Raw genomic sequence first — 68,298 nt, 5'->3', positions numbered from 1 at the left:
GTGAAGTGTGATATATCATATAAGTAATAAGTAGCTGTAATATTCCTATATGAAGATAGAATGGTGTTGGCAATCACCATATATGTCTTACCTTTCAGCATCAACAAAACCCCACACCTCTAAAGATTTTTATACTTCAATGGCTAAAATCCAACTACATTTATTTAATTTAATTTAAATAAAGATGGAATGAATCTTATATAATTGCTTCTTTTTTTTCTTTATAAAAGAAATATAATTCTCTTCTTTGCAAAAAAAAAGAGTAAAAAAGGCAAGAAGAAGCCAAGCTATTTAGATCTTAATTTGGTTCCAAGAATTGACATTTTATGTGTAAAAAGTTTGAAAAAAGGAAAAGAGGGCAGATCGAATCCGTTTCTATTTATGTGATATATTTTTTTCTTTTGGTCTATTCCAAAAACATATTATACTTTTTGATATAGAAATAATTTTAATATAAATTTCACAATTAATATTAATGGAGTATATATGCTATAATTTATGATGACACAAATATAATTAGGTGAGTTAAACTCAAAACATGATATGATATTTGCAGAGTGTGGTGGACCAAACCAAACAGTTGCATAGCCAAAAGTTATGTGCAAAAGACAATTCTACTGTTGCCAATTCACTGTTCTATTGATGCTCATCATTTTTATTTTTATTTTTATTTTCATCATCTAAAAGTAACCATCCCCTCAACTCAGTTTTGACCAAAAAGAGTCTTTCCATAATTTATTTTTATATAAAAAAAAAAAACTAACTCCCAATTCACGCAGATTTCATTTATATGACACGTTTTTTTTTTATTTTACTAATATTATCAGCATTTTATACATATTGAATCCCAATAAGGGTCAGTTTGAAATATTACAAAATCTTTCTATATTTATTAATTTTAATATTCAATTAAATTATATCACGTAAATTGAAATTATTTATTCAAAGTTTCAAACTCAAATGATTGTACAGTGGGCAGGTACTCCATCAATAGCAGACATGAATAAGAAGGGTTGATTTGTAATTTCAGAAGGGAGTAGTTCCAATTTATATACTGTAGGGTATAAAAAAGATGACTGACAAAAATAAAAAGATTTAATTATTATTATTATCATTATTATTATTGTATATATGGATCTACTGTTGGTAATGTTGCTGTGCATGTATTTATGCATGCAGATTTACTGTGCCCTCCCATGAATTCAAATAGTAAATTTGTGATGTTTTTTTGTCTTCTTTACTAAATTACTTTTTTCCTTCTTTTTTTTAGAAAAAAAACTAATTTATCTTCTTCTTTTTTAATCCTTAGTCCAATTGAGATGTTTTTGACATGAAGTGGGAGATTTTTGCTAATTGATTAAGAGTCCTCTCAAACATCCTAGTAAAGATAAATCACAAAGAATTAGGCATTTTTTTGTTATATATATATATATAAAAAGAGAAATATCAAATACATATATATTTAACCAATATCGGTTGTGTTGCGGTTGTGAAATTGTTCCATCTTTAATCAAAGGTTTCAAGTTTAAATTTTGGACATGAAAAAAATCTTATTGGGAGCGCTAAACCACCTCCCGAATGAATTATGTAGTATACGATTCAAATTTAATCGATGCTCCAATACGAATTCCAAACATCGAATAAAAAACAAAAAAGAAAAGTACAATGAAATAATAATTAAAATAAGCAAAAACTAATCCGGACACCACCGTTAAAAAAGAAAGTCTCTTTCAAACTACTCCTCCCCCACCCCCAACCAAACCAATTTCCAGCAGAAAAGCAAAGTTTATAAAGAGAAAATCATTTTAATTTTTCTGCCCAACCCAATCTTCTTCATTGATAAAGAAGTTTCTTAAGGTGAAGCTAAAAGAAGTCTATGTAGAGAAAAAGCTGAAAGTCTAAAAAGCTACTATCTCTAGAGATCAAAAAAGCTAGCTTATGATACCCATATAGAAAATAATTTCTCCTTTTTTACTCTCTTTCACTAATTTTCTATACACAATTAAAAATCCATTTAGGTCATGTTTAATTCTTCATCAGACCCCTTCATCACTTCCTCAGAGATTAATGAAAATAATTGTATTAACAACAACAACAAAAGAAAAAGAAGGCCAGCTGGAACCCCAGGTACAATTCTTCAAAATTTTATCAAGTGTAAACATCTGCGTACACCTTGTGAGATTTCACTGGATATGTTATTAATTAATTTAAGAAATTTTTTTTTAATAGATCCAGATGCAGAAGTGGTATCTTTATCACCAAAAACATTATTAGAATCAGATAGATACATATGTGAGATCTGTAATCAAGGATTTCAAAGGGATCAAAATTTACAAATGCATAGAAGAAGGCATAAAGTACCATGGAAATTGCTAAAAAGAGAAACACCTATTGTTAAGAAAAGAGTATTTGTTTGTCCAGAGCCAACTTGTCTACATCATGACCCTTGTCATGCTCTTGGTGATCTTGTTGGTATTAAAAAACACTTCAGGAGGAAGCATAGTAATCACAAACAATGGGTATGTGAGAAATGTAACAAAGGATATGCTGTTCAATCTGATTACAAAGCACATCTCAAAACATGTGGTACTCGTGGTCATTCTTGCGATTGCGGTCGCGTATTCTCAAGGTCAGTTAAAAGATAACTATAATATTGGTCATTGTTTATTAGCTCTAATGTTTTGGTCTTCTTTATGACTTTTCATGATGAGTAGTGAGTACTTCTATATCAATTACGTGAAATAAAGATAATAATCTTCACTGATAAAATTTAAAATTAACTTTATCTTTTAATATTTACTATCGTAACACATAAAATATACACATAACTACCCATCTTTGTAAAAAGGAAAAAACAAAAGAGCGCAAAATGAGGAAGTTGTTTCCTTCGATGGGTATTTTATTTTTTATACTATGTGTGGCTCCCAAAAACTAGGTTTATGTCATTCTTGATATTCTAAAATTCTCCATTTTGTTATACTTAGAATCTCAATCCTATTTATTTATTAACTAATATAATATGTATTGAGTTTCTTCCTCATGATTATTTTATAAATTCAATGTTTAAAAAGGAATGTCTTTCATTGACTTCTTTCAGAAAATATTCTACTTGTTGAATGAAAAAAGTATGAAGATCTTTGATCCTATCAAAATAGTCCTTTTTTTTTGTTTGGTTTTGTTGGATAGGGGATGTGTATTTATTTATTCTATCTAGTTCTAATATCTTTATTGAGTTATACCGTACACATTTATTTACTTAATTATATTTTGATAGTGGTTCAAATTTAACGAAGCGACTTTGATTTTGTGTAATATAGGGTGGAGAGCTTCATAGAGCATCAAGACGCATGCAGTTTTGGAAGGCTACGATCAGAATCACAATCTTTAATACAATTACCATCAGCACCTTGCCTTTCTCGTACAGCTTCAAGTCCTAGCCCTTCAAGTGATCACACAAATAATCTCATCACTACAACTAATACAATCCCATGGCCTAATTTTATCATAAATACTCCAAATGCCATGATAAAAAAACACAATTTAGAGCTCCAACTCTTGACTACTACTAGTACAACAACAACATCTCCATGTAGCCCCTTTGATGTCTCCATCTCATCAAAATCACGCGATGATCATAATCTTCAACTATCAATTGGTTCATCGGATCTAAGTGAGAATAATAATAATGACACGCACAGATGGAGAAATGATGTAGAGGGGTTGAGGCATGCGTTAGCTGAAAAAGTGTACGCGGAAGAGACGAGAAAGGAAGCGAGGAGAGAAATTGAATTGGCGGAGGAAGAATTGAGTAATGCAAGAAGAATAAGGAGACAAGCACAAATGGAATTAGAAAAAGCACAAGTATTGAAGGAAGAAGCAATAAGGAAAATTAATTTTACTCTTTCACAAATCACATGTTATGCTTGCAAACAAAACTTCCAACCTAAAAAGATAACAACAACAAGTATAGATCAAAATATTCATCTCAAGTATAGTACTTGCCAATAGTTGTACTATATTGTATTTCTTCATCTATTTTGGATTATTTTCTTTTGTTACATTTTTGGGTACTTTGTTTTTTGTATGAATACAAGTCTAGTGTGGATGATGTTGCATGATACTATGATGAGGTTAGGTACTTGGATGAACAACCTAATAATGTGAAAGTGAAATCTCTTAAATCTCTTGTGGTATGAAAATTTGTAGGGCTTCTTTGATTTTATTATTTTTTTGGTCTCAATATATTTTTCTCGTAGTCTGTTTTAAAGAAACGATAGATTTCTATATATTTAGAAATGGTTTTGAATTTTAAACTTATTGTTTATTCTTAATAAACAAAAGAAGTACTATTATTGATTTTCTTTTTTCTTTTTATTGTCGATAATTCACATTATAACCTAACTAAATCAAAATTACTCGAATCTAAGACTTCTAATTAATGATGAAACAGTACTTTATTACTTCACGACAACTTTTGGTTGTTGATTACTATTGATCATTGGTACTGTAAGTTTGTAGTACAATATATATATATATAACTATTCCATTGAATTGAGTGAGCTGTGTTTCATTTAATAATTAATATAATTAAATAAAAAAGAAGAAGAAAAAGAACAGCTAGAAAACAGTGAATTAAATATATTATCTGAGCTTTTTGGTAGTGTTAGATTTTGCTTTTGGAGTATTTGAAGATCTTTGTTGGCTAAGGTGGTCAGAATTAAGATGGTGATGAACCCGCCCTGTCCTCTACTGCAAATAATAAAGGATCATACTGCCATAATAATTATTGCATAAAAATTATACAAATATATTGTGTCTCACTAGTCAATGATGTGAGGTAAAAATAATATATAAGGTTAAATTTTAAATTTCATCAAACATAAAAAATTACTCTAAGTACTTATTAGGTTAGTATTATATGAATCTTTTGTACTCTTGTTAACAAAGGTGTAATTTAATGTTTATGAGTTCTCAATTTGTTATTTAAGATCTAGCTTACTGAAAAATAGTCGAAATGCAAGTGCTTGATTATATCATTTTTATTCCATTATATGATTTATACTTTTTTTTTTGTTTCAATATGTTTTAATGCTATGAATACCATTCCGGTCAATTTTCCTATTTTCTTGAATTATTGACTTTGATCTCTTATTTTTTTTTTAAAAAAAATACCACATATTTTTATATTTGAGAAACCTTTAATTTCAACATTGATACTTTATCGTTATTGATCTGCTCATATGTAATGCAACAATAAATTAATAGAATATTACATCATAAGTTTAGATTTTTAAATTTTTTGCACCTGGTTAAATATTGGGGAAAAGGGACAAAATTACCTCTCGTTATAAAAGTGGCTCATATATACCCTTACCGTTATACAAACAGCTCACATATACCCCTGCCGTTACAAAATGGCTCATATATACCCTTCATTTAACGGAAGTTAAAAAATTAGTTTTAAATTTATATTTATTACTAGTAATTTTTTTAAAAAAATTAATTAGGGGTATATATGATTCTTCTATCAAAGTTTAAGATATATTTTAATTTTTTTCATACACAAATTATTTTTTGACTTTTTTTATTATAATTATTTGAGTTTCTTATTCTTATTTTGTTTTTTTTCTTTCATTCCTTACTTTAAAGAAAAAAAAATTAAACTACTTTTTCGTGTGTATTGTAATTTAATTTCGTATTCGAAACAATAAGTTTTACAAGAATATTGGTGAAACATAAATAAATTTGATCATCAAAATAATAATTATAAATTAGTCATTGAAACAAAAAAAGGTTAAAAAAAATATGTTTGACGAGGACTAAATTTACTCATATGGGATTATATTTTTTAGAAAAAATAATAAAAATTTAGATTAAAATTATTTTTTTTCATTTCCGTTAGAGAAAAAGGGTATATGTGAGCCATTTGTTTACAAGTAGGGGTATATATGAGTCACTTTCATAACAAGGGGTATATCAGCTCTAAATGACAACGTTGAGGGGTATATCAGACCCTTTTCCCTTAAAATTATCCGATTTTACTTAAATTACCTAATTTTAATCCGACTCAACTCACTTTATAATATAACAACTTATTATTATATTATTAAGTGGTACTGATCGAGTTAAAATTAGATAATTTAAGTAAAATCGAATAATTTTAATTGATTTATATTTTCCATTTAAAAAGGGATATATTTATTAAATTTATTAACAATAAGAATAAAAATAACTTACTTTTAATGATAACGATAAAATCAATTAATAAATGAAAACTGAGATGTAATTCTGACCCTTTTCCTTAAAATTGTGATATAAAAATTTTAAAATAGTGATAATTGGAGAAAAAATAAAAAGAGATGGAAAGAGAATAGTGGTCCTTTTTAAACCCTGTGCTACTGTTAAGGTGCAGAAAAGTGATAAATGAGGGAGAAGAGCATGATTTTCAGTGCCAATGTGTATGACAGAAAAGTCCCTCTAAAACCATGATTAGAGAGAAAAAAAGGTCACTGAAGGTACCTTATTTTGTAATTTCACAATATTTATGAGAATCAGTAGCTAAATAGGGAGGCAGTGAGAGTAGACAGTATTCCTCTTAGAAAGAGACTATACTAGCATCTCTCCTTTCCTGCACAACTCACTCTTCAATCAAACAAAATTATACCATTCTTTCTTAGACCAAAATGCCCCCATCACTTTTTTTTTTTAAATAAAATATTAAAATAAGTCAATTGAATCTTCGTTGTAGCAAATAACAGGTAGTATTCATGACACTAGAGCAATATCATAGTTTGAAGTGAGCGCAATAAGCACAACTTCATATATCGTGAAGTAAATAAAATACATGACTTTGTTATTCTGAGTCAATTATTCATCATTTTCATCAATAACCATATCTATCACTTTTATATTTACTGAATATTTTATTACTAATTTGATATTAACGTAAAAAAAATTCATTTGTAATTACCTTATAAATCAACTGCGGTATAAATATTTCTTACACAATATATAGGTGCATAAAACTTGCACTAAATTAAACAAGTCATTTCAATTTTTTTTTCTAAAGAAAGGTAGTATGTACCTTATTTTTCTTATGGTGTGTATATGCGAGTGACGGAGCCAGACATTTTATGAAAGGTGCGCAAAATTTTATTTAATTTTGATCACTAATTGAAAAATCTAAAGTTACCAAGGATTGAACCTTATTTTTCTTAAGGTGTGTATATGCAAGTGACGTGACGGAATCAGATATTTTATGAATGGTGTGCAAAATTTTATTTAATTTCGATCACTAATTAAAAAACCTAAGGTTACCAAGGATTGACCCCCCCCCCAAACCTCGGGCATCCAAACTTGTGACTTACTCTTTCCCACTGAGCCAAGGGCTCTAATCATGTCAAACATATGTATATATTAACAATTTCGGTAATTTGACTTATATATACGATATAATTTTCTGGCGAAGGGTGTTCACCTGCACAACTATCATTGGTTGTAGCTTCGCCCTTGTGTATATGATTAATTAAAGACATAATATTAAATTTTACTTATATATATATATCTGAACTGTAATTTTTGTTTAAGTAAAATATTCATGACCGTTATAAATAACTTTATATCTCATAAAAATAAAAATAAAATTTACACATACTATACTTTTTGTCGACTCTATTTGTGAGACCTTATATACAGGTATGATGTTGTTTGAGTTTTTTCAAAGACAAAAAGGAGAGTTTACTGGCAATAAAGAGAACAAGTATAGAAAGATTATTAAACGGTAAAGCTAGTAGACTTGACAGCGTGAATCTTTGCCTACTTTCATGCATTCATTACGTATATATAATATATTGAGTCTATGTACGTAAACACGATTCTTAACGTAATTTTATAATAATTATGTCTTTCAATTTTGAATGTGCACAATTAACCATTTAAATTTGTATAAAATTTAAAAAAGTAGACACATGTGTTCAATATGACATAATATACATAGGACACCACGTAGAACATAAAATTGTCATGTAGGAGCCATGTAGAACGAATGTGTCTATTATTTAATTTTATACAAGTTTAAGCGTCTATTTATGTATACCTAAATTAAAATTAAAGTCATAATTATCAGTAAACGCTAAATTAAGGATCATATTTATATATGTGTCATAATATACTATGCATTTGAGCTTATAACTAGTGAATTACTCAAGTTGTATTTAATTATCTGGTTGATCATGATATGGTAAAAATGTTATTAATTCGAGTGTCATATTTACGATTGATTAAAAAAAAAGAATTGATGAGAATATTATTCTTCGCTATGACCCAACCCCTATATACATGTCTAAATTACAAATATTGTCAGAATGTTTGACTACAAGCTTAGCTATGAATGTTGTAAAATTGTACTCTCTATGGTTTTAAATATAAGTACATCTCTCCCCCCTTCCGAAATTACAGTTCGAAGATAACTCAGTGCACTAAAACTTTCGTTATATATTGAATTCGTAAAAGGATTCAATCGCAAAGTTATATTGTACAAGTGAATTGGTTGAGAATATTGATGTATAGTACGAAGTTTAAAGGGTCCTACAAGTTTTAGTGAAAGCATAATTTCCACTTGTTTTACAAATGGAGACCCCATGTTTGTCTCTGTCTTAATAATTCCTTTCTCATCCAAATGAATTAATAGAGCAGTTTAAATATATGTGCTTGCTGTTTTATTAGGTACAAAAAAAAAAAAACTTTATGTAACGATAAATTTTGTGTCTAAGAAATAAAAATCAAAGACAAGAAAAATGTATTGTGTTATATTATCTAATTTCTGCATTCTGCAATGTTCAGTGTTTGTTTTAAAGCAAGATGTAATCAATATATCAACTCATAGTTCATTTAGTTTGTTTCAATAATTTTTTTTGTCAAATCTTAACCGTTCAAATCGATAAAGTCAATGATAATGAACAATAATCAATAAATTAAATGTTTTAATGATTCTTTTTACAAATCGATAATTGATAAGTCTAACCTATACGGTATAAGAAGGTGTGAGGCCTTACCTTATCAAAAGGACATATATCCATCTCAGAAGTACACTTGGATTAAAGACAATTGGAGGGGGATGTATGTTTCACAAGAACAATAAGCTAGGTAGTGATTTGATGGAATTGTCTATATGGATACTTTCAAAAATGTTTCAATTAATATGTGGTATCCTTTTCTTTGCCACTATTTACAATATTTTACAAATCAAATAGAAAAAAACAAAAATTAGGCAACACAATGGCCTCTTTCCTAATTCGTTTTCTTTGTGGAATATATGCAATAAATAGACATAAATTTGGATTATTCCAATGTGATCACCAAAGCAAGACAATATAGAAGAATCCCTCGCTAGTAAAATGTTGGTCTTATTAGCTTGTCGATTCGTGTATTACAAGCTTTATTTGAGAATGATTTTTTAATATATATATAATTTTTTTTCATTTTAAAGGATTTGAATTCGAAAATTTTGAATAAAGATTGAGAAATCTCAACCATCTCACCACAATTCAAATTGATAATAATAACAGACATTTAAAATTTACCTATATTAATGGATGATGTTCCTTTTATACGTACTCGTTTTAGTTTTATTTCATTGATCTTGTACACACATTAGGTCCGAATTTAACATAGTTGGTTTGATTCCATCGTTTTACATTATCTTTGTTTCATGATCTAAAGGATGTAAAATTATGTGAAAAATTTAGGAGGATAAAGATTTACTCTCAATTTTTTTAATGTATTTATTTATCAATTTTTTTTGATATATAATCATTTTGTATTTAGAACTCATTAACACAACTAATTAAATTCGTATCACATAAGCTCGGGGAAAAATTCTTTTTATTAAATTCTTTTTCATTCGTATAACTTTGAACGTGAAAGCTCTTATTATAAATATTTAAAAAATCACAATATCTAAGATACCACACCACTTGTTGTCATAGTTGGTTTAATTCCATCGTTTTACATTATCTTTGTTTTATGATCTAAAGGATATAAAATTATGTGAAAAATTTAGGAGGATAAAGATTTACTCTCATTTTTTTAATGTATTTATCTATCAATTTTCTTTTGATATATGACCATTTTGTATTTAGAGCTCATTAACACAGCAAATTAAATTCGTATCACATAAGCTCATTAATTCTTTCTTATTAAATTTTTTTCATTCGTACTACTTTAAACGTAAAATCTTTTTTTATAAATATGAAAAAAATGCAATATCTAAGATACCACACCACTTGATGTCTAGTTATATGAATCTTTTAAAAACACAATCAAATAATAGTATTTTTCTTTTGAAACAAACAAAAATTTGAGTGACCATACGTGAAGTTCATTATTCTATTGACAGTTTATAAGTGGGTCGTTTTTGTTGGGTGATGTCTCATAATTTTTTCCAATTATTTCAGTCATTATTAATTAAAAACAAATGCAAAACTGGTACATAGACAATTCCAAAAATATATTCTGTTTCTCTTGGATAATGAAGGATCTACTGACAGCTGTAGAAGAAATGAGACATATCTTCCTAAATACTAATGTAATATTATTGGCTTATATTATCGCTAATAAATGAATTAGCAATATCTACCTTCATAATTACCCTCATGTTCTAGTGAAAATTATCTGCAAATTTATTGAACTTGTTGTCATTGCAATATTTATGTGTTTCAATTTATACAAATTTAAATGATAATATAGATACTCTCTGACTTATATTAATTGATTACAGTTGTCTGATATTAATTGATCACCTTGCTAAAATAAGAAAATATTAATTGATTTTCTTTCATAATAAACTTGCCATTAATTTTTTTTTGAAGTGTCAAGACTTGTTTGTAAAGTTTCGTAGATGTTTCCAAGGGGTAAACTTATAAATGGTAATGATAAATGAACAGAAAATTTGGCCGAAAATTTAAAAAGTCTACAATATTCTTTTTATTTCAAAATAAATTAATTTTTTTTATTTAAAAGATATTAAAGTTAAAAGAATAAAAATGTTCAAAAAGATAAACTAACATAGTGTGAGATATTGATAAAACTACCCTCATATTTAAAATTTCTTAAGTTGAATATAAAACGGAAAGTAATCAGTTAATATGGAATGAATGAACCATAAGTATAACTCCCTCCGTTCACAATTAATTATCATGATTTCCTTTTTGTAGAGTGAAACCATAAGAAATTTGACCAACATTTTACTATATATATATTTTCATCATGCAAAAAGTTGTCATTTATAATACTTTTTGTATAGTTTTTGAATATCTAATTCTTTTTTTAAAAAAATTAAATTAACATAATTTAAATTAACTTTAAAAATTAACTTTTAAAAAATATAATATGATAAATAAAAATAAATAAAATAAATAATTAAATTAAATTAAAGAATACATTTATATATTACGACAAAAACCAAATATTAATGCCTTTAGGAATATTATCCCTATCCACCTACCAAGAGATAATTAACTTAATTAATGAGAGATCAATTCTCCGATAATAATCGTCACGGAATATTTAAAGCGGATCTTGTCCCCAGGCAATCATTCCGACAATGTTCGAAGATAAATAAAATTTAAGAAGTATGAAATAATATAACGAGAGATAAATCAACCATATTGTACTATATAAAATTATAACGAAGCCAGATAGGGATAAGGAGTTTTTCAATCAAAAATATTTTTTTTATATATGAAAAAAATAATATTTTGTGTACATTTATATAATAAATGTTAAATCCTCTTTGATTCTTTCTGTATTTACCCTTTTATATTTTGAATTTATTGGTGAAAATCTTAACTCAACCACTGAATACTGATTGCACGAAAGAAAGCAAAAGTGTGTGCGCGTGTGTGTGTGTCAAATTCTACGTTTAACGGATATATATATATATAAAGTTAGACATTCTTAACAAAAGTTATGCCTTTGGTGTGTGTATGGTCAGATGTCCATCTAAATGAAGGAGTTTTTCATTCAAATTCTAAATAGCATAATAATTATTTTTTTTTGACAGACGCATATTATTATTTTTGGATATCCTTAATAATTTTATTTTTTGGATCCATCAAATGTTATTGAGATAAATTGGATAGAAGTACAAAATAAATAATTGTACTATATATAATAGGAGCTTGTGCAAGTGAAAAGCTTATTAGTAATTAATAATTAAGATGCTCAAAATGATGATGATTACAAGTGTTTGTTCTTTTTCACACTGCACCTTAATGTATAATTGCACGTTTGGTTCTTTTCTAAAGGAGCTTTCTGATGTTTTTTATTTTTAGGCTTTGACTATATATATATTGAAATCTGCCTCAAAAGAAACTTCTCTTTTTGGATTTAAAGGTAAGTCACCCCACTCACATGGTATGTTTCTTGATAAATCATCTCCTCTTTAAACACCTAAAAAGAAATTAAAAAGATTCCTACATTTAAATGGACCCCAATTCATGCATTGATCATTAGGGTTTGTTGCCTTCCTATAACTTAAAAAAAAAAATCCTCATTAAAAATAGTGTAGGAGGAAGAAATGTTAATTTGGTTAGAACAAGTTTTTTTTTTCCGCTCGATGTTTAAAGTCTAGCTTCAACTAAATATGAATCACGCACTGTAGGTTCTATTTCAGGGTGGCGCTCTCAACAGGATTTTCTCCTTAACCAGGGGGTGAGACCTTTAATTAAGGACGAAGGACTCTCAACATTATACCACAACCCATGTAGGTGGGTTAGCACAAGTTGAGGAGAGCACGTGCTCGAATCGTGACGTTCACTTCATCAAAATTATATCAGTATTGTGTGAACTTGAGTATTCAATCAAAATCCTATTCTAATGAGAGAACGATATATTTGAACTATTTAAACAATGACAAAAATATTTTCATACAAATATTAAATAGAGGGGGTACGAAGTGGATTTTTTTTTTGGTATAACCTCCTTTTTTTTAAATGATCAAATTAGATTGAGTACAAATTAAATTACATTGCTTCCCATCTTTGATTAATTACTCGTAAAATTAAGTTTTATTTTATGATTAAAAAAAAGGAAAAGGAAGACAGCCAGCCCATTACCCCATTCCTCACCTTTAGATCGATGCTTCCTCAAAAAAGCATATGTCAATTCAAATTAATTAAGAAGTTGCTTTTTTGGTGGTTAAATAAAGACACATAATTATAAATATACACATATATATTGCCTTTTGTCATATGTATATAAAACATATGATGAACTACCATCACATGTATGTAGATTCAATTGAACCGGCCATCAATATAGATTCAAATTCCATGGATGTGTGATCATACATAAATCAATCAATTATATAAATATTATATTTGAATTTTGAACTCCATTAATGACTAGCACACCTGAATTTTAAATTTATAAAATTTAAATTCGAAATTCGAATTTAGTTGTCATACATTGGCTAGGTTGAGGGAGGCACAATGAGGCTTGGGAAAAAGGTTAACTCATTTTTCAACCAAAAAGATAAAGAAAAAGGGTATATAAAGAAAGAGAAAAATAAAGAAAAAGCAGATCAACAGCCCATGCTCCTTGTCCTACTAGTAAGTAATGTACTTCCAACTCCTAATTTTATAAGCTTTCATATATCTCTAGGGAAAAAAATATATCTCTAGGGAAAAAATAAAGTTATCATTGAGCTAGTCTACGACATATATATTTATAAATATTTTATTGTAAATTTAATAATGTGAAATTTAATATATAAAATAATTTGATTTATGGATAATATCGTTATGGTAATTTGATCGTATTGCCAGAAAAATCATTATCACAAGACATAGAAAGGGAGGTCATAAGAATCTATACCAATAAAATTGGTTCTATCCCAATTAATTGGTGCGATGATTTACTTCATAGGCGAGAACTCAACTGATTCAAGTTCAGAATAACCTAATTGCGCCAAGTAAAAGAATAGAAAAAGCATCTGACTAGTTGATGCATGCTTTAGAGTGAGTTCACTGTGAAACTAAGCACAACATGAATTGATGTTTGAACCCTTCACCAAAACTCTCAAAATTCTCAATTATAACAAAAATAACTTTTCACGGCATTAAATATTAATATTAACAAAAGAGTGTTAAAGTCTTTATCGGCATTAGTTAAGTGTCATTAAAACCAATGTCGCTAAAGATTTTAAGGATATACATAAATAGTGCTAATTATAGCTAAAAATACATATCTAGCGGATTTTTTTTTGATGTAGTGTCCTATGATTACATTGTGAAAGCTCATTTCCTTTGTGGATGTAGGTAGATTGATCAGGTCACGTAAAATCTGTGTCTTTTGATATAATTCTCGCTTGTATTCTTAACCAATGATCTTTCGATATTTGCTTTGTTAACTTTAGTATGACACCGAAATATTTCGGTTCTAGGGTCCTAACCTAGAAGACATGAAAAAGAAATTAGTAATAGTTAGGTATTGCTTGCAAGTGACAAACTCTACCTAAGTGAGCTGACTAGAGCTGGCCTCAATCTGTCTTTTTCTTAGTTGGCTTATCTCCATTAAGACACTAAAGTTTTTGTCCGCGTGTACCTTTTACCCCATTTTCTTCATATATAATTGACTCCTAACAAATGGATCCCTCAATGTGTTAAAGGAAATTGGTCTAGTTGGTGCGTGGTAGCATTTCTTTGTGTCCTTTCCTCCAATCTCTTTTAGTTTCTCGTTTCAGAAGTGTATTCAGAATCTTAAACTAACACGTGCTACATTTCTTTAATATATACACTCGCACCAATCATAGCTAGGTAGGTCATTAAGGCTAAGTACGTGCATGTCAACCTCTTCAGATCTCATTTATGGTCATGCGATTACACTGAATATGTTATTATTGTTGTAAGAATGAAAATTTCACGATTCATTAGAAGTGCCGACTTTTTAAAAAGGGACAAGATTGTAATTTGTATAGTATGTCAACTCATCTAACTTAATATATAATTTGATGGGAACTAAAGCTGCGCAGGGAAAGAAGGTGACATGCTCCGTGGGGAGCCCTTATATAATACTTTGATGCATTACCACAAGAATCAAATGTCCCTCTCAATTTTTAAGTAACCTAAACATTAAACATATTGACATGACATGTGAGTGCAATGTTATCACAAATTATATTATATTATTATTACAAGTTATGTATTATCATCCAGACTTTTGTTACTACTTGCTTCAGAATTAGTCCCAAAAAGTTTCACTTGAATCTCCTTCATCAAAAAATATAATTACGTAATGAATAAAATTACGAGAAATTAAAAGGGTACAATTCTTTTTAATACAAAATTTGCTTAAAATTTCTGGTACCTGTTGCTGGTGGGGAGGTGGCAAGTCGAGGTGCGCGAAAGCTGACCTGAACACCACAATCATTAAGCTTTTGAATTTTGTTTGTAAAAAAAATGGAGATGAGGAATCGAATCCTCACTAATAAAGTGAAAGTTCACTTAGCCAACCAATCAAGCTACTCAGAGTCCCTGAATTTTTAATTTGGTATTCTTGCAATTTTTTAAAATCCCTTGATTGAAATTGTTGGCTCCACCGTTATCTCCAACTCCAAGTAAATAGATAGGTTCAGTTACATTGCTAAATTTGTCCATCTAAAATCTCACATAAAGAAGAATTGGGTCTAAATAAGTTCTCAAGTCCAACACTAACATGTAAACAAAGGCCCAAAGAACGATTTTCTCCAAAAAAAAAAAAAAAGATTCTCAATTTAACAAAATACCATCATTACATACTCAAATTTCATCACTCTCACAATATATAGCTAATAGCAATAGTACTAGTACATTTCCATTTCTTGATGTTCATTGAAACAAAGTACGTACACATATTATTATTATTGCATCTTCAAACTCAACACACACAAATTATTTAAGCAGCGATGACACGCAAATTAAACAACAATACTCAACGTTTATTTTTTACTACACTCAAGTGTAGCGATCTTCATTTGCGATGGTATGAAGTAATAATGGTGAGAACAGCCATGGTACCAAATCCAGCAAGAAGTGGAGTAGTTGCTAAATGACCTCTATCGAAGAATATTAGACTCTTCTTCCTTAACTCTTCGAATGTATCGATCCCAGTTGTTTCAATTGTGTCTACAAATCCATTTACGTAACGTTTGAGCTCAGAACTAACACCAAAACCAACACCAACTCCACTTGCTAGGAAAAAACTTAGCACCTGCATTGCAATACATTCACTTGATTAGCTCTTGACATGTGTTATTTCGAGTTGTTTGATCACGAAATTCGCATAATTTATAGTATTGAAAATGTGTGATCATCATATCTAAACGTTTTATAGACAGACTCTTTTTAATAGGTGATAATAGTAAGACTTGAGCTCAAAGACTTTTCTAAAACCACCTATTTAATTATAAAGTTTGTACTCTATCTGTGCCACTTTTAATTGTATTAATTTCATTTTTTATAGTCAAACTTTTAATTATATGTATTTTTTCATCATATTGGTATGCAAAAAACTGTACTTTCATATAGTTTTTGAATATCTATTTTTTTTGTTTAAAATATCGAATTAATATTATCTAATTTAACTTTAAAAATTAGTCAAATTAACTTTCGAAAAACAAAATATGACAAATTAAAAATAGACCGAAGAAATATATACCTTATCTACGAAATATGACAATAAAAAATGGACCGAAGAAATATATACCTTATCTACGAAAAAATCCAAGCGGCCAAGGAAGTTGCCATGAAAAACCCTTTTCCCTGTCACGGCGTAATACAATGCAAATGGCAGTTGAATCAATGAGTAGATTGATCCAACTAGTGCCGCTGCTACCACGTACCTGTATTTACGATTTATTTTTAGTATAGTATACAAGTAAAAATAATTAAATAATTTTTTTTAATATAATAAACAAGTAAAATCGAAAAAATATATATATAACCTGTAGCCCTTAACGTCACTGTATTTAGTTTTTTCTCCTCCACTAAGTTGGAAGCTGTTGGTAATCATGATTGGTACTGAAGCTCCGCACAACAACATAGTGACAAGTCTAAGAAGGAGGATTGCCATAGCCCTTGGTGTTTCCATTTTAATAAATCTTTTTTTTTTTTCACTCTCTTGATTATAGCTAGCTATATATTTTTTTATTTATTTGCACATTTTTTGGTGGTCTAGAGAGCAACCTTTTATACCATGGACTAGAACTAAATCTGTTATTGTTAATTATTGTGTCTAAGATTAATTTTTGTCTGAATTATATGGTACTATAGATAATGAAGTTTCCATCATCATTTCACAATTGTGTTCTTTTATGATAATATATCATACCTATCCAATTATGTAAAATGATTATGGGAAATTTCTCTTTTTTAATTTATTGGCTATTATGCCACCCATAGAGGTGACATATGGAGGGTTTCACCGGTTAATATGAGTTGAGTTAATTAATAAACAATTATTTCACTAGCTAAAAAATTACTTTGATTGAATGGGTTTAATCTGAACACTGGGTTGTAATCACTAGCGGCTTTTGGAGACAAAATAATAAAGAGTGTTAAGAGCTTTTATCGGTGTTATTAGTTAATTGTAATTGGATCTAAAGTCGCTATATGCTTTAAGGATATTCACAAAGAGTGTTAATTTTCTCTGAAAATATATTTAGCGATAATTAAACTTTTGAATACCGACTAAAAAATATTTTTGCTACAGTGTAACCCAACCTGCGGCCCTAATTCTCCATTATCAAAATGTTTTTCTTTTTTCTCCATTACTCACAAAATTCTCCAAAATGCTATCAAATCCACTAAGCTATATCAAGAAGCAAAACACAAAAGGCTTCAAACCTTGCAAAGCAATTTTGCAGCTCGGTGCACAAAGCCTTCTGTGCTCAGGCATGGTCTAGAAAGGCGATCACACCTCAAGGGGTATGATGTAAACAATCTTTCCTGATTGGTCCTATGGCTCGAGAAAAAACTACAGAAAGAGCTGATGTAGGTTTGAATATACAGTTCAATAGAATTTCGTAATTTTAGCTGAAACTTCATATATATATGTATCATCACTTCACTAAATATGTCGAAATATTAAATTCAGAACTCATGTTATTAACACTTGAGGTCCTCGTCCTAGAATCCAGAACCCTTATATCAAGTATACACACTCTCACCTACTTCTAATTTACCTATATATGTCAAATTAAGTATAATTATATGATTGAAGGCTATATAAATTGTTCTACATTATATTTGTAGTATTTACTTATTGAATTGATGTATGTACATGTGTGCAACTTAGAGTTTTTCCTCAATACAGTTAATTTCACATGCAAGTAATCACACCATTAAATTGTTAGCAAGATGTTGGATTATCTTGTTTGAAAATTACAATGATAATTAAGGGCGAAAAGTAATGTAAACCTACCAACCTTTGTTGTTTTTTTGGGACTACAACACTTTGTGTTAGAAAATAATATGCAAGGTCTACAATATATAGAGTCTTCAATTTGGTACTCCTACTATATAATAAATAAAAACAATTATCTCACGAGCAATTCGTAGTCTTGATAAACAAAGTTACTTGGTACCTATTGCTGGTGGGAGATGAGAGATATCGCCTAAAATTAGGGTTCGCTTGGCCATAGATTACCCAAATAATATCTGGAGAAAAATTTGGCAAATAGTGTTTGTCCATACAATTTGCCATTATTTGGCAAATATCCAAATTCCCAAATACTAGTTTTTTCTAGTATTTAGGCCTAATCTCAATATTTGGGACTTTTGAAAATTGAAATTTTACATCAAACTTTTTGTAGAAATCTCATATCTATGATTAGAGATTTCAAGGATTGTATTGATGTATTGATAAAAATAATGTTGAGTTACAAGCTTCTTATATAAAAGAGTATTATAGAGTCCTTAATTAACTATATTTAGAATCCTACTACAATATTTATCCTAGTTGTACTATAATCCTAATCCTAATCTAATCCTAGTCGAGATATAATACTAATTAATATGAGTAGTGATATTGTAAACACGTCCGTCAGCTTCATTCGATTTGTTCCTTCGACATGTTCCATTGTCAACTTCCTTCTTCATCAACACTTGCTACAGACACGCTAGTCAGCTGTTTTTGACCTGTTCCTTTGACATATTCCAATCGTCAGCTTCTGTCTTCTTCAACACTTTTATCTTTTACAAAAACACTCTCTATAGTAGTTGTTTGCGTTATATTACATAATTCTTTTACGTGAACATCAAAGTAGAGATAAGATATGGTGGTTGACGAAATCGGCTCAAGGTAATAAAGTCATGTGCTTTGTCTACTTCACCATGTATTGAATGATACTTGTTGCACTCACTCCAAACTACCACATTGCCTAGTTGGATGAACACTACTTGTTATTTGTTGCAACGAAGATCCAATTGACTTGTAATACAAACTTATGGCTAGTTTTGACAGTTTTTAAAACTTATGGGTATAAATCAATTTTTCTAAAGAAGTGAAATATATTTCCCAAATACTATGACCAAACACACGATAAAATTTCATCTAAATTTTTGCTCAAATAATATTTGCCAAAAATATTTGAAAATCTATGATCATACGCTAGCTTAATCAAGATACGCGAAAATTGATCCAGGCTCAACAGTCATGTAAAGAAAAAGAGCCTAGAAAATTTTAAAATAGCACCTTAATTTTCTTGATGCATGCTTTTCCACATGTATTTACTTATAATGTCAAGCCTCTTATCACAATAAAAATAAACTATTTAGTTCCTTAAGGTTTTATAATCTACTAACATTGTACATTAATTTTGCTTAATATACCTTCATTTCCTTGAGAGTTGCCTAGGTTAAGTGGAGTAATTTGAGTGAAGATTATATTATAATACTAAACAGAGTAATTAATATAGAGATCATGAGCATTGGGATACCCTTTAGGATACCCTACTAATTTGGCACCTTAATGTGGTCATGCAGGCATTACACTCTGTTCTGTCAGCCACATAATATATTCTTATATTTTCTAATATATACAAACTATCTTTTCTTATTTTTGAAATTTAATTTCCTTCTGATATTAAATGAGCCATGTTTGTTTTTAAGTTTTATATTCAGCATTTATTTTAGGGCTGAATTTGTGATCCGAAAAACTGATTTAAAAGGCAGAACAGTCGAGCTCGAACTCGAAATCTATTATTATAAAAGAGAGTGATCATGTATAAATATCAAATATATGTAAATTATTAAGAATTAGGATATTCATTACTTGAATCATTTCAAGACGATTCTAGTGTAATTCCACAACTAAGGTTTGAAAATGATCCTTTACCTCAACCTAATAGAGATAAAAAGATTATTTTCGAAAGACTCAAGTAGTGCATATTAAAGCTAGTAGAAACAAAAAAAAAATATAATCAAAGAAGACATAGTAAATCATAAGAAAAACATTATATAACATTTAGAGAAAAAGAACGATAACAACAACTATATAATGCAATAATTGAAACATAAGAAACAACAACTAAGAACATGAATCTAAGAACGAGCCAGAACTATTTGAATAACACTGCTACTTTATAAGGAAGGGAAAACATCTAATAGTGTACCAAACTATCACCAAGCCTAACCAGCACGAAAATAATACAATCCACAATTACCTACTAAACTTCTACTCAAATCTACTATCTCCACATCTTTCTATGTAAGATCATATACTCGATAAACTAAAAGTGAGTCATGTGTTAATTAATCATCTCTTTTTAATGGTTTTTTGGCTGATATCTACTTTTTATCAACCCGCGCATTTAAAAATTATATTAAAAGCATGAGACCATAACTTTTTATAAAAAATGATTTTTTTTCAAAAAAATATTACTGTTATATTAGTAAAAAAAAAAATATTCTCAAGAACATAGTGATATATGAAATGTTTAATTGGAGAACCATGCCCCATTTCTAGACCTGAAATATTTCGTCTGGCCGAACAAAAGTGAAAGGGATTTAACCAAAGATTAGTCAAGAAGAGCAAAGAAAGGATAAACAATTGAAGAATCTGCAAGAAAAGAGAAGAAAAAAGCGAAAAGTTCAAAATCAAAATGCTCCCATTTTGTTGTAATGTCAATTCGGAGCTCCGTTTCAGTTGAATGTGATGTTTTGTTGACGATGTTATCAATTGGGTATTGTTTGGTTGCCAGAAATATATATTATCCTTCTCCTTCGATTCGTGAGTTGCCATTTTCACTCTTTATGGTTCTTTCCCTTTTCAGATTCTTCCCCATTTTAACCCCTTTTCAATTATTGTTTTATTATTTTAAAAAAAAAAAAGAACTGTTTTTTAATCAGTATATGTTTTTTGAACTCTTGTTGTTTCAATTTTTCCTAGTTTTGGAAAAAGTTGAGATCTTTGAATGGGTTTGTGGAATATCTAGCTAGGGTTTTTTCATTTTCAAGAAAAACTTTGGAAAATTTTTAATTTCTTCATTGGAATTATCGACGTATACTATGCAGCTTATAACTTTATTTAGTTGTTTGTTGTAAGTGAACTTATGTTCAACTTACTCTATAGGATTTTTTCCTTGAAATTTGTTGTGATTCTACAATCCCATGTTATTTGGGGCCAAAAGTGATATAGCATAATATGGGTATTTTGTACTTTTGAGTCAATCAACACCCATGTTGGTCCACGTTTGATATTGTATTTTTGTGAACTTTCGATGTGTTGTCAATTTCTGGAATAGTGTTCTAAACTTACTATTGCACTTTTTGTTATTGGCTTCTCATTCTATTACTGTTTTATTTGTTCTTTATTCAGGTTGGGTTGAATATTGTTTGTAGCAGTTGACTACTGCAAGATTTTTGAGTTCTCCATTGTATCAATGGCGGACTCTACATCTTTAGATGTGATACTGGAATTTCTGCGGAAGAACAAGTTTACAGAGGCAGAGGCTACTTTGCTTGGTGAGATGAATAAACGTTCTGACCTGAATGGTGTGGTAGAGAAGCTTACTCTAGAGGATGAAAAGCTGAGCAGACCATTAGAAGAAAATGGGGGCAAAGCAACTGTGGAGAATCTTGGAATGGCCTGTCGAAATGGTGGGGAGGTTTTCAAGGAGTCAAGTTTGAGGAGCAGTGGTAAGGAGCTTATTGTTAAGGAGATAGAATGTGGGATTGGAAGAAATGGCTCAGACTGCAAATTGAAAAATGTTGCGTTTGTTGGGAAGAAGAAGGAAAATAATGAATCTGTTGGGTCATACAACAAAACTTTCAGTGCTTGCAACAATGCTGAAGATACTATGATTGATATGTACTCGTGGAACTACAATCCTAGTGGTTCACTTGTGTCGTATCAGAACAATGGTGGAACTAGTGCTGCCAAGGATTTTTCAGGCTTGGTACATAATCCCAGTAATGGTTCTCTAGTGTCGCATCAGAGCAATGGTGGAAGTAGTGCTGCCAAGGACTTCTCTGGCTTGGTGCATAGTGGGAAGTTGAGGTTAAATTTGTCTGAGGTCTCAGAGTGTGGAAAGTCTAATGCAAAATCTGGGGAGGATGTCAGTTTTTCTGGTGAAAAGAGAATGTCGTGGCCTGGAAGTACCAGCAAAGACAATGTGGAATCAAAGCATGGAAGTCAAAATAGTGAACTCAAACAGTCTAATCAGCAAATTAAACTAAACGGGACATCCAAAGATGTAATTATTACTAACTCTACGTACGAAAGTGATGAATTGACTAACCTTTCATCCAACCCTTGGAAAGATTGCTCAGCTGAAACTGTTTTCACGTTCTCCAAAGAAGATGTTTCCACAAGTTATGATCACAATATTGGTACTGGTGGTAACAAAGTAGGTAAAAGGATAACAGACAGTAATGATGTTAGGAATACAATTAAAGAGCAAGTGGATGAGGTAGGAAGAGCTTTTTATTTGGGAAAGACCCCAGGAAGTGAACCAAAAGATTTCAGCGGCTTAGGCTTTTCGCTTATATCTGAGAGCCAGAAAGAAGAACTACCCAGGTTGCCACCTGTTAGAATCAAGTCAGAAGAGAAGTCGTTCAATATTCATTGGGAGGAAAAATTTGAACGAGATGGACCTGACTCAAAGATTACAAATGGTGACAATACATATGTCATAGGTTCATTTCTAGATGTTCCTATTGGACAAGAACTTACCAATTCAGGTTTGCTTGTCTAGCACTACTTTTATCTTGTAGTTTTGGACAAAAAACTTAGCCTGTTCTTTGGAGATACTAAAATTGCTAAATTGCTCCTAAATTCTCAGAGGGAAATTGTCTCAAAAATTGAATGAAGTTATACTAAATGTGGCCCTGAAAGCGTTGTTCGGATTAGAAAACCAAAAAAAGGATGCAATTTGGAGGGAATAAATGATATTTACCTTCTGTTAAAAAATATATACTTCCAAGTAATTAACCTTTGTGTTTTTTTGTTTAGTACTGACTACCTATGTATTCTGGGACTCTATATCAGATGGACTATTAAATGATATTTGCCTAGGTTGCTTAGTCAGTGTCCCATTATAGTACTTATTCCTACGGCTGATGTGAGGGGAGGGTCTTGTCTTATCTTGCCATTGATGGTTTGTATTGGTATTCCGCTGCTTGTCCTGTGGACTGTGCATCATTCTAAATCTTTTTTTAGGGAATAAATTATCTTGTTTGTGATTGTTCCACCAAGTTTTTGAACCGTGCATAGCTCAGGGATTTCTCGGTTGTCAAGAAAAATCTTGTCTGTGATTGTTGTCCTACTAAGCAAATATAAAGGGACTCTTGAGTGTAAGTTTTTCAGTACTTTTTGAGACTACATAAATTTAACTTTCTGCTCTTCCTCAATTTCGGGTTCTGAGGTAGTTCTCTAGATTTTTTTGACAACTTGATGATGTTGTCTACTTATCCTCGTGTTATGTTTTCTTAAACTTATCTATGTCACTTTGATTGATGTATTGTGGAATAATCATCATTGTCTTAACTGATCACCAGGTGGAAAAAGGATTGGTGGAGGCAGTTGGTTGTCTGTGAGTCAAGGTATTGCTGAGGACACTTCTGAGCTTGTTTCTGGTTTTGCAACTATTGGTGATGGATTGAGTGGATGTGTTGACTTCCCCAATGAATACTGGGATTCTGACGAATATGATGACGACGATGATGTTGGCTATACGAGACAACCTATTGAAGATGAATCCTGGTTTTTAGCTCATGAAATTGATTACCCTAGTGATAATGAAAAGGGAACAGGAAATGGGAGTGTTCCAGATCCTCAAAGAGGAGAAAACAAAGAAGATGATGAGCAATCTTTCGCAGAGGAAGATTCCTACTTATCAGGTGAGAGATATTTCCAATCAAAGAATGTTGATGCAGTTGGCTCTTCAGATGATCCTGTAGTGCTTTGTGAAACTGAAATGTATAGGAGAACTAACATAGGTGCCCAATACGACAGACAGTTGATGGATGAAGAAGAACTGAATTTGATGTGTGTAGAACCTGTTTGGCAGGGATTTGTTACTCAAACAAGTGAACTTGCCATGTTAGGGGATGATAGGGCCTTGAATGAGCGTGAAAGGCCCCGACTGGATGATATTTACGTGGACGGTGATCAGCATGGTTCAGTTAGGTCAATTGGTGTAGGTATTAACAGTGATACTGCTGATATCAGAAGTGAAGTGCACGAAAGTTTTGTTGGAGGGAGAGGTCAGGGGGATATAGGGTATTTCCAGGATCACGATGCCAGTATTGGTGGGGCTAGACACATACCCCCTGATTCAGATAAGCCTTATTCTGAGATGAGAAACAGAAATGAGAAAACAGCTAAGCAGAGATCTGACAAGTCTGTCTCGGGTACTGATAAAGGAGGATCTGTACAAACAAATCACTTACATGGAGGATTCTCATTTGCCCTTCCCGGAGATGGTCAGTTGATTCATACAAGCTCGAGTAAATCTTTACGGTCAAGTAAGGGCAATGCTATTATCACTGATGAAGCTCATGACAGTCTGATTGCAAATGATGACTTGCTTGGTTCTTTGAGGCCCAAAAGCAACGAGTCGTCACCTATCAAGAGCTCAAGAGATGAACGCAACAAAATTGCTGTAGGATCAGTAAATTCTAGCCCTTCATCTCTTTCAAATTATGGTTATGTAGAACGGGAGCATGTGAAGAAAGAAGAGGACACACAAATAGCCAGAGCAAGAGTGGAAGATTTGGGGCAGTCATTGGAGGATGAGGAGGCAGTTGCTGTTCAGGAACAAGTCAAGCAGATCATGGCTCAGGAAGAGGAATTTGAAACTTTTGAACTTAAGATTGTGCATAGGAAAAACAGGCATGTTCAATCTCTTGTTGCCTTTTTTGAATTAGTGTGGACATAATGCCTGTTATTTGATTTTAATACCCGTAATTTGATATTATTCCAGACTGGAGGAAACTGCTTCATATATGCAGTTACAGTCTTCATCTTTGGTACTCCTTATGTTGGTTTTCTTAAGTGCTGCACTGATCATGATAGATTTAAACTGTGATAAGGGAGAGGTTGTTTACCAAATACATTAGAAACATGTACTTTATTAGGGATGTGAAGATATAGTAAGTCAACGAAAAGCTCTCCTATAGCTCTGGGGGCTCTTGTTGTTGACATATCTTGAGCTCTATGAAGAGACACAACTTTTTAGCATGCTTTGACAACATAGTGAAGTTAAGCAGTCATCACCGAAACCAGTGGAGGCGAAGTCTCAAGAGTAACTGCTGGCATGAGATCTGAGATAGGTACTTTTTTTTTTCGGGGATAGATGGAGGCTGATCATGCAGGGTCAATTCAGCCTATGCACCATGAACCATCAGAATTAGCCAAAAAGTGACTTTTCCCCCTTTTTTTTAGAAGGTAACATTTTTATGTATTGACTAAATCAGTACATAGGTTGGACACAAAACCATATTTACAATCATAACAAAAAGCCAAGAAACCTGATCCAAAATCTTAACCAGAGCCTAGGATGTCTATGATAGAATCAGTGTCTTCTCGGTATATCTGTGCGCATCTGGTGACATGTTCCCTTCTGATTATTGCAATCCTTATTGAAACTCTTTTTTAGCTGAAATTTTATGTTTACAATAGATAAGAAGTTCAAAATATCACAAAATTTTTGTTGGGCCTTATTTATGCTGAAAAAAGTTGCAAAGCGGATTTTGTATGTTTTTATGTAGATAAATATTCAGTTTCAATTATATAGGGCTCATGACAAAGTTATATTTCATGATCTTATGTTCCTCTGGATCTGAAGAGGAAGTATGTATTAGACGTCAGAGGGAACTTATGTTTTGATTCGGCATTAAATTCAATATTCATGCTCATCACTAAGGGGTTGTTTGTTTGATGGTTGAAATAATAAATTTCTGCATCAAATCCCACATAAGATAATGTTGTATAAGAAAAAATATCACTGCATGATTAATGCAACATTTAGTTGTCAGTATTAAATAATAATTGAATTAAAATATGCAGGAATTGTGTTATTTTATTTGAGATAGAATGTAGAATAAGAACATGATTCTTCCTACCTGTAGAAGGCTCCAAGCCTTGTTGGATAGAGTTACCTTGTACTTGTGTTGGTGGGGTGGTAGTAGGTACCCCATGAAATCAGCCAAGGTGTGCACAAGCTGGTCCTAACACCACAATTATAAAAATAAAAGAGTGGAATAAGAACACGTGTTAACAATGTGGGTATTAAGCTATTTAAAGAATAAGTATCCTTTTAAATAAGTAGTTCAACTATAAGTTACAACTATCTCGTCATTATTAATCAATGCATAACAATCCCTTCATTATTTATCGTTGCATTAAAAATCCTTGCACTATAATCCATTTATGACTAGTATTTGAACCAAACAACCCCAAAGGTTTTTGCTAGTCTACAGTAGTTAATAAGATTTTTGGTTGTGTTTGGATATTCGGCGTTAGTGGCCTGCTTAAAACTGTATTTCATGCCCAACAAAAGAACAGTGTCTCTTGGTAATTGGACTATGCAATGTTCCTTTAGGCTGCATGATAAGTTTTTGGTTTTTGAACATAATGTATTCTTGTATTAAATCTAGACCCTTACAGATTTGACATTCATGCATTAACAAAACTGTACTTCTCTCCGCTATATCCATGGACATCTCTGTAGTTACTTGATTTTGGTTAGAGACTGGGTGATTCAGATTAATAATAGCTGTGAAGGGAGCTGTAGAAGTTTGTATGTTTGGCTTGAACTATATTTACTTGATGGTATTCCACTGCAGTCTTTGAGGAAAGATGAGAGGCTTTTGAAAATTCTTTGGGAACTGTTATCTTTACCTCTGTAACTGGATCACTTCCATCTAGCTACTAAGAACTTCCAGATTAATTTATAATTTCCGACTTTCCTTATGCACTGGGTGTAGATGAAACTGGCTAGTGACTTAAAGAGAGTTTTGTCTATCTGTTTGATTGTAACTAGTCAATCCTTTTAACCTTGTAAATTTCTCTATATATGTTTTGACTTATTTCTTTGGAAAATATACCTTTGCAGGTTTCTTCAGCTTAAGTTAGAAGCTTTCTTACCCACTGTTGTCTCTTCATGCATGTTCCAAGTTGTCCCTTATAAAATGAACATTCTTTTCAATTTTCTTTACCTCAAATAGTTTTTATTTTTCTGGATTTGAGGTTTTCTTTTTGGTGGTTGATGAAGTTCTTTTATTTTTGAACTCAGAACTGGGTTTGAGGAGGACAAAAGTTTCCAGGTTGTTTTAAATTCAGTTATAGCTGGGCGATATCAAGTCACTGAGTATCTTGGATCTGCTGCATTCAGCAAAGCAGTACAAGCACATGATCTTCATACAGGCATGGATGTCTGTGTTAAGATTATAAAGAACAACAAAGATTTTTTTGATCAGAGTCTTGATGAAATAAAGCTTCTCAAATTTGTCAATAAGCACGATCCTGCCGACAAGTACCACCTACTTCGGTTGTATGATTATTTTTATTATCGCGTAAGTGAAAATTTTGTTGTTTTACAATTTTTGTACATCTTACTGTTATATGCTAGTGGAAATATTCTTGCTGCAAACTTTTTGTGCAACTTTTGAATAGAATTGTTGCTTTTTATCCCTAGCTTGCATACAACGGGATAGTGGTCAGTGGAATTTTTCTTTTTGAAAATTATAAAGAGATCTGCTGTGCCACTATCAACTTCAAAAGTGCTGTTCTGCAAAACTAGCTCCATAAAGATTGAAGCTTTGTTTGGTTAACACCCATCAAGATGTCTTAATGAAGTAGGGAAATCTCCTGCCAGGATAGTCTGCAAGATAAATCATGATCGTTCTTTGTGCATGTGTAGATGTTGAGGAAGGCAACCTTAAGTTCATAATTTTCTCATCAGACTAATATGGTGTTAACCAGATCATTTTATTGACTTTCCCCTTGAAAAACTAGATTGTTCTGAACCTTGGGAATAAACTTTGACAGTGTAAAGTTCAACCCTGATACTGTCTGATTGCTCAAGAGAAGTGAACATGTCTAAGCATCTAGCTGATTTTGGGAGGTTTTATCCATAAATTGATAAAGACTTGACTAAATGAAAAGTGTGTGCTGTACTGTACGCTCGATGCTACATGATATTTGTGGCAGATATCTTCGGCCAAACTAAATATGACATAGTTTAAAAACAATATCTTCTTCAATCCAATATGAAGAGTGAAGAAATATTGATGTGCACTTGATGTGCCTCCTGAGCTTATGCCATACTGTGGTGTACTTCACATTTATGTATTATTCTGAATGTAAGCCATAGAAGCTCTTGATCACGAAAATTTGGCTCTGATCTTTATGTCTGTGTTCAGGAGCATTTGTTAATTGTATGTGAACTACTGAAGGCCAATTTGTATGAATTCCAAAAATTCAATAGAGAAGCTGGTGGAGAAGTCTACTTTACCATGCCAAGACTGCAGGTTTGTTGGATCGAAATATTCATAGATATTTGATGCTAATGGTATCTCCTGTGATGAATTTCATATATACCTGTTGTGCAGTCAATCACAATTCAGTGTTTAGAGGCTCTTCAGTTCTTGCATGGCCTCGGACTCATACATTGTGATTTGAAGCCCGAAAACATATTGGTGAAAAGCTACAGTAGATGTGAGGTGAAGGTAATTGATCTGGGTAGCAGTTGTTTTGAAACAGATCATCTTTGTTCTTACGTCCAATCAAGGTCCTACCGTGCACCAGAAGTTATTTTAGGGCTTCCTTATGATAAAAAGATAGATATCTGGTCCCTTGGCTGCATTTTGGCAGAACTTTGCACGGGCAATGTAAGTTTTTTTTTACTTTGCACACTCCTCATAATGATTATTATATCTATATATTTCCGTCAACATGATTTTATATTGGGATATGCTGTCCATTATGCCTGCATTCTGGTAGTTCTTGAGTACCTTTTCCCTTATTTTTATTTTATACCCCTTCCCCGTTCTCCTAGATTGATGAATTTGACAAATGCAAAGCTGCAAACATCATTATGTTTTGGAGTTAGCGCCTAGGCCTTTGGTACAGTAAGAGCATAGCGCGTAATGTGTGGGTTAGGTGCACATCACAAGTCAAATATTTTGGCAGACTAAAATCTGGAATTTAAGTTGAGACAGATAAAGAGACTGACCTATTACCCACTGAGTTTCAAACATGTGTTATTGACTTTCGGGATTACTCAGTTATCAGAAGAATTTATGTCCTTGGAGTTGCTATTGGTATCAAATCTTTCAGAAGCCCTAGTAATTGTTGGCAATTGGCATGTCATCTTAATATGAAATAAGTTTGTTAGGAGGACACTGAGACCATTCTTCGATCTCGCTGCTTAGCGCTGTACTCCTATCTTATGTTAGAATCAGAAGAAACCAATATCTGACTGCAAGAAGAATTGTGTTTGGCTTTGATATTTCTAACCAGAGAAAATCTTCATAAGAACTAAGACCTTGTGAGAAGATTCAAAAACTTTATTTCTATTATTATCGTGAAGTAAGTAATAGCTATCTTAAACCATCTCCTCACTAGCTTGACCTTTATGTTGTCAACGGATTTTTTTTTTTTTTGGGCAAATGTGGTTAAAAATATGCTAATTGGATTGTTAAGAAATGGACCTTGGGATTAATTCAACCCTCAAAACTAGCTCAAAGGGGAGTATTGTGCAAGACCATATAAGAAGATCAAATGATCCTATCCCCATCGATGTGGGATATTCAACACCCACGCACGCCTAGGACTCGACATCTTGAGCATTGGAAAATATAAGATGGGGGGCAATATCAGATGAAACGAGAACTGGGTGGGTCCAACTTTGGTATTATGTTAAAGAAATGAACTTTGAGCCTAACTCAAGATCAAAAGCTAGCCCAAGAGGTGAAGTGTTTAAATAACTAATTTACATGTCCTAAAAATGACAGAAAATCAAACACCTAATTACAATAGGAGTAAATTAAGCTACCTACCATAATTACACATATTCTAAAATATTCACAAAGATTCTAATAGGGAAACTTACATAAATGTGCTATAATAAAAAAATATTTACCATTTATAGCAATAACATTTTTTTTTCACTTGATCGCTTTTAATTCATTTATAATACAATTTTAAATATTCACATATAATACAAGTTTTAATGATGGATAATACAATGTGACCATTTTGTACCAAACAAACACAATATATTTCGAAAATAATTATAATTCAAATAGATTGCATAAATAATTCACCTTTAATACATATTACAGATTTATCACAGTATTGCTATAAATGGTAATAAACAAAAAGTATCGCTTAAATCAGTAATTATTTTTTAAAATGTATTAATTTATGTAATTTTTCCATTCTAATACTACTCTCAAGCTGGTGCATGCAAATTATAATGTATCAAGCTGGCTTCATGTATAACGTGTTCTGGGATTGGCTAATATGTCTGCAAGCTGATTATTTGACCACACGAACCTTGTACGATGTCTCTTTAGAGTACCTTCTCTCTAACAAAATGACAATCAATCTCGATGTGTTTGGTCCTCTCCAAAATACCAGATTTGATGCAATATGAAGTATTGCAACTTCTTGATCCCTTAAATGTGTAAATGAAGGGAAGAGCAAGAGAGTTCAGAATACTTCACTATCTTGAGAGTGATGAATACTGTATTTCTTATATCTTTTTATTAACACTAGGACTTGGTCTATTCTCAAAAAAAAAAAATATCAGAAGTTGGTCAGTCTGTTGAAAATCGAGGTCGGATCCTTCATGAATTTTAAGATTCGGGGAATACAGATGCAGAGATTTGGCTAAAAATAATTCAAAATATCTCGAAATAGAGTCGTAAAACCTAAATTTTGAGATATTATGTGGAGAACTTTAGGAGAAGATATTGTTTTAAGTGGAGAATTCTGGAAGGGGGTAAAAAGAGAGACTTTAAATTTATACATAGATGGTATTCCAGTTTCTTCAATTTCACCTTAGCTTTTGCATTGTTTACAAAAATCATTGAATCTGTTCGGAGTTTCTCCTCTCGATTTTGGTCAAAGTACTCAAAATCGTTTGACCAGATCGGGTATGGATCCCACAGCCATGTCGTGTCGACATGGATGCAGCACCAGAAGTGAAGAGTCCTAGCAACTTCACTTAAAATTGCTTAAAATGAAATTTGTAATATTTGATGTACGTATTGAAATATCAACCAACTGTAATTTGATGTCTGTTTTGAATTTTACTAGTGAAGTTCTATAGGAATTTTCCCATTTTTGCAGGTCCTTTTCCAGAATGACTCTCCTGCCACGTTACTTGCAAGGGTACTTGGTATCACAGGTCCGATTGACCAAGAGATGCTTGTCAAAGGACGAGACACTTACAAATATTTCACCAAAAATCACATGCTATATGAACGAAATCAGGTAAAGTTTCTTCTCCTTTTCCACTCTTTATTTCAGTTTTTTTACTTTTGTTTTTGGGGTGATCCCCTGTTTCCCCAGATCTCATTTTTAAGATCAATTTGTCTACTGACATTAAGATCAATGTTTTCATGTGTCAATGACTCAATCTATTTGGAGGTTATTTAACCATGGATCCAGTTTTTTAAAAAGAAAAAATCAGTTTCAAAAAGGTTATTTAACATGGATCCTTCCTTTACCTTGATGTACCCATGTCCAATGGGTATAACATGGTACGGATGTTGCATAATGATACTTAAAAATTGGCTAAAAGTTGGCAACAAAAAAAAACACCATAGACTTGCATCCTTAGAGGATATGTACCTGTTCCCGAGTCCATGTGCATAGTCTCGAGGAAAACATATATTATTCTGTGAAAGGCCTTTGGTTTTGACAGTTCTGTATCTACAAAATATTTCCTTAAGTTGCGCTTCAACTGAGATCTAGAATCTGCAACCCAGTAAACATCATTGTTGGGGAGTCCCTTTGGATTCTTTGTTTTATATATGAATTGGTTAATTGTTTGAATGCAACTTTGGCCAGAACAAAATGAAATTGGATGTAATACAATGTCAAGATAATCAATTCCTCTTTCTTTCTTATTTCTCTTTATAGGAAACAAACAGAATGGAATACTTAATACCCAAAAAGACATCCTTGAGGTATCGATTGCCAATGGGGGATCAAGGTTTCGTTGATTTTGTGGCTCATCTTTTAGAAGTTAACCCAAAGACGCGGCCTTCTGCCATGGAGGCTCTAAAACATCCATGGCTATCATATCCATATGAGCCAATATCATCGTGAGTCATGTGAGATCTCTTGGCTCTGAAGGTGTTTTCTATTAGTTTGATTTGGATTCTCCAGTGATGATATATGAAGAAAGTTGTCCAAGCTGGGTTGTATTTCTAGCTAACTAATATAGAGTGTTATGTAACATTAAGATTTTCCCTTTTCTTCCTCGTCTTTTTTTGGTCGCAGCAAATGCATTCTGTTTGTACATGATGTCTACTAATTCTTTTTAGGTATTTAGTGATAGCTTGTGAAGCAGCCGCTTATCCAGTTTTGGTTGGCTTTTGCTCAGTTGCTGCTGTGTATCAGAATGAAGCAAAAGTTCAAACATTTCATGAAGATATACTATGCAAAATGCAACTTCTTGATGTATTATTCTGTGTTCTATGTCTGCGTCCAGCATGTAGTTAGTTCAAGTCGAGCAGTAGGTGGGATGAACCCACTGCCTACATACTACATGCAGATCGAGTAATGGTGCAAAATAGAATAGTTAACAGGAAGATACAACTTGTTATTGTAAACAATCTGCAAAAGAATATTTCTGGTTGCATTACATGAAATTTATGGCAGTAATGCACCCAGCTGTTGTTACAAATTCACCTCCAACTCGAAACAGAATATGTTCTCCTTTTCCCCCAGAAAAAGATCCATTTTAATGTTGACTATCATGAAGCTGTTAAGAATTCGAAGCGTAAAGAACACACTGGTCAATTAAAATGCAGAATTAGCTCCCTTGGTTTTCCCTAACAACACGTCCTTGGCTTCATTGATCTTGGAAGCAAGATAATGGCTGCCACCGGCGTCTGGATGATTTGCTACCATTACTCTCCTGTGAGCCTCCTTGATCTTCTGCAAGACGGCACTTTCCCTAGAGTAGGAATGAAATGGAACATAAGCAACTAATAGCTTTGTGGATCACGAGCTCAAAACCAAACTGTGACAGGAGCACCAATCTTCTTATAGAAAGAATAAGTAGTTTACACTTGGAATGCAAGAAAATCTTGAAGACTATGAATAGTATGCATCTGAAAGTTAAAAGTTGCAAACTTTCCGGAACAAGTTAGCCATGACTTTTTTGTTTGAGCCCAACATATTTCAGAACTTGAAAAAGAGCACAAAAATAGAAAGAAATACATGTTGGCGGCATTACAAAAACAGAACTTAAGCAGGGTAAGATTATCACACACCTAACTCCGAGAATCAATGCTGCTTCTCGCCGTGTCATATCCCGATCAAAGCCCCCAGGATAAAACCTCCTCACTCGGGGTGCTGCTTTGAACGTTTGCCACGCTCTTATCAAGTATCTAGCTCCCAAAGCAGCAGCACCAATGGTAGTCCCAACAACTAATGGAGTTGACTGAAAAGAGAGAGCACGAAAACACTTGGTACCATAATAGATCAACCGAGTAGAACTTACAGAGGAATAGTATGATTAATAAGAATAAGAAACAAAAGTTCAGACCCTTGCATAGCAAATCAATCTCTTTTCATGCTAAAATAGCACCATGGTTCTTGAGGCAGCTAAGAAAATCTTTCTTAAAATACCATCCATTAACATATATATACACTATCCCAGAACATTTATCAACAATAATTGAAGTGCAAAACAAAACATGTTTTGAGGTTCAATTATGCAATTAAAAGTACTATATACTTGAAAGGAAAACAAAGATAATAACAAACTTGGCAGTCTCAAATACAAATTTGACCTTTTTCCCATAGCTAGAGTTTGACCATATAGATTTTAGGATTAAATTTCGAAAATTTATCATCTTTGGCACATCCACACACAAAACTTCAACTTTTTCCAAGTTAAATGTATGTCTAAACAAAACTAAAAATTTCAAAACTAATATGGCTAAACAGGAGCTCAATTTCAAATTTGAAACAAAATTTGGAAAAAGAACATAGATTGCTGTATCCACCAGCAAAGCTTGCATACAGGCGCTTACCATGAAGTACTTATTCAACTAAAAAAACAAATTATTTTCATCAGAGCAAAAACGATGAAATCCTAAAACAGAAATTCTCAAGGAAAGTGAAAGAAATAGAAGATTAATTACCATGAGAAAACTCGCAAGTCTTCAACAATGATGAGATTCAGGATTTTCAATATGCAGTCAGCTGAGAAATTTGAGACAAATACACAATCAATTCGGTGAAATTAGCAAATTTCATCGTCGATTTTGGAACCACGGAGTTTATATATATATATATTGCCATGAAAAAGTGGGTTTTGGCTTGGGCATCAAGAAATTTTAGACCCACCAACATGGCGGTTCGCGTTTTTATTATCCTAGAGGATTCTATTTGATGATGCATCCGGTTCAACCAATTTTAGCCGGTCCAATGTATAATTAATTGAAAAAAAATGAAGAGGTGAAAAAAAAAACAATGAATAAAAATAACTAATTGACTTATTTATTTTTTAAAACGACAATAGGATTGACCATTTGCGCTATTTAGTACAACTCGATATTTTGTAACATTCAGGCTTTGCTGGAAATTATTATCAAATTTTACTTTTGATCGTAATTTATCGAGAATATAATCTTAATTTGAAGTTGTAGAGGAAACATATTATAGTTGAATGCTATTGTTAATACTTAATAGAGCATTATCTTGTCTTGTTTATCCTTCTTTATTATTAGTTGTAGTTTTTTGTCCTCCGTGCATGGATTTTGAGTTCTTTAAAATTTGTTACAAGACGTGGATCGATCATGGATGAGCCATCAGTCATATTAATTTGGTAGCGTCCAAAAAAAAGACTCTTCTGTTTACACACTTCTAAGAATAGAATAGACAAGTTATTAGTTACATCAAAGTTTATAGTGAACCAAGATCTTAATCTGAATGTGACCTTGTATCTATCTAGAACTATTTCTTACTGGGCTTAATCTAACAAGTTATTATCATGATTTGTCTGATACAAATAATAATAACAACTTTTACATTGTAATTTTATAAATAAAATATGAAGAGAATAGAATATATACGTATCTTATTCTTATTTTTATAAGAATAGAAAATTATTTCAAATAGATCCGACACACGTGGCTTTAATAACTTGACAATTATTCAATATGATGATCCACTCACATACCAGGTCAGCATATGTCGTTTCAAAAATTAAATTTTAAACATGTTTTTTCTTACATAATATTGTTTGTTCCATATCAGAAACAATTACTACTATTAATTTCAAATTTAAGCTACATCTGTATTTGCATGAATAAATACCTACTTATTTTATTTTGATAGCAGTCCCTTGAATAGAAGTTAGAACAATAGATAATAAAAATTCATCCGCGAAAAGAGGGATTAAATTTGATCAAGCTCGCTCTGTTTCATCTGGATCGGAGATCGGAATTCTCCTTCTAGTGTTCGCCTTCACCGGCATTCCGATCTCCGGCAGTTCACAATGATCAATATTCCATACTTGACTGCCTTGTCCACCTATTTCAGCTATGGCTTGCTCTTTGCCTTTGGCCAATTTCGTGATTTCTTCAGAAAAATATTCGATTGGTGGAACGCCAGTAATCTTCAGGTACGTGTGTATTTTCTAATTCTATAATGTCCGTCTCGTGAATGAATATGCGCGTCTCTGCTTTTGATTCATGCAATTTCTACTGACCTTTAATTTTATGGTGATCTCGTGTTTAAAATTTAATGGCAGGGATATGCACCTATCTGCTTAGGACTAGAAGATTTCTATATTCGTCGGTTGTATCTTCGCATTCAGGTAATCATCAACACTTGTTGCAGATTTGTGATGGTTTATGTTTGAATTAGTACAATTGTGTTAATTCGATAGCTGTCTTATGCTAAATGAGAATTTATATTTGTTCATATATTTTTGCTTCGTTTTATAATAGGACTGTTTTGGAAGGCCAATATGCAGTCCTCCTGATGCTTGGTTTGACGTGGTAGAGCGTGTATCCAATGATAATAACAAGACACTAAAGTTAGTATACGTCATTTGCTTCGTTTTGATCTTTTTCTTTGACTTTCTGAAAAATGCTTCCCTCCATTTTGTGGTTCTTTGATTGTTCTGTTTAATACTGGTGATGTATGAATATTTCTCTGTTGCACAATGTAAGATATATGGTTTGTAATAAGTGTTTTGAAACATTGTTTATAATGCTCAATCCACTCAAAATTCTTTTTATGCAGTCGGACCACAAAAGTTTCAAGGTGCCTGAACTTGGGATCATATAATTACCTTGGTTTTGCTTCTTCTGATGAATATTGTACCCCGCGTGTTATTGAGTCTTTGAAAACATTTTCCGCAAGCACATGCAGTACCCGTGTTGATGGAGGTAGGCATGATCCCATTCAATTTTGTCTATGCGTCTATCCTGCATAAGTAAACATTGTTTATGAAAATTGTCTTGTCAGGCACCACAACGTTACATAGTGAATTGGAAGTGTGTGTGGCTAATTTTGTTGGAAAACCAGCTGCTATTGTTTTTGGTATGGGTTATGTAACAAATTCAGCTATTCTTCCTGTCTTGATTGGAAAGGTATGGAGTTATAAAAAGTTATGTTCATGTTTTATACTTGGACGTTATTTGCTTTTTAATTACAGTCATTTGCAGGGAGGTTTGATCATCAGTGATTCTCTGAACCACAACTCTATTGTAAATGGTGCTCGAGGTTCTGGATCCACCATTCGTGTTTTTCAACATAACAGTAAGTATTCATGAGATTCCTTTTTCGTTTGAACAATAATGTTCAATGAGGTGTCCTATGTCATGTCTGCGTTTTAAATTTCCATAATTTCTTTAGCACCATCACACTTGGAGAAAGTCTTGAGAGAACATATTGCTGAGGGACAACCCAGAACCCACAGACCATGGAAGAAGATAATCGTTGTGGTCGAGGGTATATATAGTATGGAAGGGGAGCTTTGCCAACTCCCAGAGATTGTTGCGATATGCAAGAAGTACAAGGTAATATAGTGTTTGATGTCTCTTCCTGGAACTTCTTCTTTTAATAGACATTGTCAATAATCTTTTAGCTTTCTGCCAAGCTCTTTCTTGTAACGAGAGCATCTAGTTTATATGTATCTGCTTTCTGAGGTTCATGTTTGCTGATTTGCATGTGTCTAAATCTACTATCTGATTTTTGCAGGCATATGTGTATCTGGATGAGGCTCATAGCATTGGAGCAGTTGGAAGAACTGGAAGGGGGGTCTGTGAGCTCTTAGGAGTTGATGCTGCAGATGTGGAGATTATGATGGGAACTTTTACAAAGTCATTTGGATCATGTGGGGGTTATATTGCAGGATCAAAGGTATGATTTTCACAAAATAATGCTTCTGACTAGCTTTTTTCATTGGTTGAGTTAAGCTTTCCAACCTTTAGTTTGCTGAAGAACCGTTCGTGGATAACTTGGGATTTGCATCAAACCTCATATTTCTCAAGGATATTACCTGGTTGTATCTGCTTAATGCTGCCTCATTCTAATATGTCATTGGGTTTGAAATGAATGCTGCTCCGACCATAGTGACAACAAAATTGTCAATTGGTAGCCTTGGTTTGCCTGATTGGTTAACAATTGTAACTGTCATCACGTTATGTATTGCCATTTTCTCGATACTCCTTTTTACATTTTCTTTTCTTAAGCTAATATGCTCAATCTTGCATGAAAATCACATTATTACATAATCAGGTCAAACCTTGTCCAAAGAACATAGCAACCCAGTAAACCAGAGTATATTGGCACTTGAATGAAAACCCTATTTCCAGCTGATAATAAAACCAGTCTTGTAGGAAATTATATATACTGCAGGCTTGCGGGCATTTCATGTCTGATCTTCCAGTACAACTGATTTGATAGACTTTATCTAGATGATTTGTTTCATGGTTTCTGCCAGTGAACCACCTGAATGATTGATTCTTTTACTTTTTCTTTTCCACTTCAGTAGAATGTGTGTTCACAGAGCTTTTTCTTGTGGTAAATTTATGATGTCATCTATAAGAGATGGTTTTGACATTTGATACAACAATATAGGAACTTATTGAATATCTGAAGTACACTTGCCCAGCTCATCTTTACGCCACATCAATATCACCTCCAGCTGCCCAACAAATAATTTCTTCTATCAATGTTATACTTGGTGAAGATGGTTCTAGTAGAGGTCAGAAATTTCGTCCTGTTAAATGCAACTCTACTTTTCATTATATTCTTAATGCAACTCAACACTGGTATAGTGATAGTCTACTGATCATTAGAGCAACTTTGGTTCTTATAGGGGCTCAGAAGCTAGCACAGATACGTGAAAATAGCAACTTTTTCCGCTCTGAATTACAGAAGATGGGCTTTGAGGTTCTGGGGGACAATGATTCTCCAGTCATGCCCATTATGCTCTACAATCCAGCAAAAATACCTGCTTTTTCACGGGAGTGTCTCAAACGAAAAGTACTGTTTTCTACTATTTTTTCAGCTTCATCCAAACTAGAATTAGATCAGTCTCTATTAAATGCTACTCCCAATTTTTTTTCTTGTAATGATATTTATTTCATATCCTACTACTATAGGTGGCAGTAGTGACAGTTGCTTTTCCAGCTACTCCTTTACTACTGGCCAGAGCACGAATTTGCATATCTGCTGCTCACTCAAGGGATGATCTTATTAAAGCGCTCGAGGTTAGCTTGTACTTGCATTTGTTTATCATTTCAGACGATGATCATGTTTAGTTATGTCCTACTGACACTATACGAGCAACAATCCGGCACCAGAGATGCTGCTTATTGAGGAATTAACCTATTGTCATGCCATACAAAATAAAAAAGAAGATTTAAACAGATTAGAGTGGCATATTGAAATCTTGAATGAAGAAGGTCTTCTGTGTTTCAATTAGTATTTCAGTTCATGAAAATCAACACCTACCAGAAAAGAAAGGCAATGTAGTCATTACTAGTGCAAGTGAATAGCTAGTAACTTAGCAACTATTGCTTTTGTCAGGTTATCAGCGAAGTTGGTGACCTAGTGGGCATTAAATACTTCCCTGTCGAGCCCAACAAAGAGCAGCTAGAAGCAAACCGAGTCAAGCTGGAATGAGTTAAGTTTCAGAATTGATTCAATCAAGCATGATACGTCTTTAGGATGAGAAGTTTTGACACTTTTTAACTTTTGTATACAAAGTGTTGTCACGTACTACATGGGATAGTCTTATCTTTCTCTTATGCTTCACGAAAGGGATGCTGCAAGGTGCCAAGTCGTGAATATTTTGTTCTCTCAAAACAAAAATAGAGAAATGACATGGAAAAAGCAAATCTTCAATATTGACTCACAAATTGCTGAAGGAAACTAAAGAGTAGTAGTGAAAAGACAATAGCAACACTGTAACAAGAAGGGCAAGAAGCAAACTTGCCTCTCTGTATTCACTGTCAAGATGAGAAGTTCAAAAACATGAACGTCAATCCGAAAGATCTTTGAATCATATAATTCAGCTTGCTTTGTCTATTGTTTTTGTCTTTTATGTTATTTGCTAGCATTAGTTTCTGAAACTTGTTAAACTGTTAAAGAATGGACTTTCAGCTAATATGAAGGTTTGCAATGCTTGTATACACAGTTTTAGTAGGTCTTGGTTCTTTGCTGTTAATAATTTGGAATTTTCTTATATGTCAGAATTTCATAGATGAACCAGTTGCTAATTTTGTGGCATTTGCCTACTGGGTTAAAGGGATACATATTTTAAGGAGTGGCCTAAAAGAAGGTTATGGCAAAATCATCCCCTGGAAAGTAAAATTTGCTGCTATGCAATGATTTGTCAAAAGGTAATTTCAGAGGCATTTCATACTGAGACTGAAAGGTTTTATATATCTGTCATTTCTCAACGCATTTCTTTAGACGAAGACTCTGTTTCTACCTCTTTTCAGATGATAAATCTTTCAAAGAACATGGAGTGTGAATCAAACCAATTTTTTTAATTGAAATTGAGATACTGATGTAAGTTTCTACCCTTCTGAATCAGATAGATTAGATTCATATCTGAAAGTGGTAGATGATAAGTTTTTTCAATATTAACTATTTGCCCCTCTATTAGAGGCGTTCTAGAAATGTCTGCAATGCAATCGAGTAAATAGCTCTACGAATGGATCGGATCGGATCGACTTGAAAAATGAAAAGATTATTACAAGTTACACATTTGGTGAAATAGTATATTTCCCCAAAAAGCAGAAACTATACGCAAAAATAACTCCTTTATTATATTGGTCGACAGAGTCAAATTGAACAATGATCCAATCTTTCATACAGTGTGTAAGAGATGAATCTAAGATCTGAAGTTTACTGATTCAATACAATAATAATTAGACCCGCAATCAAATATTTCTAGATACTTAAATACATACATAAATATATAGAGAGAGAGTTTGAACAAAAATTACTGAATTCTCGTGAGTTCACAACTAATATTCTAGATCCACCATCAGTTTGAATTGTTCAGTTTACACAATAATGTATCACTTTGTGTGTAGTATTAGTTGAGATGTATGTAAGCTGGCTCGAACACCACGATTATCAATATATACATAGAGGAGCAAACTTGTCATAGTAAATGTTGTGTTTATGAATCATAGTATTAATTTGATTTGGTGAAAATTTTAAAGATAGAAAAGCACCAGCTAGGAACGCTTCTTCTCAGCGTGGATGATTAAATGAGGAGTATGGTGGAAATTCGAATAAACATTGTTATGGAGTTATTTCAAACACCTTAATAAAAGCAATAAAAACTACCTCTTCGTTGGTTGGACAAAAATGTTACACATTGACATAGTTGCTTCTTTAATATATCAAAAGTAATAATTAAGCTATTGAAGTTCAAATTCGAAAGGAAAACTAATAATGTGTGGAAATCTTTGAGACACCTAATATATTAATGTTTTAATTAAATTTGGACGGATCAATGTGCACTGAGATAAATAAGATTTGTGTCATAGCTTGATCTACTAACTCTTACCAATTGTTAATTTCTTTTATTTATTTTCTTATAATTTGCTTACGTACCTAATGAAAGTTAATTCATTTTCTTTATTATAACTATATATAGCATATTTAACAAAACGAAAGGAAAATTTACTGAAATTTCATTAGTTTAGGAGCTACTTAATTGAATACACGATAGTTTGCAATATAACGAATCTTATCAGATTTTGGTATCTCTGTATTTCAAGATACATGAAGTCACTAAATTGTTCTAGATACATCGTTATGCAAGTGGATTCATATGTATCTGGATACATAGACAACTCTCGTTTGTTTCCCTTCCATCTCGCTTGTCACTCTCTTGTGTATCTACGATCAAATAATGTGTATTACACAAGATACATGTATCTAGTGTAATTCGCATGTATCTAGGATACATACATAGACAAATATCGTTCGTCTCCCTACTGTTCTCATCGCCTCTCATTATTTCAATATATCTGGTAGCAAAAAAACATATATCTTAGTATGACTGACTTGAAATTTAATATAAAATTATTAATTAGTCAGATAAAATATAATTATTTTAAAATATAAAAAGAATTAATAAGTATATATAATAGAAATATTTGTGTAATTAGATAGTTTCTCACAAGAAAAAAAAAACCTTTCTTTTTAATGTTTTCAAAAAGTTTCTCATACTCAATTGAAGCTACTTACATATTCAATCCAAGCAATTTAGATGATTGAATAATTAGACAAATCAAAATGAATTGAATTAATAAATTAATCCAATTTTAAGCCTTAGTGATATTAATTTCACCCAAAATCAATGTAACAAAATAAGGAAACTTACATAAATATATTATAATAAAAAAATATTTATTATTTATAGCAATAATATTTTTTTTCACTTGGTCATTTTTAATTCATTTATAATACAAGTTAAATACATATTACAAAGAACAATTTATTATTCACATATAATACAAGTTTTAATAATGGATAATGCATTTATCACACATTTTAATACACTTATATTACAATGTGACAATTTTTTACCAAACAAACACAAGATATTTCAAAAAAAAATTATAATTCAAATATATTGCATACATAATTTCACTTATTTTTTAAAATATTTTAATTCATGTAATTTTTCCAACAAAATATTACTATTATGAATTTTCTCCTTTTTTTTCTGTTTTTAGGTATAAGATGGAGACTTGAAGTAGACAAATAAAGAGATATAAATGGGAAGCCGTAGTAATAATAAATACTCTTACTTATATATTGTCGATCTATATGATGTTAGAGAAGAATTAAGTTGTTGCAGCTCCTATTTTTAAATGTTAGGTTTTAGGAGGCAACAGAGCTGGAGTCTAGTGTTTGCTCAACTTATTTGCCAACAGATGTATTTATTACTCCCTTCATTTCATCATAATAATAAGTTCGGATCTAAAGTGATGGGAATAGATTCTCGAAAATTCAGTAATAACGCAGTTCTTTAGTTATTGGCAATAGAAATGAAACTTGCTCTATTCGGCACATATAATAAAATCTATTTTTTTAAAAAAAAAAGATTGAAAATCATCAGAATTCATAGACTTTAAATTTTGAATAATTAGTTTTTATTTGTTTAAAATAGTTGTGTTTGACATAATCAAGAAGGTTTTATTTATATTCTTATGAATTCATTAACTCTATCTAAATGAGTTGATTTTATGTGAGAAAACATTAAGGGCTCGTTTGGCCATAGATTTTCCAAATAATAATTGGGGAAAAATTTGGCAAATAGTATTTGTCCATAAACTTTGTCATTATTTGGTAAATATCTCAAATTCTCAAATACTAGTTTTTTTTTTAGTATTTGGGCCAAATATCATTATTTGGGATGTTTTGAAAATTGAAAGTTTACCCCAAACTTTTATTTTTTACAAAAACATCCTCTATTGTTGCTTACGTTGTATTACATAATTTTTTATATTAATTTCAAAGCAGTGATGAAATATTCGGTGAATGTGATATGATAATATGACTATTGATGAAAATGATAAATAATTGGCTCAAGATAACAAAGTCATGTGTTTTGTCTATTTCATGGTGTATGAAATGATGTTTGTTGCACTCACTCAAAATTACCACATTGCTCTAGTGTCATGGACACTATTTGTTATTGTTGTAACAAAGATCTAATTGACTTGTAATACAAATCATATTTTTATAAAAAAGTGAAATATATTTTCCAAATACTATGGCCAGACACATGGTGAAATTTCACCCAAATAATATTTGCCAAGAATATTTGAAAATCTATGGCCAAACGCTAGCGAAGTAGGTATACTATTCTTGTGACTCAAATTATTTGTCATGTTCCTTCGTTAGTATAACACTCTATTAATTAATTTTATCTTGACTTTCTAAAATAAAAAATAATTTGAAATAACTATTTATAGAAATCACGATAAATAATTTGAGATGTGACTAAGCTAGAAACACCACTAGTCACTAATATGAAACATAAAAATCTCTCGTGTTTTCTCTAATGTTTGGCGAGAAATTAATACTCCCTTGTTTTCATCTTAAAGGCTACGCTGAAGTTTGAACAATCACTTTATAGACCATTAAACATGGTTGTTGTATAGTAATTATTTTATAATGTATATTCATGTATTGTATTGATTATAATGTAGTGTATAATATTTTAATAAATATGAATATCATTTTTTATCATTGCATGATATTGTATATCAATGATTTTAAGAATAAATCTACGTGAAAGTAGAGTAAGAGATAAAAGCCACTGTAAAGTAGTAGATGAAATATGAACATTAAATTTAATAAATAAAGATAAATAATAAGAAGAAATTGAAAAAAAAATTGTCTGATCACATCAAATAAATTGTTTCATGAAATGAAACTTTTGCATAAAATTTTGATGCAGTAACGATCAAAATAAATATCATATTTAGATCAATAATATAATACAATAATTAATAATTCATTTTCTTGAAAATATTTTCTCGAAAAAAGTGTATTTTAAGTTAGTGAGTAATAATATCAGGCTATTAGAAAATTGGATAATAGTATTAAAGATTTGTGATAGTGTCTAAGCATTAGTTCGAGTGGTAATATTAAGTTAAGGAAATGAGATTGGCGTGAATAATTTTTAACTAGATCAGGTCTCGAGTTTAAGCACTTGAGAAAGAAAAAAATTTAATTGAAAGAGTCCCTCTCCAAAAGAATCTGACTGTCTACGATAGCAAATTCAAATTTAATCGAGCCTCAAAAATCTAATCATATACTTACAAATGATGAGATGTTATCCAAAATAACATCAATTGTCTTTTAAGGTACATTTTTTTGAAGTAAATTAAGGTACATAAAAATGTTTTTTCACTTTTCAGAATTTACTACTAGTTAGTACTAGCTAGTAGTCTAGTACTATTATTTTCTTTTCTTTTGTAAAAATAAACTTGAGATAAATTTTTTTATCTTTTCATAATTTGTACACAACTATTATTACAGTCAGATTTTATGTAACATATGATAAAAGTTTTTGTTTAAAATTTATATATATTAACAATTTTGTAAACAACTATTATTACTAGCTATAGGTTTATATCATTTCTCAGTATTTACATATAAATGTTACTCCTACTTTTATTTAAAACATAAAAATTACGTAACATTGAAAGACATCTTAATTTTAAAGTTCAAACCATGAAAACTTAAAACATTTCAAAATAAATATTTTGACTATGATAGTATTGATTTCTCCCTATAATTAAAATCATGTTCTCATCATTAAACCAATAAAAAAACATGCATGAATTCTTTTTATTGGAGCTTTTAAGGCCATTTATAATTCTTCAAAATTAAAGTTATTAAAATACATATCACTTATGAATTATGATCGACCTTTCTTTAATACAAACAAATCATTTGCATAAAAAATGATTTTATTGGCTATTATTACAAAAGATCTACTGGATATTTAAGTTACAATTCTCTCATAAAATCTTATTCTTAATTCTTAATTATATATGAGTGATTTAATTAATTTATGAGATTAATTTAATTTGAATTATCCTTCAAACACTACAACAAAAATGATCATTAGCGGCATTTAATTCTTAATTGTCTCTATATATGTATTTTTTGGAGCAATTGTCACTCTTTGTATATGTCTATAATGCCTTTAGCGACATTGGTTTTAATAACACTTAACTAGTGCTGGTAAACGCTTTAGCACTTTTTATTAATGTTAATAACTAATGTCGCTAAAAATCGTTTTTGTCGTGGTGAAATCCCAATTTCTTTTTTATTCTTTGTAGTTTGACCATTTTTTAAATATAAATTTAGAGAAAACACTATAAGAAAAAGTCTCACTAAAGATAACCATGCTTTTTGACTTTCTAAGAATTAGGACATTTTCATTCTTCAAATGTCAATATAATTAAATAGTTGGAAAATTATATGAAAGTGACATATTTTGCCATTTAATCTCTAATTTCGCCGGAAAAATCACATCAAAATGGTGCCATTAGGGGTCCATATATTATTATACTCGAAATTTATATCAAATCAAGTCAATAGCAAAAATTTAGTTTCTTTTTTTTTCAACTATACATATGATAAGTGTATATCATATTAGATAACGCAAAACATCGAGCCCAAAATATAAAAAAATCACATGCATGCATGCATCCCCAAGAAAAAAAAACAGAATTAATCAGATTGTTTGATTTGATGTTGTTTAAGGACCTTAGCTTGTAGTGCTGATTTTTATTATCTTTTAACGTCGGAATAAGACGCAATCGTTAAAATCTCTAGTTTGTGCCTTTAATTTATAAAAAAAAGTGTGAAACTAAAGACTTAGTCCATCAGTCTGTTCAAGGTTGGGACTTAATTTATGACATTATTACTTTTTATCAGGGTAATAAAATGTAATGTATAATAAATATAAAAAGGTCATTAAAGAGAATACTCATCAAACAGGGTTAATATTCTATCTTTCGTGTTCATTTGTTTTGTATTAAATATATATACTATACTAAGCCAACAATATCATTTGATGAAAAATTAAGAAAATGTGTATGAAGTTTTCTAACATTATTTTTTTAAAAAAAAAATGGAGTGGAGAAATGTTCAAATTTGGGCCTCGCCACCCCTAAAATAAAGAAATATACTACTTTAATTTGCAGTTGGAACTTTAATGAAGTCACACATAATTTTGCTTATTGACCAAGTCAGCCTGGGACTTTGGTTTGTTTTGTTTGGGGGTGGGTGGGAGGGGAATAGTTACTTATTTTTGAGAAACAATTTTTCCTCTAATTACAATTATGTGTAATTTATTTAAGAAAATAGTATAGCGATTTGCGGGTGGTAAGGACTGATAATGAACTTGAAATGTTAATTATGAAACTTATTTTTTTTTACTTTCGGTATTTTCTTAATTTTCAAAGAATTTATTTTTTTAGTTATTTTGCCTATGAGTAAATTTGGTAATTTAAATTAAAATTTTATATTTATATATAAAAAAAATCACTTAATATATATAATATTTTTTAAAAGCGAAGTCAAAATTCTAACTTTCATTTTTGCTACTTCAGTATTTACTAAGAATGTTTTTTTCCCTTAAACGTCTCACTTTTCACTAATTATAGTAGTAAATAAAGGGTGGATTTGAAAAACCAACAAAGAGTATCTTTTTTCTAAAAACGTCAAATATTAAACAATTTTATTAGGTTAACACGACTACTATATTTGGAAGAGGAAGCAGTGTGCTGACAAATTATAATAAGAATATAAGCAATTCTAATAAAGGTTCTAAATTTGTGATAGGGTGGTAAGTATTTTATCTCCTTAATTAATAGATTTTAAATTTGAGTTTAGTCAAGTTTCAATGTAAGTATCTTATGTGGAGTGGGAAACAAAGAAAAGAATAACCAATAAAATGGCTAAGGGATGTTTTCTTACCCAATGTGAGAATTTTTTGCGTGAATTCGAATTTAGTCGAGCTTTAAATTTCTAATATAATGTGATCAATATCGAATACCGATTAAGAAACAAGAAAAACAATAAAATGGCTAAGGGATTTCTCAATGTAAAATTTTTCAATGTGAATCTGAATATAAGCAGACTCCAGTATAAAATGAATATCAAACACCAACTGGGAGAAAGAAAAGATTAACCAATTAATGACTAAGGAATGTTTTTTTTTGTGTTTTTTTCTCTATCTATTTTCTTCGAGAGACATTTAAACTTTTTTAGTGGGATAAATTTAAAAATTAAAGTTCTTCGATTTTTGAAAGTTAAAGAACTACAAAGTTATATATGTATAAACTAACTAAATTCTATCGAATTAACTATAATTAAAGTGACTATTGTCTATTGTCATTTGAATTTATCTTTTTTTCGAATGGAACGGTAAGAAAGGCGGAGGATAAAAGTTGGCAAAGCCCAAGCCTACGATATAAATATTTTAGAGTATGAAGCGAAAATAAAATTTAATTATCGAATTATAATTTTATTTGAATTTAAAATTTTTATTTGTTTATTATAATTTGTTTAAATATGTTATAATTTTTTATTATATATTATGGCTATTAACTATATATAACATTATAACAAACAAAAAAATATATTTCTAAAAATATTTAGACAAAAAATTTTATCATCCTTCTTTAAATTAAGATATAAATTTCATCAATTAACTATTAGTTCATCTGTATAGATTATTATCATTCAATTTAACCATTACTAAATCTAATTTTTAAAAATAGATCTCTAAACTATACTATCACAAAAATAATTCTTAGCATAAATAATATTCGAATTAACAAAGAATCCTAAAACTTTAGTCAATATTAGTTAATTCTCATTAAATTCAATATCAATATAGACTGTGATACCTATCTTAAAATAAGAAATCTGCATACATCGACAAAAGCACATAAGAGATATTATGTATATAAGTAAACAAGTCTATTAATGACGTAAGTCTAGGCTAAGAACAAACAATATCACTAACGAATTAAATAATTACACGTATTTAGCGATATTTACGAAGAGTGCTTGTATTGATACTATTTTTATTATAATTCTCCCAAAAAATTTTTTTTTTTTTGTTTTTTTTTTCTTCCCTCCCTTCCTATAGCCTATTGCTATGCATTCCTTCATTAATTACTTCCCACCTTCCCCTCCCCCTTCTCTCCATCCGTTTCTCATTTTCTAATTTTCTCCACCAAATCCTCTTTCTCAATTCATGCTCATTATATTTCATATTTATTATTATTTTTTTTATATATATATATATATGATTTTTCGTCCGTTACGTTAATTTTCTTACAAACATCAACCATAATTCTTGCCTTGTACTATGCTATTCATTTTTTCCTTTATATATAACATCATCCAATTCTTCTTATAATATAAATATATAACTTCCCAATATTATCATCATTACATTACAATTACAACTACTATTTAATTTACTCAAAAATCATCTATCATCATCATGTACATGTGATTAATTATTTTTTTTCCTTGTCCAAATTTATATATATTAATTAAAGAGATCAATGGAATACGGCGGCGGCGGTGGTGGTGGTGCTTCGTCAAGTGGCGGTGGTGAAGCCACAGATGCGTCACGGAAGAAGAAACGTTTCCATCGACATACAGCTCATCAAATTCAAAGCCTTGAATCGTAAGAAATATATTAACTACTACTTTTGAGTATTAATTATAAAAGGAATAATGATAATAATGATTTTTTTTAACTTATATATACTTTACCTAGTCATGTGTAAAAATTTTCGTTATGTTTTTAAATAGTTGTAGCTAGTAATATGTCTTTTTTTTTTTTTTCAATTTGTTAATTCCTAGTGGTTTATAGCTGAATCGAGTAGTTTTTTCTTAAACCTTAAGTATTTGTGTATGCGAATCCAATTGTTCGCGTTATTCTAAAATTCAGAATTCGTGAAATTTTAGATAGTAGTGTCAAAAAATAGTACTAATATTTTGGTGTTTTTGTACATTGTTAGTGTGTTCAAGGAATGTCCGCATCCAGATGAGAAAATTAGATTGCAGTTGAGTAGAGATTTGGGTTTGGCTCCTCGTCAAATAAAATTTTGGTTCCAAAATAGGAGGACTCAATTGAAGGTATTCATTTGTTTTGTTTAAAATGTAGTAGTAGTAGTAGTAGTACACTATTTTCATGTTGATGGAGTAATAAACATTAAGTTGTTGATTGTAGAGTCAACATGAGAGAGCAGATAATAGTGCACTTCGATCAGAAAATGATAGAATTCGATGTGAAAACATCGCGATAAGGGAAGCAATCAAGAATGTGATATGTCCATCTTGTGGAGGTCCTCCAGTTACTGAAGACACTTATTTTGATGAACAAAAGTTGAGAATGGAGAATTTGCAACTAAAAGAGGAGGTTGATATCAATTCTTGTTCGTATACATTTATTTTCTCTGTTTTGTTATGTTTATTTCATTTTCCTTGACATATGTTGTAGCTTGACAAGATTTCAAGCATTGCTGCAAAGTATATGGGGAGGCCTATTTCGCAACTTCCACCAGTGCAACCTGTTCATTTGTCTTCACTTAACTTAATGTCCATGCCTAATTTTGGACTAACTGGTCCTTCACTTGATCTTGATCTTCTTCCTGGAAGTTCTACGAGTACTTTTCCAAATTTACCATGTCCTACATTCAACATATCAGACATGGATAAGTCCCTTATGGCTGATATTGCTGGTAATGCCATGGAGGAATTGATTAGGCTTTTACAAACTAACGAACCTTTGTGGACAAAGTCCACAACTGATGGCAGAGATGTACTTGACATCGATAAATATGGCCAGATTTTTCCAAAGGCTAACAGTTCGCTGAAAAATCCAAATGTCCGTGTTGAGGCTTCCAGGCAATCAGGTGTTGTGATCATGAATGGTTTGGCCTTAGTCGACATGTTCATGGATGTGGTTAGTCTACCTTCTCTCTCACATTCCTTTTGTATAGCTTTTAAGTAACCTGATAGTGAAAATTTTGATCTGTTTCTCATAATTTTGTAGAATAAATGGGTGGAATTCTTTCCTACAATTGTTTCAAAGGCAAGAACACTTGAAGTAATATCATGTGGCATGATGGGCAGTCGGAGTAGTACGTTACAATTGGTAAAAAATATAGTATTAACTTCATTTTTGTAATTGAATTATATTCATATTGTTGTAGAGGCTGAAATTAGTCCTGCTTCCTGCAGATGTATGCAGAACAGCAAGTGCTTTCGCCATTAGTACCAACACGACAATTGTACTTCCTACGGTTTTGTCAGCAGATTGAGACGGGCTCGTGGGCAATTGTTGATGTTTCCTATGATATTACTCAAGAAAATATGTACCCTCCCTCTTCTTGCAAGGTTCATAAGCTCCCATCTGGATGCTTGATACAAGACATGCCCAATGGTTATTCCAAGGTTGTCGAAATGGCTCTAATAAGCTCTATAATACCACATTAGTCGTAGTACTATAGCTAATTTGTTAATTCTATTGTGGTATAGGTAACTTGGTTGGAACATGTTGAAGTGGAAGAGAAAGGTTCAATTCATAGGCTATATAGAGATCTTATATTTAGTGGTATGGCATTTGGAGCAGAGAGATGGCTTGGTTCTCTTCAAAGATTGTGTGAGAGATATGCTTGTCTAATGGTTAGCGGCAACTCTTCTCGTGAACTTGGAGGAGGTATTCTCAATGGACATATGTTTTTCACTAATTAATACTGTTGCATCAGGCTACCCCCCTCGTATAGTCGAGCTTGAGACTAACTATACTTGCAAACATAAGTGCTTAAATACTTGATTTGCTTGAAACTAATTCGCGTGTGATGCAATGATGGCAGTGATTCAGTCACCAGAAGGGAAGAAAAGCATGATGAAAGTGGCTGAAAGAATGGTGAGCAGTTTCTGTGCCAGCATAAATCCGTCCAATGGACACCAGTGGAACAACATTTCTACATTGGATGAATTTGAAGTTAGAGCCACGCTTCAAAAGTGCACTGATCCTGGCCAGCCCAATGGTGTAGTCATCAGCGCAGCTTCCACTATTTGGCTCCCAGTTCCTCCACAACATGTCTTCAATTTCCTTAGGGACGAAAGGACTCGACCTCAGGTGTGCATAGAAGACCACTTTTCGTTTATTTTGTAGTACATTATAGATTGTTTCTTCCCTCATTGTGTCTACATTTTGCCTTGTGCTAATTCAATTTTTTATCTTTTGACACAGTGGGATGTTCTTTCCAACCAAAATCCAGTACAAGAGGTAGCTCACATTGCAAATGGCTCTCACCCAGGGAATTCTATCTCTGTGCTCAGGGTAAATTTCCATAATCCAATCATATACTCCCTCCGTTTCAATTCCATTTTAATTTGTCTCAAAACCAGACAAACAAATTGAAACAGACGGAGTAGTGTATTTAACAAATAATGGAATGATTCTGATAACGAGGACAATGTTACATTGTTGCAGGCCTACAACACTAGCCAGAATAACATGTTGATACTTCAAGAAAGCTGCATAGACTCATCAGGTTCACTAGTAGTCTACAGTCCTGTTGATTTACAATCCATCAACATTGCAATGAGTGGTGAAGACACCACCTACATCCCTTTGCTCCCTTCAGGTTTCACAATATCACCAGACGGACGAGGGTCGGACGAGGCATTATCCATGAATAATGGTAGTACTATGGGAGCAGGGGGAGGGGGCTCACTAGTGACAGTAGTGTTCCAGATATTGGTAAGCAGTTTGTCATCATCAGCCAAAATGAGCCCAGAATCAGTAAACACAGTTAATAACCTAATAGGCAACACTATCCACCAAATTAAAGCTGCCTTGAATTGCTCCACTTCCTGATATCCAAATTTTTGAATTTAATTCCTCTCTGCTCCTTCTGCTGCCTGCTTTAAATACACAGTACAGATGAGAAGCTGGATCATGAATTCAATGAGCACAAAAAAAAAAAAGATCTTATTTTGAAGTTAGTTGAAAATTATGAATGCTATGCTTCTTTTCTTTCTTCATCAATATATAGTCCTGGAACTGACACAATGCCTTAATACATCCATATGCCCCCTGCTCCTACTGCTCCCTGTCAAAAAAGCTTTATTACAACTTTTTAACAATTTCGAAATTATGGTTTACAATCCTGGTACATTAGATCGTCTTTTTTTTTTTATGTTAAGGAGTCAAGAACGAACCATACATGTTCTATTCAGGCAAGAAACTTGTATGGTTCGGGTATTGACTTCTACACATGATTTTTTTTTCTTTTTGTTAATCTAACTATGATGTATTATTTTCTCTATATTTATGCAACATGTTTTTGGTTAGTAAAAAAAATGTGCACGGACACCAAAATGTGGTCCAATGTGGTAGAAAAATGACAGCCAAGAGTGGGACCAAAATAAGGACATGTTGAGAAAAAATTTATTTGCTAACGTCAAAGAAGTCCTTAATTCTCACCTATTCTAAATTAGTGTAATTTGTGGTCGGAATTTGTACTACATTACATTACACAAAAGATATAAATATATAATGTACAACATAATTTTATTTGTTTAGATTTTGTGCTGGATTATTATTCCCTACCTTTTCCTCTAGCAATTTATTTTACGATATTAATTCTTATTAAATAGTATTTTGAATACAAATATTATCAATTTGCTAAAATGAATGAGCAAAAGGAACGATTATTTTCCAATATACTTGTGATAGATAACAAACGTTTAGTCCTATTTTTAGGCCCAAATGATGTGGGATGGTATCCATTATTCTCATGTTTACAATGCACCAACTCTTTTCTTCCTCTAAGTTTGATGAAATGTTATTATGTTCCAAGTGAAAATACAAGCATCAATCAAAAACCTAGGTTGAATATATGTGTACCTTATTGATATTGATCAATTGTTTTGGCTACAGCTTATAAATGTAGACACAAGAGGGCGATCAATATATATGATGTGGCTTCGACGGAACTAATAACTCTAGCTCAAATCTTATATGTGTGTATGAGAAACATCATATATAAACGACTCGAGGTCCAGTGGTAAAAGAGCAATTATCAAAATTCATAAATTTTAACTTCTTCAAAATGATTTAATCAATTCCCCCAAAAGTTTCAAAAGAATCATTTGTTTTCTTCTTTATTCACTACTAATATACAACTCATTCACTCTTTTTTTTTTTTCTTGTTTGGGCCAGTAAAATCACTTTTTTGGGCCAGGGGACAGAAAATACCCAAATGGATTCAGCATATATATCCTTTCTTGGAGGAATCTTACTACCTCGTAGCTCCTAATTTTTCGTGTTTTTTTTTGGGTTTTGGGGGGTGGGTGGGTGGGTGGGTGATTTTGTGGCTCCTGAATTTTTACTCGAGTTCTCTGATATTTTTGAGAAAATCTTAGTAACTCAACTGTCGGAATTTGTAGTTAAATTTTCTGATCCTTTTGAAAGATTTTAGTAATTTGACTATCCGACTTTTTACCTAAGTTCTCCGTTCCTTGTGCTCTTCTTCCCGTAAGTCAAAATAGTGTAATTAATATGTATGACCGAATATTCTAACCTCCAATAATCATCACTATCTGCTCCTCTTTTTTTTTTTATGGGCTTTTGTGTCTTTTTTTTCTTTCTTTCTTTAGAATCAAAGATTCTTCCTCGCAGAAAATGAAATCTATCATATATCACTTTCAATTTTTTACGAAAGGTATCGATTTGTTGCTTTTTCACTTTATTCCAATCTTTAACCTAAATATATGGAGCCAATATATGGTCTCCATATAATATTAATAATAATTAGCCGTCTATGCCTTTGTCGTTACACTTGTTTTTATTACCTTAATTTAGCATATGCAAGTTGTCGACATATTATATTTATATCATCCGAAGTTATGTATGTACCCCTTATTAGAAAATTACATCGCGCGTATATATATATATATATAATGTACATAATGTTCAAGAAAATGAAATTTTTCATGAGAAGTCATCAAATGACTCTATACGAAGTCTCAAATATTGATTTGAAATTTTATTTTATTTTTTAAAGTCATTTTTTGTTATAACTCAATTTGTATCTTAATATATTCGACATGCAAGAGCAAAAAATAATAACTGTATTCTCGAAATTGATTTTTATCATCATATTGTTGCCGTGAGCATGATTAATTGAAATAGTTGTCATTGTACATAATTAATTTAGGATTATTATATCCCTAAAAGCAAACTAATGTTTAATGAATCCAAGCTTATACCACCACAATTGTTTGATCATAATTAGAAATAGTAGTATACTAATGTTTCCTATAAAAAAAATGTAATTTTTGCAACAACAAATAATATGACTTATATATAATTTTTCAGTTGAAAATTGTCTGAACTCTTTGCTCCTTCCTACCTAACCACCATTAAACATTTTTGCTAGAATAGAATATTATATATATATATGTTTTATCGGAAAAAAAATGATTGATTTCGAAAGAGTTTGTTTTATTTTAAAAGTATTTTCGACTTTTAGGAGTCGCCACTTAATTTTGAGGAAAATTAAGAAAACTTATTTTCAAACAATTTAAACAGAAAAATTGTGTTGAAAATATTTAAATGGGTTCGGGATTCCTATTAGCGTCTTAGGAAGGTTTCAAAAAAGCACCTATGACGCTCCGCTAACTACGGTTTTCCGGCGATTAACTTATTTGACTATTTATTTCAGCTTTTGCGAATCTTTGAACTTATTAAAAATTTACTTAGGTGAATTTTCAAGTTTTGAAATATTTATAGTTTATCTTGCCGATTTGCAAATCTGTTTCGAAGTTTAACTTTATTAGAGTTTCATCTAAACAAGTCATGAATTAGAAATATTATCGTTTTTTAAGGCTTAGTTTTAATTTTTTAAGTTTGACAAAATGAAACGCGTTCATGGGGTTTGGATTCTTCTAACCCTAACTAACGACATTCAAGCAAACATATAAACGAATAATAAAAGGAGAGAGAGAGAGAGAGAGGGATTTTGGGTCCAAACTCGGGTTCTGTTCGCCTTGACCGAGTTTTGGACCCACCTGTTTTCTTTTGGGTTTTTGGCCCATTCCTCTTTCGTACCTGTCCTAATCTAAACATACAAAATAAATTTCAAGGAAATAAAACAACAAGGGCTTATGCCCATTACAAAATAAAATACAAAAATATAAAAATATAGAAATTTTCTAAATGATTTCTTCAAGTTCTTCAATCTTCGTGATTCTGAATCTGGCACTTCCGACTTGATAGGTTGACTCGATGATAGAAAATATGAGTCTTTACGACTCTCCCGAAATGCAAGAACGGAATGGAGTCCCAAATGGACTCGGGAGAAAATTTACCATGCAACAAAATAGAAATAAATTAGTGTGCGGAAGATGGACTAATAACACGCATCTTGGATAAACGGAGATAAAACAGACTATTATGAAATCAAAATTAGGAGAAACAAAAAAACTTTAACATAATTCCCAGAGAACCGAGACATAAAACAAAGAGAAACCCACAACGAATAAGGCAATAATGGTGACATACAGTGCACATACACATACTAATGCACTTGTCACATGCAAGGATATACACCACCACTACTTAACAAATGTGCAAAATGGGCAACAGATTTATTGAACAAACATACCCCAACAATAAGCTATCACCACTTAATCAAAATTCGATGTGACCCCATTTCGAAAGCAATACATTTAACAATTCGGAAATAACAAGATACTTGAAGTAAAACTATGACATAACTCAACAATACCACTAGTAAGATACCAACGCCATGGAATTCCTTAAAGAAACCGAACCTAGAGAGAGCTACAGAAGGACCAACGAGCATGGATGGCAAGAGAGTACAACAGACATTTGAAATTAAAAGAAACGAAACAACACCTATGCTGACTATGAATAACAAGCAATACTCATCTAAAAAAAAACAGAACAAGGTCAAACTCCAATTCAACCAGAGTTCACATCAGAATGGTGAGTAATCTCAAACAGAATTGGACTCACACGAATTCACAGAGGTATTTCGATTCGTTCGGTTTATAAGCATCAGTAAAACATAGTCGACGGAATCGAATTAAGCAAACAAATAAGCATGATTTTGACCCTTTCTAGTACGTATTATCTAGGCCTAAATGAAGCACAGAGATACACATTTTTGCAGATTTGCGAAAGGTCTTCAAAAGAAGAAAGGAAGGTGAAAGAACAGAGAGTAATACAAAACCAGCAGGCATGACCAGACAGGATCATAACGCGCAATATATCTCGAAATCGAGCAAAACTAACAGATATAACATCTCATATTCACAGCAACACAAACCAAGATTCGAACTCCATAAAGAAAATTGATAAGAACTGGAAAATGTACCTTTTTCGGAGCAGCGAAACGGGGACGGTCGAGCGAGAACAAGAAGGAGCGACGAGCTTCTCCACCTCAGACGAAACAGCGAAGGGTGAGAGTAGAATCGGAAGCCTCGACCGTCGGCAATCTCTCACGCAATGTATAAGGTTCCTATCCCCTTTACGTTCTCGGAAATGAAACAACAAAAAAAAACGACAAACAGAACACTCTTTCAAGATTTCTTTCTGATAAAACTCTCCAAATTTTCCAGAAAAATCGTCCAACAACAGCCACAAACAGGAAACAGAATATTTTCCAAATTTTTGTTTCAACCAAAAATTGCTAACCCTCTGAAAATTTCTCAAACCAAAAAAAATCCCCCCTTCTCGTAGTTTCAACTGACTGTTCTCCTACAGCAAAACAGAAGAGAACCACAAATATTTTTTCAAGATTTTTCTCAACACCAAGTTTTCCCTCTCTGAGATTTTTCAACCTAAAATCGCTAACCCCGATTTGAAGAGAGGTGGGGGTTTATATAGAAGAAACTAGGGCTTCGATTCGATTTGAAATTCGAATTCCGGAAGGACGACTCGAGCGGGAAAAGGGGCGGAAGGTCGAGATTAAGCCATTGTCCTTGCGAGCTACGTGGCGCAAATCCGCATCGCAAGGACGAGCTCTCGCGTCGTCTTGTGCGCAGAGTCGCGTACGGGGTGGCAGGGCAGCAGGTATCCGTTGCTACCCCCTCCACCACGCGCGATGAGAGAGATGAGGGAAGGGAAACAAGAGGAGGAGAGAGCGTGGGGAGGAGACGCGAGGGTGAGAGAGGGCGTGGGGAGAAACGCGGGAGAGGGGCGAGACAGAGGGGGGGTCTGGGCGTGAGGGCGACGCGAGGCGGATTTTTTGGGATTTTTGTCGCGTTTCTTTTGTTCTTGACGTTTTCTGGGAATCTGCTGGGTCTTCTGCAGGTGGGGAGAAAGAGAAGGAGGGGGACTTGGGATTGGGTCGGGTAGAAGAGAGAAACGGGTCTGGGTCGTATCGTTGGGTCGGGTTGAGGGAGATGTGGGCTGGGCGGATGTGGGAATTAATTTGGTGGGCTGAAAGAGTGGTTTGGGCTGCTGAGGGACATTGGGTTGGAGTTAAAGTGGAGCTGGGAACAAGAAGATTGGGCCTGGGATTAATTTCAAGTTGGGTTGGTTTCGAATATACACAAGATATACCGGCTATATACACAACTATATAAACGTTAAATCGTTATATTTTGCAAAATTATAAAACTAATTAATTTAAATTATTTGAAAAATTTAGGAAGCTCAATAATTAATTTATACCGACGCGGGTCAAAAATTGGGTGTCAACAATATACATATGTGCTAACTCAATTAGTCATGAACAAAGTGAGACAAGTATGATCCAATCTTGTTAATTTTTGAGGAGTTAATATTCTCGTCACCTATACTAAAAATAGTTGTTCAATAATATTTATTCAGTTTGAAAAATTAAAAAATAATTTATTTTTTTATGTCTATTTTAACCTTTCTATTAAATATTATTCAATATATGATATAGTTACCAACGCATTAAACTTTGATATATTTAAACGATAATATAGTAATGTTACCTTATTATTTAGTTTTTTTCTGAGATATATGCGAAGTCAATATCTATTATTGAAATGGGAGAGTAATTCCTTCATTTACTATATCAACTCATTTTAACTAGCACAATTCTAACACATCTAAAAGTTAAGCTTATTTGTGCTAATAAATAGTCCAAATTGACCAAAAAAAAATGTTATGTTACATATAGAAGTATTTAACAAATAAGCAAATTATTATTAAAAAAAAAACAATGAAAATAGAATTCGATAAGAATTAAACAAATTAAATTATGAAACACCATTTATGCACCTATTTTGACTAGCCATGTTGCTGTTAATATGCACTTAATTAGTGCGCCAAAGTTTGATACAGAAACTTCCATATAGAAGCATCAAAATTCAAAAGCATTATTAGAAGTAATTATTGGCCTAAATAATTTGTCCATATTTTTAAATAATAATGATTAACATTCTTATTGCTATCACCTGACGACATTTTCTATTTTAAGAAGAATATGCTTATTGACGTTGTTATCAACCCATTAATGACAAAATTATAGTATATTTCTCTTAATTCTCTAATTGTTTAAATCAAGCAGTACTATTGTTTTGAATTGTTTTTTTGAAAAGAAAAAAAATCAATTATTACTGTTGTATGAAATAATAAACACGTCTAACTTTAGTCATGAAACAGGAATATAATCCATTTTTTAAAGTTTAAAGACAATTCCATAACGAATTTATGTTTAATTTTAGCCAAATATTTTTATTGAGTTTAAAAACTTAAGCAACTCCAAATGAGTAAAAGGAATGACTTATACATTACTACCTAATTAAATAAGATTTAAAGAATTGATAACAAAAAATTAATTAGATAAAAGAGTAATCACTCGGTAAATAAATTAGGATGATAATTTTTAAAATTATATAATTGAACTAAAGACGGGCTTCTTTTCTCTCTCTCTTTTCAAAGTTGGGAGTAGGAGAGGGAGAAAAAAAGAAAAAAATATATAAAATAGGAAATTAAACTTTACTAACAAAGTGAAAATTAAGATAATCAATCAACTCAGCTATTAAAATTTTGATTTTCAATTATTACTAATAAAACTTCCTAAAGTTAATTACTTTCCCTAGTAACCCTGGGTCTCAATTCTACCAACTCACAAAAATGATTATAGCAAAGTGGAATCACCTCTTTGAATCAAAACAACTAATTTCTTAGTTATTTAAAAAAAAGTTGTTGTCCTAATAAAACCCCGATTTGAATTTGAACAGATTATGACTCAATATGTTTTTAATCTATTTTAGTTCAAATAACTTTTAGGTCAATCTTAGTTTAATTTATTTATTAATATCTAAATTCAACTCAATTTACTAATTTGACATCGTATTTTCCACTCAAACTATATTCCTTATTGTCTTAAAAGAAAAAGACATTCCAAAGATGAGATAAATTATATCCCATAGCAATTCAAGTATGTCTTGTCCAATATTTGATCTCATCTTGAAATAAGAACATATGATCAATTAAGACTTTAAGCGCATGAACATTTGCCCATAAAAAATGTTTGAGATTTTAATACGTTAGTTAACACTTATATTAATAAAAATTACAACAAGAGCATCAAGAATCTTTTTTAAAACCTTGAAGTTGATTTTGGGGATTTTCTTCTCAAAAAGGTATTTTCTACATTTTTGAAATGATAAGTGTGAGTTATTTAAGTCCGTGAAAGATATGATTTGAATTATTTGATGCTTGGGATAACCACAAATACAAAATCCTAGCTTGATTTTAATGAAAGTTATAAAGTTGGTGAATAAAATGATAAATAATTTATAGTATGTTTATATAATATAACGATGGAATTCTAATGATTGGATATGAAACTTCCAAAGAACATAGCTCAAGTGCAACACACTTGGTTGAGTAAATTGATATCGTAGACATTATTGATCGATGTGAGTTTGTTTACGAGGATGGTAGTTGTTGGAATCAATTAAAAAGACTGATGTGTCCGATTTGAAAAATTAAGAAATAATTTTTAAGTTTATGTCTATTTTACCTATATTATCAAGAACTAGTCATTTTTTTTATTCATTTCTCAATGAGTTAGATGACTTGTAATAATTAAACATGAATAATAAAGTCTATCACTTTATTTATTGCTAATCTAAATATTCTTGTTAATATTTTGACTCAAATTCACTAAATATGTCGGATTTAACTCAAATTGCTCCGAATAAATTAAATAGTTTCATTAAGATATGATATTTTTTCATATAGATTTAAGAATTCATTTTTCATCTAATCATGTTGATTTAACCAATTAGATAATAGTTCTTAGAAGTAATTAAAATAAACTAATTTTCTTAAGATTTAAATACTCATTAAATTACACAAAAAAGTCTTTAAATTACACTTTTATGCTATCATTATAATAATACGTTTCAAATACTAGTCAAATTTCTCTTTAATAACTAGAGGATGGCAGCCCGTGCTTCACGGGCCTTATGAAAAATGATTTAGTAATTAATAGAAGTAATTATAATTAGATTAATTTAAATAAAATTTATTGAATTATAATTTAATTATTTTAAATAATATTTGTTAAATTATAATTTAATTATTATAAATAATATTTGTTAAATTATAATTCAATTGATTCAAATAGGATTTGTCATAGTTCTATAATTTTGAGTTCAGGCTAACGACTTGATGAGTTTTCGATCTTTCATGAAGGGTTCAAATCTCGGTAGTTAATATCAAGAAAAGACAACTTTTTCATGTTTCATACTTAATATTAATTACCTATTTCTCAAATTATTTTTCAAGACTTAATAATAAACATCAATAATTAAAAATAGTGTGATAATTAAATAGTCATATTAATCATTATTTTCTTAATAAATGTGTCAAATTCAAATATGATAAATAAATAAAAAAAGTATTACAAAATTTTAAAAGTAAATTAGTATAAGTATTATTTTTACTTATGAACTTTAAAGAGTGTAAAAAAATTAAAACAAATAATATGAAAGAATAAAACCATGTATTGTGCATAAACAATTTTGTTGATGTCCTAATATTATGCATGTGGAATAAACAAATAAATATACTAAATACTAATCATGAAATGAAAAAATATTATCTAAAAATAAAAAATAATACCAAGCACAAAAATACTACTAATCATGAAATGATAAAACATCACCTAAAAATAAAAAATAATACCAAATACATATGTTGATACCACAAAGTTAACTCACTCTTTTATAATAGTAGAAAAAGAAAATAAAAGAAAAAGAAATCCATAGACAAGCCTTTCAAAATCGAAGTAGTATTTGTTTGATGACACAATTATAATACATAGAATTATGTATTTAATATCACAATTCTTTTAACAAATTATTCAATGGTAATTTGTATACCTAATATCATGTATATTATAACTATATTTATATTATTTTATATTAAAAAACGTTATTAATAATCTTCAAATTATAAAAGTTATTTAAAAAATAAGATTTAGGGTCTGTTTTGATTGACTTTAGACTTATAAATCAATAGCCATAAGTTAGGATTTTTGTTATTATGACTTTAAAATAAGTATTCATAAATACTTTTTATTTTTTCCCAAACAATTCAAAACCTATGTTGGCTTAAAAACACCTAAAATAAGTCAATTCAAACAGACACTTAAAATATAAATAAAGTTATATTCACAAATAAACGATAACACTTCTATTATTAGCTAAGTTTCTTCTAATAAAATCATTGAGAAATCTTCTAACATGCATGCCTTGAAGAAAGTCATCAGAGATTCTTATTCATTGTACGTATATATATGTCATTAGTGACCATTCATTGTTTTTTTCATTTGTGTCACGACCCAAATTTGCAAGTCGTGATGGCACCTATGTTCCCAACCAATAGGTAAGCCAACCCAACATATTAACCCAACTAAACCAACAAATGAGTAAAAAGACTAATGCTTAGCAAGAATCTCCAACATTGAGTTCCTTATAAGTACGACATGCGGAAGATAAAATATATCACCCCAAGAATTGGTGTCTTAAGTACAAGAGCTTCTAGAATACGATGCAAGTCTGAAACTAAAATGACAAATCTAACTTAAGGGATATCCTGTCTGAATACTGAATAACAGAATACGTAAATATAGAGGGAGGTGTGGGCCACGGAACAGCCAAGCAGCTCACCACAACTCTAAGAACTTCAAGCCGGACTCAATTTGCTCCACGAGATGTGCTCCTACTCGGAATCGAATCTGCACCACAAAGAGTGCAACAAGCGTAGTATGAGTACGAAACCACGTGTACCCAGTATGTCTCATTGACCGACAACGAAGAAGTAGTGACGGGCGTTATATAAGAAAATAAATTCTTAGATTGTACAAGTATATCTATATATATTACACTTACTATTTAAGTTTCATCAATAAAGGAAATCAACATTTAATATTTTCCAAACACCAAACGAAACATATAGTCATCAAGAATGAATGATGGGATGAAATGCAATGCAATATGATGCTTTGTAATGATATGTCTCAGAATACCCAGTACTCACTCAACCGTATATACATGATACTCCTCGGAAATACATCGAGAGTTCATGACCCATGGGGGACTCGCGAGGTCCATATACCGACACGGACGATCTCTACGTGTCTGTGCGGACGATCTCAACGCACTATCATAATATCAAACAATTTTCGCACGGACGGTCTCCACGTGCCCAAATTACAATCTTAACATCTCACCATCCCCAGCACGGACGATCTCCACGTGCCCAACTTATACTCAATCTCATGTCTATGCACGTGCACAATATTATTTCAATAGAGGGGATGATGATGCATCTCAATCAATCAATATGAACATAATACATAACCACCTCAATAATCACAACTATACGGGTGAAATAAATAAAACACAATCACACAAGGAATTCAAGTCAATAACATATCAGCTAATGCTCATATGCTTTGGCATTCTCAAATTTCAACCCACATTCTATAATAGAAATTTTCCGTTTTATAACACCGGTACTCGTACCAATGCCCGTCACGCCATTGATACGAGACCCCCATCTTTCGCCCTTACCCTTTGTCTATTTTCATTTTTAATCTTTAATTAGGAAAACGTCCTTCAACAAGTCTAAAAGTCTTAACATACCTTAAATGCCGAACTCGTGCCACCAATCTTCAAGATTTTTCCTTTCCTTTTCGCAAGGCTTCGGAACGTTCCCAATCTATCCATCGTGAGATATTCGTAAGTAAGCGAGTTCATAGGTATTTAAATTTATTTTTTTTTTTTTTTTTGTGTCTAACCTAAACTCCAAAACTCACTCATATATCCAATCAAGCTCTTACTCTTGATATACTTATATGTCAAGATTATATTTACTAAATTTCAAGCCTACTGTTAAGCCTCAACTCCTCAAAATATTATGATTCTAATAATACTCATGTAATACAATACCACCAAAATTTGGTTAGCTATATACATACACTTCATGGAACATTACTATATAAGAATTAAATAATGAAATAAAAGTTTAAAGCCAATAAGTAATTTGATGTAACTTAATTAAATAAATAATGACTATGGAAAATTTCGCAGGTTCCATATATGAAGTCATTTTTTTTTGTTTGCCAAAGATTCCCCTTTTTTTTTCTTTCCAATGGTTATGCCTAAGTCTTTTTAAATGATTAAACATGATATTAATTAATATAAACATTCTCCTCTACTATAATCCAACACCCTCAATACTTACAGTAACTCACTTAATTTACCTGCTAGTCATTAGGAATAAATTAAATTAACAAGTTGTACAATCCAAAAAATTTCCAGCAATACCTACTATTTCTAATATCCTCCATCGTCAATATGAAGATTTATATAATACAATACAATCAAAACTTAATTCTCTAATGATAACATATTAATACTAGTGACTAAATTCTGTAAATAAATAAATTAAGGCCCATTTTCACTAGTTAACAAACCAGAATATGCACTTTAAATGTGAGATCCTTCATTCTTTTTCTTTAATTTTATTCGGTCCAATTGCTTAATTTCTAAACAATTGGTCATGCCATCTGCCACTTCCAAAATGAGCATTAATGGGCATTCAATGCTCCTCCCCCCCTTAGGTTGATAAAGTAGCACATAAATAAAAGAATTCCTTTCTGTTCCTTTACAAATGATCTGAATAGATCCAAAAAATAATTTATCTTCTCATATGCACACCAACAATTAATTTAACATAACAGTTTAATTCACTATGACAATGTACTCAACGAAGAATTGAAAAGTTTGAGAATAAGTCGTTCACCTGAAGTCGACGGTTTCTTTTCCCCAACACGTTTTGCCACAATATGTTAATGGGGTTATGCTAATCACTCATTTATCTTAATTTAATAAATGGGCTAAGTGACAAAAAAAAAGGTTTTAACTAAATTAGGTGCTGATCCAGCCCATTAAGTATGCAGCTATATTAAATATTTAACACATATCTGACAACTAAAAAATCGTGGTTACCGAATATTTCAAAATTTTTATTTTAAATTCCACGGAAAGAGTCAAGATAGTTTGAGTTCTCCAAACGACCTAGCGGACTGTTACAATTTGCACAGTAATCGAGACAAGTAGTGACCAAATAAATTATGATATAATTTTTTTAATACGTATGTATATTAAATTAATTTGAGATATTTAATAAAAGGATAAATTGAAACGCTTAGAACATAAAAAAGAACTAATCAAAACTTAAAGAGTTTGGAAAATTTTAGTAGCTTTAGTCAGTTCACTTGTCTAAATTTGATTTTCCATTTCATAATTTTCTATTTCATTTTTCTTTTTGTATATTAATATTTTTAATTTTTTTTAATAAGATGGACACCTTAAGTGATGAGATGATTAAAATTTTCGTAGCTAAACACAAACATTGAAGCGAACTCATTTACTCTTTTAAGTATTTTATTGTAACCGATAAAATATTATTATATTATGTAATTGAAAATATTAATCCTAAATAATTGTAGTTAGAATTTTACAATAGTTTATCTTTATAATGTTTTCCAATTTGTGTATTTTGCCCACCTATCAAATTAAATGAATGGAGTGTATATTCTAAGTGGACATTTGACTATGAATATCATTTATGAGTGAAAAATCACGTTTTATCATAAAAAAATTAAAATCCATAGTTTAATTGATTAAAAAATTATTTTTCGCTCCAAAATACTAATAATTTTTTTAAAAATAATTCTAATTTGTATTAAGAGACAAATACTAACTCTAATTTTAGTTTGTTTCCAAAAACCCACAGCTTTTGCCTCCTGTTAATGATAAAAACAAGAACCAACTGCTTAGGACAAAAGAAAACTTGTAATATATATTCATACGTTACCACAAAAACCCAAAAAGATCGATACAAAATTGAAAGTTGAATAAACATATAAATTAAGTAATAAATACATGAATTAGAATGCTCAAGTGACCAAACTAACCTTATAATAGTTTTTTCTAAAAGTGAAAATGAGAAAAAAAGTTTATATCATAACCTATCAGTTTCATATAATTTGATTCTTATTGACCTGACACACTTCTTAAGAAAATACTAATTAGAGATGTATTTTTCTTAAATTAATCTTATTAATGATATGTTGAAATTTTAAATTTGACTACTATGAGAAAAATATAGTAAAACTATCTCAATTTGCTAAAATGAAACGAAAAAAAAGTATATTTTATACTAATATATAACACAACAAACCAAATATTCAATGAAATAATTATCGTATTATTAATTTCTACATAACCAATTCTCATATAACTTGTTTTAAAGTTTACACCAGAGGGCTTGTTAATATAATTTATTTTTTGATTTTTTTTTTGCAAACTTCACACTCAATTTTAGATTATTGTTGCATATTATTTCATAATATATCCTATTATCTTAATAAACACAATATATAAAGAAATCATATTATTTTTCATCGTCGCGTAATATCACATATCGATAATCTAAAGAATAAACCTAAAAAAATAGAATATAACGATACAACTTCTATAAAAATACAAGGTAAACGATAAAATATAATTAATAAATAATAAATAAAAATCAGGTAACAATACAATCAAATCATATTCTATCACTACACAAAATAAAACGTTTCATTATTATCAACAAATAATTTTGATGATACAACAAGGCTAAAAAACAATATTCTAGATTATTCTAGGTCAGGATGTGACCAAAATTAACCAAAAACGGATATCACGCCACGGCGGACACATCAATGCATTCCCATCTTAATTATTATTATTATTATTACTAATATATGAAGTGTTATTGATTAAAAAAAATTGTTAATACAAATAGGTTAATAAATAATATTCTAGATTATTCCAGGGTTGAGATGTGACCAAAATTGACCAAAACGAATATTACTCACGACGAATACACCAATGCATTCTCCTTTTAATTATTATTAATATATAATGTCTTATTGAAAGAAAAAATAAAATTAATAATATAATATAATAAAAATAACAATCGAAATAAATATTTATATTTAAATTAACGAGTAACTTTTAAGTAGATATTGTACTAGCTAACAATACATCTAACTACGCTTCAACTAGATTGTTGTAATAACAAAATGAGATTCTAATTTCTATAATAACCTTTGCAACAGTACATCGATATGAAACAGAGTAGGGACTTAATCGTCATATTACACAGCCAACTCTGGCTATATAAATGAGTTAAGAGAATCTGTGAATGATGCCCTTCTTTCCCTTTTGTTATCTACACATTAGTTTTCTCTCTCTAGGAATCACTTTCTCTCTCTAAACTGATATAGTAGTAGTTGTCTTCTCTCTCTGTCTCATTTGCGTTTTGTAGGTTACGGCGGTGGTTGGTTGAAGAAGGGCGGAAATTGGTGTACCGGCGGTGATTTTGAGGTATACATTTCTGTGATTTTGATGTATCTCTGTTAGTTTAGCATTTTAGATCTAACTGGTTCAGCGTTTTCAATTGTTGTTTTTGTTCAATTTAGGGTTTTTGCTTTACACCGATTCTCCGATTGTTCTACTTTTAGCTAAGTTCACTTGATGATCAGATCTAACTGACTGTTGCTTTGGTTATGATTTTTTTTTCTCATTTATGCTGTTTTCTTTTTGCCTTATTAAACTTTTATGTGCCTTTTCTAGTCCTTGTTAGCTCCTTTTGTGCTGTTGCGAAGCTATGATGGGTAATTTTGAATGCTGTGTGTTTGAGGGGTTTATCACTTGTATGTTCTGTTTGTGGTGTGTTAGTTGTATAGACTACTGTTAAGAAGTCAAATTTGGATTTCTTTCGTATTTTATCTTCTGGACTCTATTTGAGTTTGTTTTAATTTGATTGACCTGTTTTGACTTGGCATTGAGTTTAGGGAAGTGAATAAACTATTGACTGTTGTGGTCTTTCAAATGAAAGATAAGTAGAATGTTGAATATGACGCTCTA

General features: G+C 31.2%; 7 protein-coding genes and 1 long non-coding RNA gene across 8 annotated transcripts in view; 5 read left to right on the top strand and 3 right to left on the bottom strand.

Moving 5' to 3' along the window:
• Positions 1 to 1,802: 1,802 nt before the first annotated feature.
• On the top strand, positions 1,803 to 4,225 carry LOC107021659 (zinc finger protein SHOOT GRAVITROPISM 5-like). The gene is made up of 3 exons (XM_015222359.2): positions 1,803 to 2,127; positions 2,230 to 2,629; positions 3,318 to 4,225. Exons 1-3 carry the CDS (start codon positions 2,022 to 2,024, stop codon positions 4,006 to 4,008), a joined length of 1,197 nt encoding a protein of 398 aa, XP_015077845.1. The 5' UTR covers positions 1,803 to 2,021; the 3' UTR covers positions 4,009 to 4,225.
• An 11,596-nt stretch (positions 4,226 to 15,821) lies between these two features.
• LOC107023932 (CASP-like protein 4D1) lies at positions 15,822 to 17,203 on the bottom strand. Its single transcript, XM_015224780.2, has 3 exons — positions 16,982 to 17,203; positions 16,744 to 16,879; positions 15,822 to 16,248 (listed from the first exon to the last, which is right to left on the bottom strand). Exons 1-3 carry the CDS (start codon positions 17,125 to 17,127, stop codon positions 16,009 to 16,011), a joined length of 522 nt encoding a protein of 173 aa, XP_015080266.1. The 5' UTR covers positions 17,128 to 17,203; the 3' UTR covers positions 15,822 to 16,008.
• Positions 17,204 to 20,956: 3,753 nt separating this feature from the next.
• LOC107023228 lies at positions 20,957 to 33,180 on the top strand. Its single transcript, XM_015223853.2, has 8 exons — positions 20,957 to 21,267; positions 21,856 to 23,219; positions 24,036 to 25,371; positions 27,776 to 28,055; positions 28,905 to 29,012; positions 29,094 to 29,372; positions 31,840 to 31,983; positions 32,635 to 33,180. Exons 2-8 carry the CDS (start codon positions 21,920 to 21,922, stop codon positions 32,821 to 32,823), a joined length of 3,636 nt encoding a protein of 1,211 aa, XP_015079339.1. The 5' UTR covers positions 20,957 to 21,267; positions 21,856 to 21,919; the 3' UTR covers positions 32,824 to 33,180.
• Positions 33,181 to 33,280: 100 nt separating this feature from the next.
• On the bottom strand, positions 33,281 to 35,025 carry LOC107023229 (mitochondrial import inner membrane translocase subunit TIM14-3-like). The gene is made up of 3 exons (XM_015223854.2): positions 34,872 to 35,025; positions 33,996 to 34,165; positions 33,281 to 33,676 (listed from the first exon to the last, which is right to left on the bottom strand). The coding sequence occupies exons 1-3, from the start codon at positions 34,872 to 34,874 to the stop codon at positions 33,520 to 33,522; spliced, it is 330 nt and encodes a 109-aa protein (XP_015079340.1). The 5' UTR covers positions 34,875 to 35,025; the 3' UTR covers positions 33,281 to 33,519.
• A 1,029-nt stretch (positions 35,026 to 36,054) lies between these two features.
• LOC107021896 (long chain base biosynthesis protein 2a-like) lies at positions 36,055 to 40,435 on the top strand. Its single transcript, XM_015222608.2, has 12 exons — positions 36,055 to 36,355; positions 36,485 to 36,550; positions 36,684 to 36,772; positions 36,982 to 37,127; positions 37,207 to 37,331; positions 37,407 to 37,500; positions 37,597 to 37,760; positions 37,942 to 38,103; positions 38,824 to 38,950; positions 39,065 to 39,231; positions 39,351 to 39,458; positions 39,778 to 40,435. Exons 1-12 carry the CDS (start codon positions 36,230 to 36,232, stop codon positions 39,871 to 39,873), a joined length of 1,470 nt encoding a protein of 489 aa, XP_015078094.1. The 5' UTR covers positions 36,055 to 36,229; the 3' UTR covers positions 39,874 to 40,435.
• Positions 40,436 to 48,974: 8,539 nt separating this feature from the next.
• Positions 48,975 to 53,149, top strand: LOC107021573 (homeobox-leucine zipper protein HDG11-like). Its single transcript, XM_015222262.2, has 10 exons — positions 48,975 to 49,453; positions 49,791 to 49,908; positions 50,003 to 50,191; positions 50,273 to 50,737; positions 50,828 to 50,929; positions 51,016 to 51,228; positions 51,313 to 51,493; positions 51,651 to 51,919; positions 52,034 to 52,123; positions 52,277 to 53,149. Exons 1-10 carry the CDS (start codon positions 49,329 to 49,331, stop codon positions 52,661 to 52,663), a joined length of 2,139 nt encoding a protein of 712 aa, XP_015077748.1. The 5' UTR covers positions 48,975 to 49,328; the 3' UTR covers positions 52,664 to 53,149.
• Positions 53,150 to 62,762: 9,613 nt separating this feature from the next.
• LOC114077481 lies at positions 62,763 to 64,357 on the bottom strand. The gene is made up of 2 exons (XR_003578721.1): positions 63,958 to 64,357; positions 62,763 to 63,047 (listed from the first exon to the last, which is right to left on the bottom strand). It is a non-coding gene; the product is annotated as an uncharacterized LOC114077481 (long non-coding RNA).
• A 3,219-nt stretch (positions 64,358 to 67,576) lies between these two features.
• LOC107023083 (protein argonaute 1-like) overlaps positions 67,577 to 68,298 on the top strand; it is a 9,282-nt gene continuing 8,560 nt past the window's right edge. Inside the window, exon 1 of the mRNA XM_015223630.2 lies at positions 67,577 to 67,755. The gene's annotated coding sequence lies outside the window, so the exon portion shown is untranslated. The remainder of the gene's footprint in view (positions 67,756 to 68,298) is intronic.

This window comes from Solanum pennellii, chromosome 6 (assembly GCF_001406875.1).
Source record: "Solanum pennellii chromosome 6, SPENNV200".
NCBI lineage: Eukaryota > Viridiplantae > Streptophyta > Magnoliopsida > Solanales > Solanaceae > Solanum > Solanum pennellii.
Note: the sequence above shows the minus strand (reverse complement) of the source record. Positions and strands in the feature narration are given on the sequence as shown.

Excerpts from the sequence above, each read along its gene's own strand:
- LOC107021573 (XM_015222262.2), top strand. The coding sequence starts at position 49,329 with ATGGAATACGGCGGCGGCGGTGGTGGTGGTGCTTCGTCAAGTGGCGGT. Across the intron at positions 51,229-51,312 it reads TGCCCAATGGTTATTCCAAG|GTAACTTGGTTGGAACATGT; the intron begins GTTGTCGAAATG and ends ATTGTGGTATAG. Across the intron at positions 51,920-52,033 it reads ACGAAAGGACTCGACCTCAG|TGGGATGTTCTTTCCAACCA; the intron begins GTGTGCATAGAA and ends CTTTTGACACAG.
- LOC107021896 (XM_015222608.2), top strand. The coding sequence starts at position 36,230 with ATGATCAATATTCCATACTTGACTGCCTTGTCCACCTATTTCAGCTAT. Across the intron at positions 38,951-39,064 it reads TGAAGATGGTTCTAGTAGAG|GGGCTCAGAAGCTAGCACAG; the intron begins GTCAGAAATTTC and ends TGGTTCTTATAG. Across the intron at positions 39,232-39,350 it reads GGGAGTGTCTCAAACGAAAA|GTGGCAGTAGTGACAGTTGC; the intron begins GTACTGTTTTCT and ends CTACTACTATAG.
- LOC107023932 (XM_015224780.2), bottom strand. The coding sequence starts at position 17,127 with ATGGAAACACCAAGGGCTATGGCAATCCTCCTTCTTAGACTTGTCACT. Across the intron at positions 16,880-16,981 it reads AGTGACGTTAAGGGCTACAG|GTACGTGGTAGCAGCGGCAC; the intron begins GTTATATATATA and ends TCGTAAATACAG. Across the intron at positions 16,249-16,743 it reads TGGATTTTTTCGTAGATAAG|GTGCTAAGTTTTTTCCTAGC; the intron begins GTATATATTTCT and ends ATTGCAATGCAG.
- LOC107021659 (XM_015222359.2), top strand. The coding sequence starts at position 2,022 with ATGTTTAATTCTTCATCAGACCCCTTCATCACTTCCTCAGAGATTAAT. Across the intron at positions 2,128-2,229 it reads AAGGCCAGCTGGAACCCCAG|ATCCAGATGCAGAAGTGGTA; the intron begins GTACAATTCTTC and ends TTTTTTTAATAG. Across the intron at positions 2,630-3,317 it reads TGCGGTCGCGTATTCTCAAG|GGTGGAGAGCTTCATAGAGC; the intron begins GTCAGTTAAAAG and ends TGTGTAATATAG.
- LOC107023229 (XM_015223854.2), bottom strand. Across the intron at positions 33,677-33,995 it reads GCATTGATTCTCGGAGTTAG|GGAAAGTGCCGTCTTGCAGA; the intron begins GTGTGTGATAAT and ends TTCCTACTCTAG.
- LOC107023228 (XM_015223853.2), top strand. The coding sequence starts at position 21,920 with ATGGCGGACTCTACATCTTTAGATGTGATACTGGAATTTCTGCGGAAG. Across the intron at positions 23,220-24,035 it reads ACAAGAACTTACCAATTCAG|GTGGAAAAAGGATTGGTGGA; the intron begins GTTTGCTTGTCT and ends ACTGATCACCAG. Across the intron at positions 29,373-31,839 it reads CAGAACTTTGCACGGGCAAT|GTCCTTTTCCAGAATGACTC; the intron begins GTAAGTTTTTTT and ends CCATTTTTGCAG.